This window comes from Cuculus canorus, chromosome 1 (genome assembly GCF_017976375.1).
Source record: "Cuculus canorus isolate bCucCan1 chromosome 1, bCucCan1.pri, whole genome shotgun sequence".
Lineage (NCBI taxonomy): Eukaryota > Metazoa > Chordata > Aves > Cuculiformes > Cuculidae > Cuculus > Cuculus canorus.
The window spans coordinates 171,639,497-171,700,444 of record NC_071401.1 but is presented as its reverse complement, the minus strand read 5'-3'; the positions used below and the strand labels follow the sequence as shown (position 1 = coordinate 171,700,444).

At 39.0% G+C, this 60,948-nt stretch overlaps 1 protein-coding gene across 1 annotated transcript; it reads right to left on the bottom strand.

Moving 5' to 3' along the window:
* Positions 1-799: 799 nt before the first annotated feature.
* LEMD3 (LEM domain containing 3) lies at positions 800-48,803 on the bottom strand. Its single transcript, XM_009563503.2, has 13 exons — positions 47,359-48,803; positions 28,685-28,719; positions 26,204-26,270; positions 18,769-18,836; positions 16,876-16,955; positions 16,645-16,793; positions 14,742-14,843; positions 13,616-13,718; positions 13,210-13,388; positions 5,505-5,586; positions 3,414-3,519; positions 3,248-3,326; positions 800-2,995 (listed from the first exon to the last, which is right to left on the bottom strand). Exons 1-13 carry the CDS (start codon positions 48,734-48,736, stop codon positions 2,832-2,834), a joined length of 2,592 nt encoding a protein of 863 aa, XP_009561798.2. The 5' UTR covers positions 48,737-48,803; the 3' UTR covers positions 800-2,831.
* Positions 48,804-60,948: the final 12,145 nt, after the last annotated feature.

Here is a 60,948-nt window from a genome sequence, read left to right as displayed (position 1 = left end):
GCAGGGGGGTTGGAACTGGATGATCTTCAAGGTCCCTCCCAACCCGAACTATTCCATGATTCTAAGACTGGAGCTCTGATTTCGCTCTTGTATTGGGATCCTAAAATGCTAAATTTAAGTCCTTGAGTAGCATGGGGTCTTCTTTAAACTATTTCCACTGCATCCATTAGCGCTGCATGCATCTGTTCTAGCAGAAAAAAGTCTGTATTGCACTTGAACACTATGGAAAGTTGGCAGAGGTTCTTAACAGATTAAATCAGCTCTTATGCACCGTGGGCATTATTTTCAGGGGGGAAAAAGGGAACTAGGGGAAAATTCTCCCTCCTCCTCCCACTCCCCTTCTACAGGAGGAGCTGGAAAAATGCATACACATACCAGACTCATTGTCTCCTCCCCACATCCCTTCAACACAAACCGCCACTAAAACAATTTTAAACCAGCATAGGATGAATGTAATGACAGAAAAAAAGGGCCACATTTCCTGTTGGTCTATCAAAACCCCTTTGTGTAAGGGAACAAAGACTCCTCACCTCTGTGACTTAACCTGTCAGCCCCCATAGCCTCCCCTGGATTTGGAAACCTCTGCAGTCCCCACGAACACAGTCCAGGCAGATTTCAAGCTGACAGATATTTAAGTGAAGCGCAGTAGCACCTGTTCAGCTTCAAACCGCAACACACAGGAAACGGGAGGTGGCTGCGATTGTCTTCCCCCTCACCCTTAGATGAAGAAAATACTCAGGTCAAAGAGACATTCAAATACCTAGAAGGTGAGACACGTATAAAAAACCCTAATAAGCCTTTAATTCGAGTTTGGTTTGTTTTTTTTTTTGTTGTTGTTGTTGTTTTTTACAGGACAGGGTGACAAATTACAACAAACATCTGATTTTTCTCAAATGTTCAGGTATTATACACATTCCCATCTGTCTTGCAGGAAGGGATATTGGTCAACTTAACAGTTGTAAGGTAAAATAAGCTGCATAATAGTACATATTACAATAATAAAATGTACAGTGTTTACAAGAAATATGTTTTAGAAGCAAGATAGATGCGTTTGCATCAAGGCGACCTTTTAAAATGCCACAACTATTTTTACATTCACTCTTGCAACAGGTCACAAGATGGGGCCACTAAAGTCTGGTTAACAAATCACTATGATGCACATCAAATACAGCAAAATTAGTTTATATACATATATATAATACATATACATGTATATTATACATATACATATATGTATGTAGTAAAACTTGTCAAAATCTACCAGACCTGGCACAATCTACTTACCCATCAAAAATATGTACTTGTCCTTGGTAAGTAGAATTCTGCATGGCTGATTATATATTATATATACTCATTCATTAGCATCTGAGACATAAAACTGAGGATTTAAAATTTTTCGGTTAACAAACTCTCCAATAATAAACATGGTGCCCACAAAAGCACAAAGGTAAGGCACAATAGGATTTTCTGTTGCAGAATAGTGTGCATCATGTTTACTTAACCATATGAAAAAACGTGCATTATTTGTGCAAGTTCATGCTTCAAATCCATCGTATCTACAAATTAAAGTGAGTTTCAGTAAAAACTGTGGGACTGATGTGCTTCCAGTCTCACCCCCTACGGGATACTCAGCTGGATAATTAGATAGTTGTAGGAGTGGGGATTAGTAAAGCCAATAATCTTAAAGATTTGCAACTAAGCTTCTCGGCAACAATTTTGAACTTCTAGGTGAACCTTAATAAATTTACAAGCTTGAAATCATAAGATTTGCCATCAGCTCTACTTGTTGTTCGCAGCAGCCAAAATTGTTGCAAGGAAGTATGTACCTTTTAAAAACTCAACAGGTAACTGGTTCGTTAAAACAACTTATAATGTATTGGGAAAGTCACTTATTCCCAACGGTATTTTGTCACAGCCCTGGCAACTGTAATAATAAATACAGCTTTTCACAAAACATTTTTCCAGTATCTGCCAATTGCTTCTTTATTGCTCACAAATTTTAATTTATTACAATTGGTATCAGACCTTTCACACAAAACCATACTCGGGTATTTTAATAGAAACCTATAAAAGATATTTAACCTGTATTTAACACAAAGGTATTTGGCCTCTTGCTGTGGTACAGCCAAAACCGTGTAAAACCTTAGGTTTTGAAAAAAATAGGAAGCTTATTCACTGCTTCAATGCAGACATCCTCACAGAACAACCATTTTTGCCACCACCAGCATTTACATTTATATACAAAACCTAGTACATCCGCATCCTGTTCCGTTTTCCCTCACACTTACATATAACCGCTAACGCCAGATTAACTTTCCCCATACCCTAGCTGCAGAAAAAGATTTCTTATACAGCAACAAAAAACTAATATTGACTGAAAAAGAAGGGGTTTTTTAAAAACTTATTCACCATCAGGAACTGTAGGTTGGTTGTTACAAAATACCCACAAGATTATTTCACAGGAAACTATGGAAATACAGGAAGTCTTCTTTTCTCCATGCTTTTGTACTATCAAAAACACTTCTTGGTGCAAAAATACAGTCACCACATCTGAAAATGTATAATGAATTCTGTATTCATCATGCAAAACTTAAATGCATTGGTTTACTATAGTCCCCGAAAACTTTCTGAAGCAAATTTTTCTCGTTTTTGTCAGCTCAGTATTACTGCCTCATTGCTAAATCCCTTTGGAAACAAGATTTCTGGAACGTTCAAACTTTTATTTAATTCACTGAAGTATTACATACAAAAAGCACTAAAAAAGGAAGACTACAGCCGAACAGGAAAATTCCTGTTGCAAGTAACAGTCCTAGCAGTTGCAGAAAGTCTTCTCAGGAGCTTCCCTGAGAATTAGTTGTGCCTGTCCGAAGACGCAGATGTGACATAGAGTTCATGTGTGTGTTTGATGGCTTCAGCGGAGTGTTACAAGTTAGAGCCTGGGGAAACCGATGATGGTATCGATCTAGCCGCAGGTATTTTACTGTTACCAGTTTTCCTATGAGGCAAAGAAAGAGGAAAAGATAAACCTTCCAGTTCGGTATTACTATATTTTGCTTCAAGACGTAATATACACAAACTCATCATTACACTGAAATTAGTTTACCACGTGATGACTTCTAAAAAGGTCCAGCTTTTTGCTACAGCTGAATACTTTAGATACAAAACTTTTCCCAATTTAAAAGAACTGCAACCACAGCCATCTTCTGTCATTTCCATCCACGTTTCATTATAACCCCCCATTCCTTACCATCAAACCAAGAGCCATGTAATGCCTTGAAAGCCTTTCCAGCATACTCTGGAGAGAGACACTTGACATAAACGCAGCCCTGCAAAAGGAGAGAGAAGGTTGGTTTGGTTAAGTGGATCAGCCAAGAATAAACAAAGCAGTAAGATGCTAGTTGGAAGACACTCACCTCACGTGAATTTTTGTCGACAGCAATATGAACAATTCCATCATTATCACTGCATTTCTCCAAGATTGCTTCTTGAATTGCTAGATGCCAGTGATCACCTATTTCCCTATGCAAATAATAAACGAATTAATTATGGACACTATTTTTAAAATACTGACAACAATCTCATCCTTCCCCACCAAGTTTGGTTTCTATGTAACTTGATATAATGTTCTGTTAAATGCCTTTGAGATGCACTTAGTATTTAGCTACTGAACATTCACTAAATTGGGTCCTACGGTCCACTGTAGAAAATTCAACACTAAACATTGAAAGGAGTGATCTGTACTTGATGGGGTTTATCCTCCCCTTCCAGCAGCCTGCCATCACCCTCCTGTCTCAAACTGCAGCCAAAATCACCTTCCCACCCCTGCCTGGACAGGCTGGATGTTGTCCCCAAGGAGTAGGGGCGGGATACGAACAGGGGAAGACAATGGTGTGAATGCCTCTGCCTTCCTTACTGTATCATCTCTACCAGTGGTCACAGAAGCAACATTAAACATCAGGGCTTCATCAGGCAGAAGGAGTGTTTTAGCTATCCAGACACTGTTCATCACTGATATAGCTATCCAGTATCCCAAACGAAGCATAAAACTGCATTCACCCCATAGGGTACTGGTGAAACAGGCCAATCTAGATCCAGAAACATCTAAATTGGATTCCAATTTGAAGAGGAGGGCATGTCACAAAAACTCTTTTATTGTCAAGACTAATCAATCTTTACATAATCATTAAAGAAGACAGAAATCCCTGTATTTCTGTGAAGGTACAGCAGGACTTATCTAGTCCTAATAAAAAAGTTAAATAGAGGGAAAACAATTTCAACAGTCTTAATACGCCTTTAAGCCTGCTTCAATAATCTTTACACTAAAAACAATGAACCTCCTGATTCAATAATACTATCAAGAGCTTAGGGTAAGTTTTTCTAGAGTTTTTTTCCACATAAGGCCAAAATTCTTGAAATATTTGGTATGCCTTCCTCATTCATAAAAGAACGTGGCAGGGAATAGAATGTACATAGGGAAGAAGTTAATTGGTCAGGGATGTAAAGTAAATCTGTCAAGCAGGACACTAATACAACACCTGAGGTACTCTGGCAACACGGAATGCCAGACTTGTTTCTGTCATTTGACCTCAACTGATTCGAGGATCAGACCTTTCTGTTGATGCCTGTCACACAGGCAGAGCATATATAAACAAGCAAATAAAAAGGGAAGAGGGACACAAAGTTGCAAAGAAGATCCAAATTAAGGTCCTACTGGGAGAGAGACTTTTCAGTGGAAAACACCTACAATTTAAAAACCTGCAAATGTTAGAAGATGCAACCTACTCAGGCTGGAAGAAAAGATGTGTTTTCTTTTTACTAGGTAGTTCGAAATGAAGGGAATTTAAGTCTCTTTCCCCTTCTCTAACAGCGTTAACAACTCTCTTTTCTAAATATCACACTGTGCTCAAGATATTAGGCTTCCAAGTTGCAAAAGCTAGGACCTTTAAATGTCCCCTCCAACCTCAACTGTTTTATGATTCTACGAAATTGTGACTTTGGTGCATTCCCTTCCAGGCCAGGAATCATGTTAGATTTTCACGAGAAGCATGCTGTCAGCAGCAGAAAGCCAGCTACCATAAGAAGAGATTGGATTGGTAAGAGTAAGAAGGCATCTTTTCTGCTGGTTTGTTGTGTTCTTCCCAAGTGCTCAAGTCACTGCATTACTCCCAAGTCCTTATATCTGTTTGTGAATCCAGCAAAAGTGCTTTCACTGTCTAGTCTGCTTTTTGTGTGACCTGGGACATGAAACATCACAAGTTATCAACTAATTTGGATTTCCCGTAGTGAAATATCCAAATGCTGCTGCTGTGGTCTAAAGGTTCACAATGTGTAGGTAAATTTTCCGCCTTTTGGCGGAAGAAAGATGATTATTTACTCTGTTAGCATTCTTTTGTTTATTTATCTTTTATTCATGTTTACTTGCTTCTTCCAAACCCCTCTCAGAGGAAAAATTGAGCCCTTTCAAAAGAATACAGAAATACAGGTAGGTAACTGGTTTTACTTACATAACTGGATCAAACATATTACGAATCTTTAGACATGGTGTCAAGCTGTTTGGTGGTGAATTTCTTCTATCTAGATGAAATGCTACAAAGAAAAATAAATTTGATAGTATTTATGGACAGGCATAATAGTACCTAGTTAGCAAGTGTAAACTTTATACATTAATATCTTTCTGGTTTTACTCAAAAGAATACTTCGCTTCATATATGAAAAATCTTCAAGCAAATTAAGCTCCCCACAGTTTTCTAGTGCACTGAAGAAAACATACCATACTTAACCCAATTTTTCAGATTGTTAACATCTACAATTAAAAGATAACACACTCTCTTATACCTAGGCCACAGCACATAGAAGGAATGCAGGTTAGTTTTAAAAATACCATATAGTTGAAGAGAAAGTATTTGCTCTACATTCCCGTGAAAAGACATTCTTAACATCTAGGGCAAATTTTTGGAGCTGCAGGTTAACAATTCAATTTTAACTGCCCGATGAATTTTCATTTCTTCCACTTTGAGTGCAATTTAGTGCCCATCATGATTAACAAACAGGGAGATGCTTAAAGAGATGTTGTATTGTATTGCCTTCGTATTGCGCTAACAACTGTCAAAGAGCACTCTACAAGAATGAAGCTTTGGTAACTCTACCTAGATGCTTCACACACATGGTCAGAAGCTTGCAAAAATCCAAAATGAAACAGACCGCAAGATAAAACAGATGCAAAAGGAAAAATGGAAATTAAAAAATCAGAGTAATTCTTTCCATGCTGACCAATCTCATGAAATACATTCTGAAGTTTTAAAATAAGTATTAACTCCTCTGAAGTTCACAAGCTGTGTTTGTGGGAGTCACGACAGAAGACTGCACCACAAGGAAAAGAATAAAAGAGCCCTTCAGATTCGTAAGTTAGTTCCATGCCTTGAGAAGGGCCAACAAAGCAACAACAGAAATGGAAGGGGATGACCTGGTAAAACGATTTCCAAGGCTTGAAAGAAGCTTTTCTTTGAAGACATGAGATGAGCAGATTCAAGAGTTTAAACGTAAGATTTAAAATCTCAACAAGACAAAATGATGTTCCAAACTGATGCTGACGCTTCTCCTTTGCAATCCCTACTTTGAAAAAGTTTCACGCATTTAAGTGCCAGAGTGCCAGAAGTCTCAGTTTTAGGCACACGACACTACAGGTCCGTACTTCCTACTGCTGACCTCTTAAAATAAAATCTTTCAAGTACATCCAAAATGCATGGACCAGTACTGCCACTCTTACGTATGTCAGCAAAACAAAAACCCACTCAAACAAGAAATTCAGTCACGTGGAAGACGCTGCATGTGAAAGACAAGCGCTAACCAAGACAAAATTCACTCTCTGCAGATATGCAAAGACAAATAGCTCCTTACATAAATTTGAGAGGAGTGGGGAAGGGAACAGACATGTGGGGACCACTATTACTAACTAGAAATTAGAAAAGGTGGCCTCCAAATCTCATATAGAACCTTCCCCAGATAACTAAAACTGTTCTTATTAGAACATACACATGAAAAGACCAAGTCACCAACACCTGTGATAACCGTTTTTTTTTTTTCTTGGGAACAGACCTCTACATATGCTGGTGACACTACATCTATCTCTGAGCTCCCTATAGTTTAAGGACAAGTCCTTTTTCAATAGCACATGGTTTTGTAAAGTTTTTTGCCCTTAAATAAAAATTATGCATAGGGTACAAAATAAAAACTTTACAGAACTAAGCAACATTGAAAAATAAATGGACTTACCTTACTCATGTAGGTTGGCTCCAGTAGATCAAGGGAGTGGGTGTGAAATGTCACCAGCATATTGTACACTGGGGCACCACACCATACTGGAGAAGGTGATCTGGGGTGGCCTAGTCATGGACCTGGACCTGAAAAGGTGTGGGGTTGAGGAAATTATGTGCTGATTGTTAATAGCTAGGTTTATTCAGCACACGGTTTTAATCCAAGGATAAAGAATGGCGAGGTTATTTGCAGAGACCCTAGGCCCAGAGGATCAACATTTCTGCAAGCTGTTTATGAACTCTAAAAAAACCATACTGATGTTTAAGGCTACACCACTGAGCTATGCAAAAGTAACTAAATGGGGAATTCATGCTTTAGACTAGAAACTAAAAAAAAAAAAACCAAAACCAACCAAGCTTTGCCTACTCCAATTTCTAATAATCTGATGTCATTTTCATTGGAAGATCTCAAATGCCTGCAGATATTACTTCAGGCAGAGCACACTACCAGCACAAAATTCATCTGCTATGAACTCAATGTAACATCATACTAGTAGATCAAGTGTGCGCAGGTCAGTGCAGTAAATAAAAAAAGAAGGATGAATTCTGCCTTTCATCAAAGCATCACCGTAAATTAAAAGAAAGTTTTGCAGCTTGGTTGGAACTTTAGAATCATAGAATCACCAGGTTGGAAAGGACCCACTGGATCATAGAGTCCAACCATTCCTAAAACTCCCTTAAACCATGTCCCTAAGCACTTCATCAACCCGTTCCTTAAACACCTCCAGGGAAGGTGACTCGACCACCTCCCTGGGCAGCCTGTTCCAGTGCCCGATGACGCTTTCTGTGAAGAATTTTTTTCTGATATCCAGCCTGAACCTCCCCTGGCGGAGTTTCAGGCCATTCCCCCTTGTCCTGTCCTCAGTCACTTGGGAGAAGAGGCCAGCTCTCTCCTCTCCTCTTTTTATGTATAAAGGGGAAAAAATGGGCACAGAAACCAGTGATAAAATTAATGCTAGCACAGTAATAAGCATTAAAATTCATATCAGACATAGGACCTAAAGGAGAGGGCTAGGGAAGACACAAGCAATTTAAAAGTAATGCTGTGCCTACGTGGCAAAATTCAAAATAGTGTACTTAACAGATATCTCTTGATCTTCATTACATATTTGTAACAATTAATTCTCCCTCTCCCTCCAGAAGAACAAGTTTAAGTGACAAACCTATTCAGATTGCAGTACTGACTATTTGAAAATTTACACTGGTGTGGAGCACACAAAATATTTTCCTGACAATAAGGGCATACGCAGGTGTTCTTGCAGGACATCAATCTAAGCTACGCCATAATTAACTATTAACTAAGCACCTCACCTGCCATTTCTTTTCCTAAATAGGTCTCAACAGCAAGACTTACAAGATGAGGGTAAAAAAAGTGAAGATGAAATAGGGATGCAGAAGCACAACTTTGTGCAATCTGTCACTGACAAGAGAATTTATAGGCCTTTCATAAATTCCCCTTGGGGACCAGCGAACACCTTCAAGAACAGGAAGCCATTTTGCATTTCAATCATAACGTACTTTGCTTTATTACCTTAAATTGAACATGACTGTATCATTCAAAGAACAGCAGAAAATGAAAGCATGTGCTTTCAATGACTTCTTTATCTCTGTGACTGGAATATGTCTATGATACAAGAAGTGGTTCTTGCACAGACTTGAAAAATAACATCTAAAATTGCACTACAGCTTTCTATACCTCTTGAATTACTACTGCATTATTGCTAAAGGGATTCCCTGCTATCACCACCAGACAGCCCAACAGATCTTTAGCTGTGGATTTGATGCACCTGATAAGGTTGCAGGCTTGCATCAAATATAGGTAACCATGTTTCTAAAGAACAGATTTATTCATCTTAAGCCATAGATCACTAACTTTTTAAGTATTAAGCCTTCTTACCAAAGGCAGGAACATAAAGTTAAAAACTTAGTTGAAAATGTTGAAGTTACACATTGACACAATATGAAGTTCTTCAGTAAACAGGGAAGATACTGACATCAAAATACTGTTGAATGTTATTAAGAGAGGAGAGTGTGGTTGATTTAGGGTTTAATACAGTAAAGTTCAGGTATAGAAGACCACCATGGGATCGATACAGCATTTTAAAACAAGCACAAAATTCACAGTTTTCTTGCAATAGTTAAGAACAGAGCTGCTTTTTTTTTCATTAACATGGAGAAAGGATATTCTCACAAGCTGGGGAGGAAGGGTGTCACATTCGCATAAGGTAACAGGTTATCACATGCTGCAGGATGAAATAACATCCTAGATGCGGTACTTCAGAGAACTTCTTTATCTCGTCTCCACAGCCGTCAAAGACCTTTAGCTATTGCTGTTAGCTTAGCTACATCAGAGCTCTGGCCACCCATTTTTCTTTAGAGCTCCAGTTATCAAAGGCATGATAGGATAACAGTATGTTCTTTCAAAAGAAAACCGAACATTCTAGAATTTTTTTCTATGGATCTAATTAAATTACACTTTGACATGATCAAGATTGTTTTTCAATTGACAATTCTCTTGTCAACTGTTCTCAAAAGCGCACTCATGTTTGTCCATTATCCTACAACGAGCCTGCCTCCCTTTTTTTGACAGACATATACACTGCATCCAGTAAATAACACAACAAAGGAAGTGCATCGGACTTATCTTCATGCACGCTACAGATCTTGTATTTAAAATGCATGCTATCAGCTACCAATATCCTAGTACATACTGACAGGTCAAGAGGCTTTCTTCAACTGCACATACTTTAGGTATATTTAGATTTCAGAAGGTTAAAGAAACTGTGACCTTGAAATTTATTCACAAGATTCAAAACCAAGAATTCATTCTTATAAAATAAGTATTGCTTTTGTTCAGGACCTAGCAGTCTTGAAGATAGTTTAGATTTATTAATTTCTACATTCAAACTTCAAAACTGGAGGATAAACTTAATTCCATTGATTTATACCGCCGAAAATGAAGAAAGTGACAGATACATCTAGAATTCCTGACATCAGGAAAGAGACAGCTGTGCAAAAAGCACGAGACTTATGTAACGGAACCGTTTCCTACAGTCATATGGAAACAAGTAACACAAAACAAAGAGCTTTTACATGTGAAAATTGCCTTTGCCTGTTGACTACCAAGATATACAGAGCCCAAATGACTGTATTTTCAGCCACTCTTATTTCAGCCACTTCTATTTCCATGCCCTTCTATTACAGCCAAAGCATGTGATTTTAATTCTTCAAGGATCTTTGCTGAACCACAAACATAACCAGAAAAATAGGAAAACTGCCATTAAAACAACTGAAATGGGATAGATCTTAGTATATCCTATCGAACAAAAAGCTTAGAGTCTTAAGTACATCCTCTAGGCAGCATAGAGCTAAAGCCACAGCTGAGAGATAAGGTTATTCTGTCAACGTTCATGACATCCTAAAGTAGGTATCAAATGCTCAAATTCAGATGATACCTAACAGTTGCTACTACAGTAGCTGTCTTCCAGGAAGTTTTGGAAACTCCTGTTCTGTTGAGTCTTGAATGTCTATTCCATGTCACAAAGCAGCATCTGAACTATCACACACTGAGAGGTCTTCAAGAAGAAGTAAAATCCAGTCTCACTTCTAATACAGGACAGAATGTTAGGGAGTGATTTATACTGCAATTAAACAAGACAAGAAGAACTGAGAACAAATGAGTGGTGAATGAGAAATTCCAGAACCGGAGCATCATGTTTCACCCACTGCCTGTACTGAATAAAATACAGAGAAGAGTCAGCTTTATAATGTACATGGCTTGCAGAAGCTATGTTTAATTGAAATTCATGATAGATACTGAAAATCTATCATGACAGTATTAGAGTTGGAACAGAGACAGCTGTTGATTAAACACCATTTCTGCACTGCACCTAAAGCACTTGCACATCCCTAACGGACAATGTCCTAGAAAGGAAAGGCCCTGCAACTCTCAGAATAAAGTTACTATTCACACCTTACTAAAATTTTAAGAAATTGAAATCATGCAATACAGCTGTCAGAGCAGAATGCCATGTTACCACAACTGCAAGACAATGACAGCAGAACATCAAGTCTGCCGTAGTATTTACAAGGTATTTAAAACAAAGCAGCCCCCATTTCCAATGAGGAATATAATGCTAAAGCCAGTACAATAACGCTGAGAACGACAAAGATATCCCAACACAACCTTTAGTATAGACAAGCAAGAAATGGTTCCCAAGACTACCAAGACCCTCATCACATAGCATGCCAAGTATCTGCCAATGTCTCAAAACATTTGGCTTTTCAAGTTGACAGAGAGAACTGTTTGGTTTTGATTTGTATGAAAAGCAAAATTTAAGACCTCAAGGCTGAAACCATACACAGAACTTATGAAAACAAGCGAGTGGCCTGGGACAATACCAGAATGTTAGCGTACTTTTCTTTGGGCAAGCAAGCCTGCTACAACATAAATGTTTCAGGCCACAAAGAAGTTCTTTCTGTATGTCTTTGGAAAGGAAATAATCACATTGGAAGGAGCTACTTTAAACTGTACCCTCTTTTATAGGAAACAAAAATATTGTTACTTACAAATAATGTATTTGTTAATATAGTGAAATTTTAAAATTAATACAGTAAAAAGCAAAAGAAGGAAGCCTATTACTCTTTGCATCGGTTAAACTAAGACCAAAATTAGCATATTCAAGAAGAACATTGCTAAGAGTGCAGCTGCTTGCCAGGGGGAATTTTTGTTTAACTGGGACTAGGAAAGGCAGAAAGTCTAGCCCTTTTTAACTAGCCTTTTTTTTTTTTTCAGCATCTAGTTCAATGCCATAAAAGTAATGCCTGATACAACCTTGATTATTCCCAATTCAAAAAGTTGAACAAAAAGCTGGAGAAGCAATCACTTCCTCCCTCCTCACCATCGAAATAAGCCTAAGAGTTTATAAACTAGGATTATGCACAGCATTTATTTCGGTCCCACTGGAGAAATATTACAGCATTACCAAGGAACAGAAGGCAAGATAGACCCTTTAAGCATTTAAGCATTTAAGCAATTAAGATTTCACTTTAAACATCTACCTTCACACTCACTGAAATGACAATTCTTTTTTATTAATACCCAGAATTCAGGCCTTACTTCAATTTTTATTGACCAAAAAAACCCACCCAAAACGTAGCAAAAAGAAAAAAAACCAGGAAAATATGACCACTGCTGACAGACAACTTCAAATCCACTGGATTCTTGCAACTTGATTCCGTGATAAAGTTGAAAAGTGACAGACCACTGCAAAATCCATGCATGACAACAACCTCTTTAATTAAAACAAATGCTCTGCTGCACTATGGAGCTTGAAATACAAATGCATGGTGTAGAAGAACATTTCTGACAGAAAGGACGCACTACTAGAAAATGTTTAAAATCCATGTTCTGCTGATTGAAGAGTCTTTTGTCCCAGCAGTTTCCCTTTTGAAATTAAAAAAACTCTTCCTCCAAACTCTGTCTTGAGATATCTGATTGATAATTTAACAGCTGGAAACTCAAGTCTACAACCTCCAATTTACCTGCTGTCAGATAGAACCAATTACTTCCAATATGTATCAGGCATGTCATTATTTGACTGACAGAGTCCGTTTTTTTAATTCATGAAAAGGAACAAGCAACTCATTTTGGTGACTCATCCTCTGCTGTGCTGCTGAAGTAGCTATAACAGAAAAGCCCATTTTGCTTGAAAACGAGCAGACACTGAACACAGAAAAAGTCCATCACACAACAAGATAATAAATTGCACTGACAGTTCATAAAAATTACATAAAGGTGTGAGACAATACAAGTTCAAACAGCAAAGTACCATTAGAAGTTAGATGCAGAAATTAAAACAATTATAGTTGCAAAATATAAGTAAGCTTCCAATACCTTGTCCTTGCCACACTTTGGATGGTATTACTAAAATTTTGTCACAGGCTGCAGAAGGCTGCATCCACTTCCAAACCAAGAACTCAGCACCACCTATTCTTCGTGTCTCTGTGCGAACTCTAGATTCATTTGCTGCAAGAAATTCAACTGCTCTATTCCAGACTTTCCTCATTTTCCTCCTTAAAAATCGAAGCAAGAATCACAAAGTTAGCATTATAATTTGCATAGCTGACATCCATCACGTAAGAGAAATCCAATGCTTCCTCCCCACACCTATGTCAGTAAGAATCTCAAAAATATTACACTATACAACCTACTAAAATTTACTTAGTTAATTGACCATTTTATTCTTATTTTTTTCCTTACTTACACATAAGGAAGCTTAGTACTTCTAGTGAGAACCTACCTGTCCTGAGGAGATATTAGAGCATCACGCACATGTAAAATAGGCATGTAAGGCTGCAAGTCTTTATTTTCAGAACACGCTTCGCTGTGACTTCTTAGAAGATCTGAGGACACCATAAGAAAAACTGGTAACTATGTAGATCATACAAACATTAAGAAAAGATATCAATTCTGGCAATGAACCTTCCTAATTTCAGTAGTTAAATTTAAGGTGATTTTGGCATTTTGAAACCTTTTTCGTCCTAACTGTACTGAAGGGAAATTAAGGAAACTAACCACACACAGCACCTCCAAGTACCCCAAATAACTTTGGAATAAAGGAAAGGAATTCTTGCAGTTACTCTTGATTCGTAATTTTAACTGTTAGCAAAGATAGACACTTTTTAAAATAAAGACCTTTCCCTTCACCCCAAGAAAACTTGATTTGCAAACAAAAGGGGTAGGAAAACAGTAAAAACAGGAAAACAGCTTTGATTTGTCTACCATGTCTCTACTAACTTTCACCTATGGCAATCGTCGTAACACAATTTAAGTAAAAATACAACGCAAAACAGAGCTTAAAAACTGCAAACACAAAGTACTGAAAACATTGTGGCATCAAGTTGAAAGGGAGAATTTCAGAACTCAATCATGAATTCTATTTTAGTAACATAATTTCTGTTCAAATTAACTAATTAAAAAGATGCTTTTCAAATGAAAAACCATTAAGGACGGAGTTGAGAGCTAATACACGTTTTAGGAGTGGATACTTTAGCTAAATTCATCTGTAAATCCAGATAAAGCAAGCAACATGTCACCATACTTGTAATCAAACTTAGCACTCATACATTTTCATTACTAATATAACACATCACCACGTCAATGGGAATTTATTATAGTCATGTTGATGTAATTCATAGAGTACAATCTTTACACCAAAAGCTTTGATTAGGCTTAAATGTTCGGGGGTTTTTTTAAGAACAAAAAAAGAGAAATGAAACACATGAACTATACGTTTGACCAAGAACTCTAACAGCATGATGGCTGACAACTAAACAAGCAGAAAATATAACTGAAGTACTGGCAGGACTTCAAAAGCTTATACAGAACAGGTACAGATATATCAGATGTGACTTACAAAGCCATACCTATGATTTTTACCACCATATCATACATCTGCTTCGTTTCTTCTTCTTCTTTTGCCCAACGGTATTTCATGTAGTGCAAGACTCCCCAAACCATTGCTACACCTGCATTAAGATGTATAATATTCTTTAAACAGTATTAGAACATTGGTTATTTAACAAGGTTTACAGCACATACTTCAGAAGTTACTTGAAATAGCTAATATTTTGAACTACTTTAAATTCCCAATAAATACACTGTACTTGCTGTCAATATTTTATATTTTACTAACCCAGCAACACAAACCCTTAAAACTCAGAAGAACAGTTACCTTTAGAAAAATATTTCATTGGTTTAGGAATAGCCTGGTATCCCATGAGTGTGGTTTGAAATTTTACCCATATGTGAAGAAAAATATGTAAAACAACTACACTGAAAAAAAATTCAAAGTCAAATCAAAAGTCACATAAACCGACAATTCGGAATATGTTAAGTTTTAATATGCACAATATTCACTAACTGATAGACAAGTCACATGCTTTAGATGCAGCAGTCAAAGCTAATTAACTTTGGAGCGCTTCAGTTCAGCTACAGATTTGTATTTCTTGCAACAAAGTACTGCATGCTCTTTTTCTATTACTTTAAAGATTACTCCCAAAAAGGACAATCTAGTTAGGAAGGCCAGCAGCATAAAGCTGAAAATAAAAATCTTATTTGTTCTTCTGTCTTCGGCTGAGAGCACTCCCACACCAAAGATCTCGTAACAATAATATAAAAAAAATAATAATAAATCAAATAATCCCCTCCAAAATACCCACCAGCCAACACAAATTATAACCACAGTTTCTTTCATGTATCTGTGATCACAAGGCCCTGTTTACTGATACATCAGAGACTGAAGAACACCATTTTATGCCAAAATGGGCGTTAATGACAATGCACCTAATATTTATAGAATGGTTTATTTTTGAAAAGGAGCTCTAAATTAACCTTAATTACAGATGAGAAAGTTGAGACAATTTCCTCAGTAAGACTGACCAGACCAGTAATTCACTTGGATACCAAGTCTCATCTCTACATCCCAATTTAATCCTCATATCCACTATTATCAGAAAGGCAGCAATCTGGGACACTTTGTCTTTGATTCTTCTGGTTCATCAACAGGTTAGTGAACGAGGTCTCAAGTCTTCACTTATAAGCATGAGATTGTTAAGATTTTAGGATAAACAATTTATTAAATATTCAATAAGGGCATGAGATGAACTCTGCCTCTTCAGTATTTTTATTTAGCCACACTGACAGGACTCAAGCATCTGCACTTTTTTATGCTGCACAGTTTTTAGTATTGTTAAGAATTAAATAAAATTGAAAGAATTTAAAACTTAACTGGAGAACTATCAAAGACTAAATAAATAAGTCTCACTGAAGGATTAGACATATTTTTACAATACAGTCTTAGAGGCAAGACGTTCTGGTGACAACCATGTTAGGCATCCAACCTTTCCTAAAACTAAGAAAATCATCTTTTCTGTAGTTACGTTTCCAAAATTCCTGGGACAACAGTGAAATATCCTCAAAATTAAGGCTATCGTGTCTTTTTACTGACCATTTTGGTTTTTCAAATCAATTCTACCTGGAATTTTTGAAAACCACAAAGTATCCCTTTGGCATGGAAAAAGGCAAGAGTTCCCAAAGGAGGACTAAGTTCAGTTGACTACAGTAAATGATGATAGCAATCAATGTGAAAATACAGTAATGCAACAGGAGTGAAAAGCAAACTGCATTGTAATCAAGATACTCAAGATAAGAACTCAGAGTTTTATGGCTGAATAAAAACTCTCTCTAAACATGCTGTTTACTCTTCCCCATGCACTTACATAAACACAAGTAATAACAATAAAAATACCTATTTTTTTGTTAACTTACCCAAAAGCACTATTGACAATCTGTGAGTTACACTAACAAACGCACGGCGAAAACGACACCTGAAGGACATCTTTGGACTAGTGGATTCCAGATACTTCACATCTGTCACATTAGTGACATCCATCTCATTAGGGTCGTTGCTGAGACACCTATTAAAAATACAAAGTGTCTATGAAAAAGGATACATTCTGTTAAAAAATTAAGTTTAGAAAAGAAATAAAGACCACTTACTTTATGCCAGCATCTTCCCCATTATCCAAGATCCATTGTAATGCTGTGTTAAGTACACTTTCAAATTCTGGATCTAAATTCTGTAAAAAAAGACAAATATTGAGTAATTTCATAAATAACCAGAAAGTTATCACGTCACAATAAAATTCATATACTGCACAGATCAGTAGCCAAAACTATGTGCTTTAATTCTTGACTCTTCAAATTGTTCACTACACAAAGTGAATCTATATATGCTACAAGCAGCTATAAAGCTTACTAGCATTCCTCAGACGAAGGACTGCTTGAAAACTCAAGACACTTTCACTGTTTTACTAACAATCCTGATCTACAGCACACAATTATTCAGCCACTAGGCGGTGCTCACTGAAAATCAACTTCAAAAGTAAAACTCAAAACAGATATAAACTCGGCTGAAAAAGCAGCTCAGGTTTGTTGTAGTTTTGGGGTTTTTAAAAGAAGCTTGGGGAAAATTAATTTTAACTGATATTTTGCCAATAGCCCAGTGTTTGTAGTAATATCAGTTCTTGAACTACATAAAAATTGACTTTTTTTTAACTGAATGGTATTGACTATCATAGGAGATTTCACTGCTATCTGACCTAAAGCTGTCTCCACAGTACACCTTACATGTTCTTTTGCAGAAAAAAATGGCAAAAAATGGAGTTACTATTGTATTTGAAAATAATATCCACAAAAAAAGATTTATCTCTATCTGCCCTTTGAACCCCACATAATATAACTGGCTTAGAATTAAGGGATAAGCATTTTAGAAAAAACAGTAACCATTTTAATATTTTACTCTAAGTGAAAATAATGTTTTATCACTAAACTGACATTTTCATATAAAATTTGAGCTTCAGAGTTACAACAGTTAGGATAACAACTGTCATTCTTTAAGCATAATAGATAGGTAAGACCATCAGTTATCTGGCATCAAGCTCATTTTTTCCAATGTATTCCTACAATGCATTAGTTTTAACAGATGCATAATATCATTGCCAAATCATAAATTCATGTGAGCAGCTTCTTCAGGATGCTCTTAACATTGCTTCTCTTTCTCTACTATGTAAACATTTGACAAAACAAAATTTCTATACATTTGTATATTAAAAGTCACATCAGTTTAACTGGCCCGCCCCTAAGCAATGAGAGAAATCTTATCCTCTCAGCCTTTTAAAAGCTTCAAGTAGTTTTCCACTGAAGGGTACACCAACACGGGCTAAAATAAACCCTACAGCTGTCAAGGCAAGGGTCATCTTTTATTTGGGGAGACAGAGGAATGACAGCAGAGTGGGATTTCATAATACTGCACATTTCATAATACTGCACACCTATCAAATTAACAAAAACGCCTTTTTTGACCATTTCTATTTATAGCATCAATGAATGCTGTCTCCATTCACCTGCTGTCTATAAGGCTCACTGTACAGATCCATGCATCAACCTCTCCTCCCAAAGAAAGGAGGACAGTATCCAGTTCTCCTAAGTCTCAAAACACAGTATATTGATTTCTGGAGTATCGTCTAGAGATTAGAATTTCATAAATTTATGATTTTCATGTTTCTCAGTCTGCATCAATTCAAATTATGCCCTCGTGTTTTGACTAAAGGGGAAAAAAAAACCTGCACGCCATTGAAGCACTACTATCTACACTTTCATTGCAATGAAACTGCTTTCTTTTGCTTCCCTCTCCCCCAAAACCTTCTACATCCTCATATAAAAAAATTCTAAGTTGCATGTGTTAAAGACATCAATTCTAAACATTTCCAAGTGGCATTCAAAACTAAGTGGAATTTTAGTTAATAAACTAGATATGAAACCAGGCCCTTACAGATTGTAACTTAACACAAATCTTATATACAACCAATGAAAAATACCTCCTTTACTTACTTTTAAATATGCAGCTGCCTCCTGGACGGTAAGATTTCTCTGAATAGAGCTGCCACATTCATGTTCCCCTGGTAAAATTAAACTTTTGTTTATTCTTGATCTACTTATTACTGTATCATATAAAACAAAATCACCTGAACACAACCTTACAGTTAACACAATCTACGCAAGCAGCAGTAGATCAATAGTTCTCAGAAGTTCCACTAAAACGTGTAAAAATCTCTGGACAAATTTTTCCTCCAAAAAACCCACTTAAAAACCTTAGGAAACTCAGAGCTAATAATACGTACAAATCACATTAATATAACTTCATGTGCTGGTCAGAACATGTATTTTGGTATTTACACTGAAAGTAGAACAAAAGGCACAAAGAAGGACTATCAAAATGACACTGTCATAAAATAATTCCTGTACCCTGACTCAACTTCTTCCAGTTTCCATTTACTCTGAAACATTTTATACAGACAAATTTAGTTGCAGTTGCAACATGTCCATGGTAGTATTTCAGCCACTACAAAGCTACCACATTTTAGATTGGTCCAAGTTATTGTGATAACTTCATTCTATTGCGATCACCTTTCTGAACATCCACGAAATCCCAATATGACCTGAAACTGGTGGTTTTATCATTCTCCTAATTCTTTCAGAAAGGATGCAGAAGTAGCCAGGAAACAAGGTATTACACGCACATGCAGTTCTCAACAGCCACATGCCATCATCTTCCTGATTTTCTTTCCGAAACTGGATGTACCCAATTCATGCAACAAAAAGTGTTCGGATGACTGTCACTACATAAAGTTAAACAGAAAAGGTCTAACACCAGTTTTATCTATCATCAGGCCATCATTACTGATGAACTGTCAGGGAGTGGTAAACCACTTTTTCCTGATCTTTCTGGGGTAAAAAAAAAAATAATAATAATAATAAAAAAATCTTAGCATCTATAACTATGATTTTACTGTGCTCAATCATTAAAATAGGAAACAACAAATCCAGTCTTTCACTGGCAGCGTTACACCCGCCTTACCTTTCTCAATCTATGCCAAGCTGTATTATTCCCAAAGCCACAGAAAGGCTAGGAAAATTTACGATACACATGCATACACAAAAATTTTTGCTTACATTCATACAAAATATTTAAAGGTGCAATTACAATACCCTTTAAATGAAGTAACTTCACATATTAATTCCCTACACAAATAAGAATACTTGAGGCAATCTGAGCAATAATTAGGAAACACTAGCAAGTTAGAGAAGCATCTTCACACCTCATTCACAGTAGGGAGTTCCGAAATAAGTGTCTGTGAAGCAAAACTCCTTCTCAGATTGCTAAAGCAAAGTTTTATTCAATATACTTCAACAAATTTAGGTGAATTTGGCCTTGCAGGCAGATCACTGTAACAAGGGAAGCTCTTCTTACCTTTGGGTTATAGAGAAATAGGAACACCGTTTCAAAGAGGGCTCATACGCTCTCTGGCCTAGATGTGCTGCTCGAACTAAGGCTGCGTGCATGCACGTATTTTCAATCAAGCACCAAGCAGAAAAGACATTACTTTAAAAGCTCTTTCATTTCATAATTAATATGCAATGCCTTGGACTTTCAAAGTGCCAGAGTCTACTATAACAGCAAAACTAGACAGATGACTGGTGAAACTGACACCACCTCTGACAAAAAACACTCTGAATTTAGAAGTCAGCATCAGAATTGCAGTGATGGGCTATTCTTGTATGCAATTCAGCCAGACATTCTTTTTGTGTGCAGCATCAACTCTACAACCTGTAAATTTACATGTGTAATCACCAGCAATTTCGTCTTTCAAAATTAGCAGACTTGGGATAATTACATATCATGCTCATACAGTCTCTGGTGTAAACATAATGTTTTAAATCTAGAAATGATGGAAAAAATACAAAACAATCAACATGTATCTCTGTAGAAGCCATATGTACAATCTCCATCAGGTATTAAGTTGTATGAAACGAGCAAGTCGGATGTGTATTCATCCACTTAACATTTTTTTGTTGTTTGGCAAGACCTAAAGTCTTACTGGGATCTTTCTAACACAGAAAAAGCATATCAGTCATAATTTGACAGAATAAAACAGCTTGTGAGAGCAGGGGGGATGAGACCATTCTGCTTAGGGTCTTTTGTTTGGTTGCTTTTTGTTTTTTAGTTACCTACATAAGCAAAAGACCCCATTTCTGAAAGAAATAAGAAGGGACAAAAAGGGTGACAGGTTAATACACAGCAAACAAAATAGAGGCAGGTGACTGGATTGAGAAATACAAATTCTTAAAAACAAGTTTCAGCATTCGTTTGGGGTTTTTATTCATATGAGAATACAGTATTACCTCTTAAAAGAGGATAAAAGCTCCCTTAGATGAGGGACTACTGGATTACTTTAGTAGTTTTAAATTCTAATCTTCTTTGTCTTCTTCCAGGAATTAAATTTATGCCGTAGGCAACCAACATACTGACTTCATAGCTTCTGCACTAATCTTCAAAAAACAGTAGACGGCTTCCTCGCAGTCCTGCTTCTGATTTTTTTTTTTTCCAAACTATATTCCCTCTGAACAAATTTAACAGTTTAAAACACCTCTGCCACCTAGGCTCTGAAAATGTCTAAGGCTCATTAGCTCAAATTACCCTCATTGGGTAATTTGCTGGGGGGGGACACAAAAAATAAATCCCTTTCCTCCCACTCTTGAAACAAGTAAGCTAAAGTTAGGGAGTTTCAGTCCTGTGGAAAAGCTGTTGGAGATACAGTGTCTCGTTCCAACCTATCTATTGCTGAGAACCATTTAACAGCTCTCTTCTGAGAAACTCATGTATTTGAAAGCCTGCAGAAAGTTGGGCAATTCACAAGCCAGACAACCTCCTGTTTTACTGAAAACAGCAGGATATTCCTATATGCCATCTCAGTCACTGCTTTAGCTAATAGTTCTGCAAATGAAGGCTTACTTTGAATAACTTTGGTGCAATCATTAACCACTTGGCTTGGAAACCCACTTTCCATAGTCTGAGCCAAAAATGTTTCCCAACTGTTCCATCTGAGGCCCTATACCCAGGAATAAAACTGAAGCAGAAGCAAAAAAAAAAAAAAAGCTTTATACAGGTCTGCTGCAAGACATATTTGAGCTCTTCGTAAAAACTGCCTCTCTATTGAAGTGTCTATTCTGAGTTTACAGAAAGCACAGACCTTTGTGCTCAAACTTTTCTTGGGCACAGATGCAAGTGTAATCAAAGAACCCTTCTACTTGCCTTTGTAGCGAGGCGAGAAATAACACATGCCAGCAAGGATCACAAAATTACCTTTTAGCTCATGTTAGCGTAGTTGGGCAAGCCACATAAGCGGAATCCCTTTCCTAGGAAATACTAACAAAAAGCAACTAACATCTCAGTTCTTAAGAAACATTTAGGTCTGTGCTCACAATTGCTTTTAATACAGAAAATAAGTCAGATCTGCTTTCCCATGCAGTCTGGAATATTTGAAACTGGCTTTCATTTAGGCATTTAGCTTCATTTATGAGCTGCAGCTCATACATAGTTCTCTTAAAGAGCTAGAATCAAAATCCAGTGGAAATCTAATACTTTAAGGAATACATAACTTTAGCACTGATCTCTAGCTTACAGGTTGATGCAATACACTCAACCAATACAAAAAGCAAACTGTATAAAACACTTGTTTATCAGGCCTTATGCTTAAAGGTCACTTGCAGCAGGACACTAAAGTGGATAGCTGAAGAAAAGCAGGAGTAGAACAAGCGCTGTGAGAGCAAGTAAAAATGCTTGATCAAAGGCAAATTCAACAGTTTTCTTAAACTACAGAAAACCAGCACTTGTTAAATAGTCTTTAAATCACTGGTTGGAAACAGCACAATATCAATTACCTGAAGAGTGAAAGATTAAGGAGAGAAAACCCATGACAGCAACCAGATACAGTAGCTGACACTTGAAATTAAGTAGTATGTAGTGTTTTGCCAGGTTTTTCTTCCAGCCACGGATTTATCACTAAGTTTTATTACATATGGAAGTCTAATTCACCCCTGCATGTCAAGGACCTGTGCTGTCCATTAGCTCAGAAGGAAATCGTTTAAACCTGACAGATCACTTTGTGGAAAATGGCAAGCAAAAGAAAAGTCTAACTAAATAAAAATTCTTTATGTATAAGAAAGAAGGTTCATACCCCTAGGTAGCTAGCTGCTTCTTGTGGATATAGTGATTGGGTTTATTCACTTTGCAAGCCTGACTGAAAATGGACGTGATCTATTGAAGTCTTTCCATGAAAGACCAAGACGTGCAATAATTAACATATGCCTGAAGGAAATCTAATTTAAATAAAGCACATTTTGGTTTAGGAGAAAGTGTAAGACACTGAAATATATACTGTCTATAAAAAGTTGCTGCTTTGAAGAAAGGCTACGCCATTAGACAACACAGAACACAAACTTGAACTCAGAACTGGATGAGAAGATACTGCTTCTCCCTAGAGTTTCTTGTGAGGTAGGCATTACTCACCATAGCTTTGACAGACTAATAATTCTAAGAACACTGAGTGATGCATTAAAGGCAGTCTATTTTTATATAGGATAATTAAATCATTTTACATCATATCGGAGCACCACAGTACAGAATTGGCATCTACAGTTGGAACATGGTATGATAAGTAAAATTAAATTGTTCCCCTGACTTTTCCTTCCTTCCTTCAAACAATTTTCAGCATTTACTTTCTAAAATAAAAGCCCCATAGCTTGTACTCCAATTGAAGTTGACAAGGCAAGAAACTAGCTCAGTAAAAATAGGTCTAATAAAATATAAGTCTAATAAAACAAAGAGGGCTGAAAACCAAATTCTGAAATGACCATCTTCATGGTAGTCAAGATGTTGAATAAAGCTTAACAGAACAGACTACTGCGAGTTTCCAGTCTGCCTTTTTGCCTGTTTAATATTAATAGTTATAGCATGAACAAATGGTTCATAGCCAAGTATGAAATGAGAGAAACTTTTCCAAGTATGTGAGAGAAACCTGAAAAGCACCACTTTTAGGAAAACTATATTCCTTTGCTTCTCTCTCTTTTGAAGTGGCACACTGTGTACAAGATCAACACTTTTAAACTCTGCGTCTCTTTAGCAGCATTCTGTTCTGTTACTTTTAAAACAGCTTCCAGATATTGTCCAGATCTACATCAATATGCTACTCAAAAACGGACGACAGACTTCTTTCCCTCATACCTTAAGAAACCTGATGTGAGGGTAAACTTTAAGTACAGGTGAATTAGGTCATTCTTCAGACTGCATGAAAGCTGCTCTGCTGAGCAACTAGGTAATCCTGCAATACAGCTTCAGTTCGAAGGAGAATCTAACCAGAAACTATAGCTATATTTTCTGAAATTAGGAACTTAAGATGCTCTTGGCCAGGAACAGACTAGGGCAGATCAATGAACCCTTTGAGAGCTGGGGAATCTTGGAGCACAGATTCCTCTCCTAGACAGGTAAACTTTTTTCAAGTGTAGACACACACAGAATCATAGAATAGTTAGCGTTGGAAGGGACCTTAAAGATCATCCAGTTCCAACTTCCCTGCCATGGGCGCAGGGACACCTTCCACCAGACCAGGCTGCCCAAGGCCCCATCCAACTTGGCCTTGAACACCTCCAGGGATGGGGCAGCCACAGCTTCCCTGGGTAACCTGTGCCAGTGCCTCACTACTCTCATGGTGAAGAAATTCTTCCTAATGTCTAGTCTAAATCTGCTCCTCTACTCGTTCCCCCTCTTCCTATCACCACACAAGTAAGCCCTTTCTTTAATAGATGCAGAAATGAGGTGCCAAATCATTTTATCCAGGCAAGTATGTTGTTTAATGTGCAGCCACTGGAGGACCAGATGACATGATAAAGGAACAGCAAGTTGCTATGTTGTCTTTTCAAAAGAGGGAGAGAAGTAACATAACCCACTACTTCAACCTCACAGAAGTCAGTGCTCTACTGCACACAGCTGTGGGTCTCCAAGACATTCCTAAATACCACAGGTTGGCTACCCCACATGGAAAAAAAAAAAGGCCTTTTGGCCCCAATGATTTGTAGACCAGTTATCTAGTACCATCTATTAAGTATGACTTAGTTTGAGACACATAAAAATGTATCAAGATGTAATTGACCAGTGAAAGATCAACACTGCAAGGCATTCACAGTCACAAGGCTACAAAATGAAAACTAAATCAGCTATTATTTGGCACGCACTCAGGTTAAACGCATCCTTTTACTATTTTTCTGGTTAAAGAATAACGTCAAGAAGAGTAATTTGTGGGTTTTGTCCAAATTGCTATTTTATTCACTGCAAATACTGTAAAACCTCTGGAAACAAAAAACAGGAAGATTTCTCTTGCAATTTAAAATATTACAGAGCTGCACAAGCTTCTCACAGATTTCCTATAGCCCCAATATATTAAATTGTCAGTCTCGTGTCTGACAGAGTTGTTTCCACATTTTTTTTCATGTTTCAGAAATGTCTGTAGCACCCAGTAATAGTGAAAAGCCTTCCTGGTGAAACCTGCTGTTGCAAAACAAACAGTTTGGACAAAAAAGACCAATAAGTAAAAAACCGTTAAAATACAAAACCTGAACCACTGCCTCCTAAACACATAATGGATTAAATAAGCAAGGATGATATATAAATGACTTAATGAAATAGATTTTGCTGTAATTCATACTCACTAGGTGCCAATAATAAACATCTTACCTTATCTTAACCTTACCATTTCCTGATCATGATGTGTAAACATCTATGCAGTTTAAAGCTATTAATTATGACTCTAAGCAAAATACAGCAATTTTATATTTTTTTACTTCGAATTATTTTTATTTTTTTACTTTGAATATTCAATAATTAATAATAATAATAATACTAAACACCAACTCTGACATTACTATATGCAGCACTCTTCATTACTATATAGTTATAGTTAGTGTGGTTAAGTTGTACTATTTTGTCTAACAAGGTCTTGTTTAATCACTGCTGCTCATTCTATTAGTAAGTACGTTCTGATTGTTGCAAAATATTTTGGTTTTCAGACAGCTTTCCACTATAGTGAAATAACTACCTTTAAAAGAAATACATATTCCTTTCCACATATAGGATATTTAAATCTTTTAATGAAATCAGATTAATGAAACATTACAACATTAGACCAAAAACCATACAGGGTCACAATATTGAAGAGCCTATCCTTTCAACTAAAGAACACTCTAACAAAAGGCAGTGGTGAAAAAAAGCAATGTAAGTGAACTAGAAATGGGATTTCTAGTCTCCCAAAATGGAATTTTAAATGGCTGACAGGGCTCCAGCATATACCAGTTGTTGTACATCACTATAAGCATAAACTTGCTTGTAGCTGTTTGCATAACACACTCAGTCATAATATTTTTAAAGTGTTACCTGCTACTTGTGCCAATTTATCATGAAGTGCATATAAGCTGCTTATCATGAGACTCATTTCACCTTCCTAGAATTAGAAAAACACAGTACTGTTAAAACAAACATTAGTAGAGACGTGTTTTCTTCCATTTAGCCCCAAAATCTTTATATACCATAAGGATAAAAAAAAAAAAAAAAAAGGGTGTTACACATACAGGTAGAAAGTCGTACTGTTTCACAGACAATGATGCAAGCAACAGATTTTTAATTAAAATATTCACAATACTGATTTTTCAGATCTTGACTGAAACTAAACTAGACTGCAGCCTGGAGTCTGATGGATCTGCCAGTTAAAACTGATAGCTCAAAAGGTTATTTTAATAATACTGAGAGAACAGAGTGCAATGACACAAAAGACGTCTGGTGGTGGGTTTGGGAGGCAGGTTGTGTTTGTTCGATTGGTTGGTTTTGGCTACCTACTGCGTAAAAATAAAAGTTTTATTAAGAATAAATGTGCAGAGACACTTCATACAAGCCACACTGAAGTACCATCTGGTCACATTCCTGAACAGAATTCATAGCAAAGCAAGATTTTTACTGTCTACATTCAAACTACAGTAACCTATTTAAAAAACAAAACCCAGAATGCTGGGGACAATACAATCTTGTTGATAGCTCCTGAATATGCCACTATCATAAAAAAGCCTAATATCCAAAAGAAACAAGAATATGAAGTGTCACGTAATTATTACTTACTAGGCAACAAAACGTTTTTATCAAGATGTTAAGCAATTTCATTGAAATATATCCAGAAACATTTTATTTTAGAATGAATTATTGAAAATATGAAAATGAGAAACTTGCAATTGCATACACTGAGAACCAAAGGCCATTCTAAAACACTAAGTTGGCTACAGGTCCTGGGGCAGAGTCAAACAGCTGAGATAAGACTAGAGCCTTTATTCAGAAAGTATGCAAGGAAAGTAGTTTTCCAGTTTGTGCATTTGCTGATTATACTCACACTGAAAAACGCTAAAAATATTTTAATTCCCTGATGCAGCACTGCCTGATGTAATTTTAAAATCTGAATGCTCCAATTCTTTTTTTTCCCATAAGAATACCGCTACTAGAAAGTAGAATATTACTTTCATTGATCAAACATTTGACAAATTAATTCCCAGAGACTGTATCAACAACTACCAGTATCACCTCTCCTTATTCTGGTCCTACAAAACCACCACTGAGATTAAATTGATACAGTTGGCACTCCCCAGGAAACCAACCAACCTTATTAACTCACTTCCTTGCTGGAAAATACCAGCCATGTCAGAAAAGAAAAATCAGTCCTCTACCACATACATACATGCACAGCACTACTTCAAGTTCCATTTATTTGCCAGTAGGCACACCCGTGACTTCACTAATAGCTACACTGAGACACGCAAGTGAAGCATTTTTGTGACTGAACTCTTTTTTTTGTAGATCCATAGTCAGATCGTATAAAGGAAGAACTGAACACCATAACCTTTGTAGCTACTGAACAATCAAGCACAGAATAGAAGTACTATGAAACAATACACAAGAAACACAGAAGAAAATAACAAATAAACAGACTTGAGCTGTCAAGTCCAGTGCACAACACACATTCGCTCTGCGCTCCTAAAGCCATTCTGAAAGAATATTCTAAATTTACTCCTCAAAATTCAGTTGCTTCAAAAGATTCAGAAACATTTTCTTTCCAAGGAACAAGCCAAGACTGCCTACTTTAAAATATGCAATTGTTCACTTTTGGAGAGCTCAATTCTAGACAAAAAACAAAACCCCAAATAACCACACACCACACCCCTCCCACAATTATCTTGCAACACTTGCTTGTATGCGCACAGCAAAAGCAGATCCCTATGTTTACAGTCCAGGCAAAAAGACTGAAGGCCAGAAGACAGAACCATCAAAACCCACACTGTAGAGCTAAGTATAATACAGATAACCATTTTTGAGATGTCAGTGTTGAAGTTATCTCAATGTTCCAGTTGAAAGAGTGAATAAATACAGGAACAAGTTACAGAATCAAAATAGTGAAAAAGAAACTTTTTAATCCATTTCCTGAAGGAAGCTAAGGGTTGCTCTTCTGTGGCACTAAATAAGATCCTGGAGTTTCAACTCAGTCATCTTTTACCAGCTATCCTTTCAAGGCTGAGAAGTCAAATGGTAACAGTAAGAGACTGATAAATCTAAACAATAACTGATAAATTTAGCCTCAAAACTTACAGAGTACTTTTTACTCACAGCTCTACAATACAAATTACCTAATATTTTCTTAGGATATAAAGCAACCAGCAAGCCACGGAGATGGAAAACGAAACATTAAAACATTAAAGTTGCAAGAAGTGCATTCATTTCACACAAAATATTCTGAAACTGCATCCTTCTGAACATATCTATATTGCCTTTCTATACTCATTTGACAGACTAAAAATCTTGGTATTAAGCGATTTTACTTACTTGTATTTTTTGTAGTTCACTGATGGGATTCTTGACTGTCAAAAAAAAAGAAAAGAAGAATTCATTCTAGAGTCTGAAAACACTATACCAACACTGCAGCTTTATGACAACACTGTAATCTTTATCTAAAAATAAGAAAGTCAATATGACAAATAACAATTAGACAGCTATTAACCTTTGACCTAACCCTTCTGCATTTAATGCTGCGCTATACCATCATTTAGGTTAAAACCGAACCTTGTAGATCTGCAAATTTCACAGCTATTTCTGTGCAAACAGAACCACACTTGCCCTTTGACAAACTCTCTCTTTAATGACACAATTGCATTGAAATCATAACTTGAAGTTTTTAGTGTTGAGTTCAAAAAAATATAACTACTTTTTTACTAAACAATAATCCATACAACACAAGGTTGTACAACTCATCAGCATTTTCTGTTTTTACAGGAGTAAGAGATGACACACTGAGAGCTCAGGTGAAAAGTGCAGTGTGACTAAATGACCTTCTCTTCCTTCCTAAACAAAACAGTTCCCACAGCTCCTGAAAGCATAAATTTATCTATTATGTTCCTCTTGGCTATATATTCTTCAAGGAAGAGAAGTTGAAATCAGATATGCTTCTGCTTAAGACCAACTAGTTGGTAACTAAAGTTACCAAGGCAGGAAGCAATCAGTGTTAAGCCACATTGTCTTGCCTTTCTAAGCCACAAACTCGCTTCATCCACAGTTTGAGCTTTTACAGAAATTAGCAGTTCTATGTGCTATGGTCAGCTTCTACTGACCACAGTTCACTAAGCATAAACAAAAAAAAAAAATGTATCCTGGAAAACCTGACACAAAATTGAAGGTGTAGGTTGTAAATGTCATCACATTGCTGTTGAAAGCACACAAAGAACAGGTATCACTTGAAGGAGCACGCTGCTCCATATGCAGTTCTACCAAAAGCAAAGTTCTTCCAAACAAAAAAAGAGTGCTTTCTACTTTTACATCTCATGCACATGCATAGAGGATCTGGAAGAAATCTCAGCCTATGAAGAAATATGTGCATTTTCAAATCCTGCCACTCAACTTTCTATACCAAGGCACAGTATAGAAATTTTGCAAACAAATGTTTGTCCATGTGCCTGAGCTCAAAAGAAAATTAAGCATGCTATCTACCCAACAGCAATAACCACTTCAGCTTCCTCTGACACAGTAAAGGGGGCAGAAGGGACAAAAAAAAGCAACACAAAAAAAACACCACCAACAAAAAAACCCAAAAAACTCACACAAGACAAAAAACAGTGCCCAAAAAAGCCCTCACCACCAAAACCACCCACCCAAATACAGACATTGTTTTTCAAAGACATCTGAATACTTGATCTGGATACCAGATTAATTGAAATCAATAGCAGCAGATGTTCAAGCACTCTTGTAAAACAAGCCCTGTCTATATACAGCTTCACGATTTCATTCTATAGGTGCAAATTCTCAGAGATAGCCTATTAGATTATCAAGCTATCAACTTTACAAAGTTTCTATACATGTCATTCATTAATTCAGCAGAACATTCCCAGTACACTAAACTTTTAATCTTAATAGCCTAAAATAGGATTAGAGAAACACCATCAAGGCTTTAGATCAATAGTTATCTAGACAGGATAATTATGTAATTATGAGCTCTTCTCAAGGTCAGTCTTATTGAAATCTTGATTATATGGGTTTAGATCAGTGGAAGCATGAGACACAAGAGTGTGTAAATTTCAGTATACCTGACAATCAGACATTTTAGCATTGATGAAAGCCACAGAAAAATGCAACACTTTGATGCCTGCAAAGATGCAAACTGAGAACTGTGAGCTGCAATTCTACATATGCTAGGACAATACAGCAACTAAGTGAAGGCAACGGTGGTGTTAGACTTTCCCAGCATCACAATCCCTGTGTAAAGTCAATCTCACATGTAAGTAATTTCATATTTGGACAAATTAACACACTGGATTTATGAACCAATCTAGATGATATGTCAATATCTGCCTCCCCTTCACAAATACATAGTGGTTAAGGTGACAAAAAAAAAAAGGACTGTCACCTAAAATTATCTATCACAAAAAAGTAATCAATCCTTGTAACTCATTATTTTAACTCACACTACAGAACCTCCATGAAAGCTCTCTGAAGTTACCAATTTTATGGCAAATTAATAAGTGAGACATATTTTATGTAAGATGTAAATATAGTTTAGGATGCCTGATGTTGTGAGGCAAGTACGCTAAACTCAACCTCAGCAATTTATTGGCTGCATATGCAATTAACAACTGTTAATCAATCTGCATCTGTTTACCACCTAACCTTGATTAACTTGAGTTAATAAGGCCACTCCCTACAGTAATTCCTCTCTTCTGAATCCACCCTTTCTTTTGTTCAGGATCTAAACTCTTACCAAATCCTCCCACTTGCTCTAGCCACAGATGTAAAGTTAAGTTTTCATCTATTCCAACACATTGAAGGTATTTCAATATATCACATTAGCATTATAAGAGATACTTTAGAACTGTCAAGAAATACGTACAGTTTTAGGAGCAACAAGTTCTGGTTCTACCAAACTAAGCATTAATTTAGAAACTAATTAGTAATAGAAGAGTTTATGTGAACATATACTTCCAAGGCTGCTCCTCAAAAAGAGTTCAAGACCTCTACCGTACAGCAACAAATACCAAACTTGAAAGTAGTCCATCTATCAAGCTCACATTTTTATGAGCTTCAAGAAACAAATTCTCTACTTATTCTACAAATCTAAAAATTATAGAGATAATTTTCTAAAACAGAAATCTCCTGCCTGTTGTTCCAAGGTGTCTTTCCTCCAAATGACAACCACGTCCATTAGCCAAACACTGCCCTCAAAAAAAGGAGGGATGCAAACTACTTGGACACAGCAATCTCAGTATTCATCAGAGCTCTCCAGACAGCAACAAAACTGTGGGAAGCATGGCAAGTTTAACCTGGCCACATGTGAATACGAGGACAAAAAAGGAAGAGTATTTTCAGGGAAGAAAACCCTCCAAAACTCTACAAAGGGAACCATACTAACTCCCCCAAAACACTGTCACAGCTAAATATTCTGTTTGAAAGTGTGACACATTGGAAGAAGAGCTTTATTTCTGGCAATGTATAACGATAATAGTAATTCTTTGGCCAGACATGGAGGGAAATAAAAATAAGCACACAAAGGGCCATCCATCTTCACATGAAACTTGATTTCAGAACAGGAAGGGGTATGCTATTTAAATTCCATTTTTAAGAAGTGGTCTTACTTGAATGCTAGTTAATCAAGAACAATACAATATGATTACTGAAAAGCCTAGGAAGGAAATCAAAGCAACACATAAATATTGTTCTGGTTAACTGAAAAGACTACTAATGACCCTTAGGAGTAACCAATTTACACATATTACTGTTGGGACAAACTGAAAATGATGACTTACAGACTACCAGAATTCCTCAGAGTGGCAGAACTGGTTAGTTTCAAATAACAAAAAGTCACCAATACAAAGCTAAGGGTCACAGCACAGCTCCAAAGCATTCCAGCTAAAGCTGTCAACACAAATGCACATAACAAGTCATCTCACAGAGATGCTTGATTTTTGGAATAGGAGAGCAGTTAGTGTCAATGTACAAGGTTAATTTTCACTAGACTACAGAAGCTTTCATCTTTACTTTAACAATAAAACCACTCACCACCATTACCATCCATCTTCCTCCCTAATACACTGGTAACAATTGCAAACAGTATTTACAAGGGTCTAGTTTTCTTCAGTAAGACAAACTGGGAGCGCAGTGTTATTTTCACTCTTTTTTACAGCGTGCTTTAACAGATATGAAGTTGCAGCCTACTTGCAGACATCCATGAACACAAGTCAGCTTTTACAGAGATTTTATCAAACAAGTTCTATGTATGACTGCCTGTGAAGTTTTGGAAAGAATATATGCACAAATAAAAATTCATTTGCTTAGGACATAAGCAAGAATCCTATCAGTACCGTAGTACTAAAATAAGGTATTTACCTTCTGGTTACCAAATCAAGACGCCAAAAAGTAGCTAATCCCTCTGCTATCTGCAGCTATCTGCTAGATGCTGCAGCACCTTGCCCTGAACAGCATTACCATTCTTGCAGTTTCAGTACTCAATACACTTCAACAGACAACATAAAAACTGAAGTATGAAGAAACAGTCACACTAGGACAAATCAAGGATTCAACTGGCCCAGAATCCTGCCTACAGCAGCAGCATTGTTTTATTCTTTTCAGACACCTGTCCTTAACTGAAGGGGGCCAATCAACAGAACAGTGTGAAAAACAAGTGTCAGAGCATAAGAACATAAAGTATATACAAATACTTCAACTGAATAGTCTCCTAGTTGTAAAAAAAATGCACCTCAGAAGCTTCCCAAGACAGACAGAAGTAGCTGGCTATTTTTTTTCCCCCAAATTACCAACTGCAGTGTATTTTTCCCTATAAGTTTGCCCAGTCCCACATTAACCCCCAGTGAGATTTCAGCTTCAGCAACACACTGTCACAGAGTTCCACAACTTAAGTTGTGTATGTGGGAAAAAACATTCTCTCCTTAATCTGAACTTGCTACTGGTTAACTTGAGAAACTCCTCCTTGTATTAGAGGAGACAGTGAGTAATCAGACCCTATTCACCTTCTCCATAATACCCATACCTTTACTTCATTCCTCAGTCCTTCCCTTAATCCGCACTCCTCCACACTCAAGAGTCCTATTCCCCTTGCTATGAAAGTCATACTTTACTTTCGATTATATTACTACTCTCTGAGCCTTTTTGCAGCTACGTCCTCTCTGAGGCTGGGTACCAGAGCTGGACACTATTCAAACTCAGAGTGTGATACTGATAGTGCCATACTGATATCTTCAAATATATTCTCTCAAATATACTTTGTTCTCAACTCCCTTCCTAAACATCAGGAAATCCTACCACTGTGTTAGCTTAATATTCAGTAGTGGTCAAGAAGGTAACATTTTTAACAGAATCATTGTAATGTCATAATCTATTTCTGAAGATACAGATAATTTGATTTTATAAACAAAAAAGCAATTTGCCAATGCAACTTTAAGGAGCTGTAAAACCACAGCTGCAGAAACAAGAATGATCCCACTTAACCTGTAAGCACTTAATATCTCAAGTGTGATGATAGCGGAAGTGCCAACTACTATCCACACAAGGATTTAGACTCTACTCTACAACACACGCTTCCAAGCTAGCAACTTCTGCAGAAGCAAGAACATTCCTCCCTGCATCAGAAAAGTGCTTTTCTCCTCCCCACCTACCACATCACAAGCGGACTAATCCAAAACCAGAAGCAGTAGTTTTTCAAACGCTTGTCCTGTAAAAATGCTTTCAGTCAGTACACAACCTAATGTTTTCCAATACAATTTTTTCTTCATTAAAAAATTATATCAGCTGGACAATGTATTTGTTAACAGATGAAGTAACAATACTGGAAGCACTGCTATCCAAAAGGGGCCTTTAGCCCAGCTTTTTTCTACATGACCTTGGAAACAAGTTCCAATAATCTTACAATGCGAGTACTTTCAACATCAAATAACAGATCTGTAACTTTTGTTCTGCAAGTTTGGGGTCAAGTACCAATTCCACCCAGTGACGTACCATGCATATGTCAAGGACAATTCTAAAATGTTGTTTCTTAAGGCTCCTAAACATTAAAATGCCAGAAAAGAAACTTCAAAACAAAGTCTATCACAGAAAATAAGTTATTCCAGAGCTCCATCTTCCAAACAGCTTAAATAACATAATCCTGCCTTTATTTTTCCTCTCTGCAATTATTCAACACTCAAAATAGTTTTGCATGACCTCCATCCCCCAGTTAGTGCTAATTCAGGGAGAAATCACTTTCAATCAGCAGGGTAAATCTCTGTGCGCTAATATTAAGACACCAAGTCATACATCAAGCTGTGCAATTCCTTCACTACAGATAACCTTTGTGTGCTTTGGAAAAAGTTTCTGTATTTCTAAATCAGTGCAGTATTACACTGAGCAGTCCTTGGCCATGCCAATTTTGAATGACAGCACTATCTGCCACAAGGATTAGAGAATTCTAAAAAAAAGCTGAATCTTTCCTTATAATTAAGCCAGTTTTTCAACTGTCTCAGTTTACAGATCTTTTCTCCATAATTTTTCCCTAATATCATTTGAATTCATTCTGTTTGCGCATATGTGATATAAGGGCTCATGACATAACCAAGCCATCTGACTTTCATTTAAAAAAAAACCAAAAAACCAAAAAAAACACTTCCTCCAAAAGAACTAAAACTATCATATTTGTGATAAACATTTCAGTTCAGATACATTTTCTACCAGCCCTGAAAACAGCAGTCATTATTTTAGGTGAAAAGGCGGAAAAATTTCTCCTTGGAGTTCTTCATTGCTACTTTAAAAAGTCTCTCCATATTTTAGCTTTCCAGAAATGCTCAAATCTATTGCTGCTTATTTAAATACTGGTTAGAATACACCTGAACATTGAAAGATGTTTTCAAGAGACTCATGTCAACTCACTACAAACATAAGAAGAAAGACTGGTGTTCTGGGAGAGCTTCTCATCAGATAATGCAGTTTCACTACAAGTTTTGTGCTGAAAAGATAAAAGTAAAATATTTTAACCTGTGTAGTACCTGTAGATATCCCAGTACTGCAAAACTGCAATAGTTGGCTGTAAGTCAGTTCATAGGAACATTGCCTTTTTGAAGCAAAAAGCCTTATAAAATAAATCCAGAATTGAAAAAGTTGCCAAGACATCGGAGCTACCTTTAGAGGAAGTTTTCACTATATTATTGCCACATTCATTCTGTGAATACCGCTGCCGGCCAGACACTACTGTACTAAAGCACCCATTTCTAACAGAGCTGATACCTCAGACTAACACCTGCAAATACTAACAACAAGAGTTGTCTCTCCTTTCTGGTCTCCTGTTTACTAAATATCACCATCAACCACAGCAAGGTTCAGGGAAGGGGAAAAAAAAACCCTACAGAGCTATAGTACAGACACTGCATGTTTCAGAAGGAATAACGTGTAACCTGCCTGTGTGTATGAAAAAAGCATCAAAGTTCATTTTTTCTACTAGAAGACCTTGTGAAAGTAACTGTATGCAACAGATGAAGGAACAAGTAAAAGCCCAAACAAGAACCAATGTAGCTACACTGAGAAACAGAACAAATTTAATACATCACTACCACCAAGAAAATACTGCATTTTAAGTCCCCAATTCCACACAGAGATGAGAAATTTGGGCAGAAAAGGCTCAGGCAATGTTTCATAACTCTAACTCAGGGCAGAGGATGTCATCACAAGTATCAAGTGCTAGTTGCCAAACACTCCAGACAACAGTTCCAGCTGCTACACCCACCTAGTACTGGTGTTCAACTTAAATTCTCTCTCCTCTACTCCCTGCATTTATCTCCATGGAGCATATTAAACACACGAGCAGACTTAAAGCAAGAGCACATTAGGCTGCTAAGTTATTTACAAAATTATTTATCATTATCTGTATTTGTGGAAAGCTAAAATGATTCTTACAATGAAGTATCCTCCAGTTTTATTTCTAACAGTATAGGGAAATGTTTTGCATCAACAGAATTTGCACACGCACTTTTTTACATTAGATTACAATGCACATTATATTTCAATGAAGAAACGGCCATCTGTGTTTTATTAGGAAAAAATGGCTCAGAATTGCATTTGCTATGCACTGTAAAAATCAGGTAATACTACATTCTTTGTACACACGTTGCCCCCATCATCGGCTGGTGTAGGAAAAGAAAAAATAAATCATTGGTCCATCACTGCTTGACCGCTTGCTCCACTAAAAGCAGCAGAACTGCTGAAGATTGTTCTATAGAAAGCCTGAATACAGCAGTAAAACTCTGAAAACAGGCATTCTAGCACATCTTAGGGAGAAAAAAAAAGAAAAACAGCTTAGTCTATGCAGGACACAGAGGTAGCTGCCAGCAGGTCTCTTGTCATGACAAAGATGAGCTTTCACAAAGGAAGCAGCAGACAGCTTACCAGAGATATCCATACTCACTACACAGAAAGAAAACTGCCCACAACATACAACAGATGTTTGCAAAGCTCAAAACCAGGATGAGCTCAGTGGTAATTCAAGACAGCACCACTTGACTGGAACAGAATAAAAGTAGGCAACACTCAGTAACTTTTTATTTTTCACTCAGCTAGACTAAGACTCTACAGAGCTGGGTAGCCTTCCAAGCTGTCTACCAGACCAGCTGCGCTTGTTTGATAGCATAATTTGACTGGTTCAAATAAAAAATTATCTGAAGGGAACAAATGGACTACCACACAGCCATACATCACCACAGCCATACATCATTATCCTTATATGTATGCCTTGCCATTGCTCCTATGCTCAGTTGAAGAGTCTGCCTGAACTAAGACAATATTGATATTATAATTGTTTAGCTTACACCTGTTAAAGGGTCACATGATCAGCTCGTGGATTAAGCTGATGAATCTTCTAGCAAAACTGTGCACTTCTCAACCAGGTAGATCTAGAGGAGAAAGACTCTTATCTCAGCAAGAAACTCATAAGCAAAAAAAGAGGACGGAAAGGAAGAGGTGACTCTTACTGAGATGTCAAACACTGGGAACAATAAAACCTTACCACACCCACTGGCTATTTGTAAACACATGAGCAATCTGTAGTAAGTCACTAAATAGTCGTACAAAGCTAGGTGCTTAAACTATAAAACAAGGTTTACAAAACCTTCCTCAAGTCATTTACCTCATGCTTAAGGAAGCCCAGCTGCCTATAAAGCTAGAAGTCCAACCCAAGATTTGTGTAACAAACTCAGTATGCTGACTTCCCACCTCCTGAATGGCAAAGAACATCATGTGATAATTCATTCCCTTACAGAAGGAATAGGCAGACCCTATTTGGCCTCTGCTCCTCAAACTCCCAAGACAGCTCCTTCCCAGGGCTGCTACTTTCATGCAATTTCCACAGTCTGCTCTCCTTTCAAAAGAATAACTAATACCACACATCCTATACAGCAGAATAAAAGAAGTCCGGATGTATCACCCCATTGTTTTTTCCCCCCCCTGCTTCATGGGCACTTGTACTCTGCATATTTTTTTTGCTACTTCATAAGGAGCACCTTTGGCTGAAGGTCAGGAGGAAAAAATAAAAACAGTATTTAAAAGTTCTAAATGAAAAAATGCATTAGCCATTGCATTGTCCAATTCCAAAATACAGACACATTAGTGCTCAATTTAAACAAGCTAAAAGGTCTACAGCATTTCTCCAGGGAGCACAACCTTTGATGAAAGTCAAACTTAAGAGATACTTCATAATATACCTAGGATCACAAAGTCAGACTGTGCATATACACCTGCCTGTTCTGAATGAATGAGCTCTTAGGAGCTACATAAAAGGCTGGTATTTCTGGTCTTCAATGAGAAATGAAAGTCTACTAACCCAAAGCACACAGTACAGACAGTACAACAGCATGGCCCTTTCACATGTTCTCCACACTCCATTTTGTGTCTTTCTGAGTTTGAATCAAAATATGTTTGCAATATTATGTATAAAATACAAAGCACCCAAACATTACTATATCCTTTAGATACTGCTCAGATTCCCCATTTCCCACAGCAATTTAAGAACACACTTATCCAACGCTGGTTTTAGATAAGCAGTACTTCACATGCTTACAGATAAGAAAAAAAACAAAAATCCAAAATAAGTAGTGAGACTAGTTCCTTCTCCAGAAAGAAATCTGCATTTCTAAGCTAATTTTCTTAGGTAGGCAAAGTCTCCCCAGGACAGGCTACAGGGCCAAAAAAACCCCAACCAAACTCATACAAAACAAACCAGCACCTTCTCAATTTTTGCTTTTTCCTTGAAATACGCCATGCACCTCATCTCCAGAATCTCCCTTGGATCACACATCAGGTGCAAAACCCATAAAAAAACAGACTAGGATGAACCTGACATCATACTCTCCTCTGCTTTTCAAGATTCCACCAAGGAATTTCATACTTATTTTTCCCTTATTTACAAAGTAACAGTAAACTATTGCGAAGTAATTTTCAAGAATGAGAAACAGCACAAGCAAGACTGCCAGACCGGCCCCTCCCCGGTAATTCGGTTTGACTGTGGATTTCCATAGCCTGAAAGAGCCTTAGGGGTTTGTCACACACACACAGCACCACCCAGTCTGTTCCCAAAATGAACAAACCCCCTCTTCTGAAGCACAACACCTGAAAAAGCACCAACAGCTCACTAGACTTCTAGATATAGGTGAAATGACAGAGATGAACAGAAAATTTCATAATGAACGTCTTACCATTTCCAAGAAAATATCCTGGGAATTAAAAACAAAAACACAAAGCATCACACCACAGTGAACTGTTTCAGGCAACATTAACAAATGCAGAACAGAACAACAACAACAAAACAAAATCACAAATCTACCTTTTAATATTTGAAAACCCTTTTTCGCAGTAAGTGCTCCACTCTGCCTAATATCCATTGGCAGGTTTCAGATGAGAAAACAGAAGTCTAGCTAGAACCATGACAACCAATACCTACATGGCCAGATAAAAATTTGTTTGGTGAAGTTGAGATAAAGGAATACTGGACATGAGGCACTTGTGCTGTGCAGCTTGATGATACCAGACACTGAGGTACTACTAAGTACTACGGAATGAGTGTGCTGTGGAATGTTTTACTGTACAAGTGCACAGTGAAATGACGAGTATTGAGGGGATGGATTGTTAAGGTGAGCGGCTCTGATATGCAGCATATTGAAAGTATTCAAAGGCAAACATATGCAGTTTTACAGTCACTGGAGAGTTTGAGGCTCCTCTAATAAGAAAAGAAACTTTTCTATGGAGAACAGGAAAATAAAGACATAGCTGTGGCCCTAAAATCTAGTCTGGAACAAAACTACATTTACCCAACTAATCTCAGCAGTCCTCTCATGATAAAGTTTTATTCAGTCAACCACCTAGCGAAGACAGACTGACGCTGCATTTACCCAAGACATCCTGAGTCTAAGTTTCTTCTACTTTTTCAATAAAGAAAAGGTTAAGGGGATGTGACCAGTACATAAAGCCTGTATTAAGTGAATAAAGGTAGTACGAAGGAAGTTTTAGTAAGTATATAAAAATTATTTTCTAACAAGCCATAATCCAATTCTTAATAATGTAAACGGCCTTTTCTAAGAGAGAAGAAAAACTGGACTAGGAGATGATCTACAATTCTTCACTTAAAAACAGACCTATTTCTAACTTACCTACCATAGCATCGCTACAATTCAATGGGATCTTGTAGACTACTTCGTAAGTTTTAATGCCACTTAATTCAATATTAGACTTCTCTTAAGCCTCAACCTCTTCTCCCCACATTAAACAGTCTTGTATATCAATTCAGTCTGTCACTCAGAGTTTATTTAGAGCAGCTAAATGAATTTAAGACTCTAAAAGGATTTATTCAAGATACTTGTGTTACAATATGAGCCTCAGTAAGCAGAAAATTTTATCCTTTCCTCTATAAAAAGAATTCACCTCTGCAAAACACCAGACATAACAGCACATCTCCAACAAACTAGGCCAAATACAGGCACCACATTTGCTTGTTTCACATTTAGCATGCACCCACACTCACTTGCTCCACAGTAGACTGCACACACACAGCGGAACAGAGAAACACCACTAAATGGTGTTGTGGTATGTACAGCACAGTAGAAGGGAACAGGCATCTATGATAAGAATGCAAGAGAAAAGGAGCTAACAAAATCAAAGTACAGTATTTTGGGGCCGTAATATTTTTCCTAATTACAAATGCTACCTCCAGTTGGAGATAGCTTTCTTGTTCATTCCATAGTATCTTTAAGTAATCCAAACATACCTGATACAATCTTCCATCTCCATTATCCACATTCATCTTCAACTCCACCAGCTGGGCTTAGCAGCTTAATGAGCTGACAGACTTATAAAGAATCCCTAAAGTTTCTAGGAAAGAATGCTAGCAATATCTCAGACTAGAGATCTGTGAACCCAAAGCCTGGATCAAAAATCTGTAGAAATTTTAACACAACATCAAAGAGGCATCTTATCTGAACAGTCAGCTGTACAAAGAGGTCATACCTGCATGGAGTCAAAGCATAGAGTTTATTTTGCTGTTCCCCATTTTCTACGACAGCACACTGAAAACTGCAAAGCCTTTGTGTCACCAGTTTTGTTCAAGAAGTTGATGTTTCTTCATATATTTACAATGGAACTCAACATCAGATGTTATATAAACTGGAACAAACCTCCTACACAGAAGCAATCTATACGAGATCAGCCTTACATCACGCAATGGTTCTTCTATCCATCCTTGTGTCCCCTAGCATGCTTCTTTCCATCAGTATCTCTGCCCCTCTTCCAAGTTTTTCTAAATCAGAATTCCTCAATGGACAGAAACCATCAAGGCTACTTTGATCAGTGGCAGAGTTATGCCATGTCCTCATTTATCGTAATAAGAGCAAAGGCATTGCCATCCTCTCCCACAACTACACCTACTAGCAGCAATAGTAGGAGCCAAGAAAGCACAGAGATACTGAAGTTCTTAGCAAACATGCAAGTCCCATGAAAAATCACTTCCTTAATATACCTTTCACAATCTCTTAACCAGTAAACTTACTCCCCTCAACCTACCACAAAACACAACAGACAACTAATTTTACCAGAGAATACAAATACCCAGGAGAATTTTGAAGGCGTAAGGAATACATGCTGCTGTTTACAATGGACTCTGTGCTTCTCCACAGCAGTGAAACAGCATTTTCATGAACAATCGATGTGCTTGCTTAATTTACTTGCCCAAGCTTTTTTTGTTAAGTGACCAAACAACTTTCTCAAAGAGCAGCTCCAGCCTGTTCACACGTTCATACTGTTTATGAAGCACAATTCTAAAAGCATGAGAGGAATCAATTTGGTATGACTCTAACACTCCTGCCAGCTGCATAAGCAATCAAGTCAAAGCTTTGCGACCTATTACTCCCAGTTGAAACAGATGTCAACAGGAGTTAAATGTATATATTTTTTTAGAAACACAGTTGGTCCTGTGGAATAGAAAGACTGGACGTCCGATTCTCATCTTGTATTGGGATCCTAAAATCCTAAATTTAAGTCCTTGAGTATTGTGAGGTCTTCATTAAAATATTTCCACCGCATCCATCAGCGATGCATGCATCTGTCCTAAGCAGAAAGAAATCTGTATTGCACTTCAACACTATTAGAGTTGGCAGAGGTTCTTAACAGAAGAAACACAAGCTTGCTCTTTGCTTCCACATTCTTCTTCTAGTATGCTGTGCTTTATTACCATGGAAGTTACAACCAGATATGCCTTCAGATCCTACATCACCCTTAATTTTCTCACATCAAAACCCAAATTTTCTTCTGAGAAAACTACCACGCACTATGGAATGGAGTGCAAACTTTTGGTTGGTTTCTTTCTTCTTTTTCTTGTGAAAAGATCTCCTGCCAGAGCTCTTCTGCATCCATGCTCCCTAGGCAAGTAATTTTAGTTTCAATTCCTCATCACTTGCTCCACAAAAAAAGCACAGCCTAAAGAGTAATGTTGAAAAATGTCATTATAAGAATATCTGAAGTCATGGCATAAGGAAAGTTTTGTGCACATCTGCAAATAGCAGCACATTTTAGGCATGAATGCCAAGTAATTTTGTTTTAAATATTCTGAACAAAGTATCAAACACCACTGTCTCCTTAAAACAGACATTGTGAAGTTGGACCACTTTTGTTTCAAGCACTGATAAACAATTTCCATACTTACACTTTTGCAGCAGACCTGCAGTACAAAGTAAATAGACTTTATTATCCTTTAGGAAGAATTAGAAGTTGTCAACTAAGATGAATGACTTCACATTATGCAACAATTACCTGGGCTTTCCTTACAAAGGTACAGTCATTTCAGATATGCCATGAGGAAGACCTAAAGAATTTAAAAACATCAAGAATCCTAAGGAAATCTAACTATTCTGCCTGGCTTTACCTCATAAAGGCAGCCTAGGGGTTTCTGATCTCCTGATGTTGATTCAAAACTCAAACCACAGAAGTAACATCAGCCACAGGAGAAATTAGTCTTTAAGATGCACATCAGGATTTTCTTTCGAATCACCTAAAAGAGAAATGCTTGCTAATTAGAGTTTAAAGCAATATACTTAAAGTGAAACAGAGCTATACACTAATACATCAACAGAAGAAGTTGTTATATTGTCAAGTCAGAGTATCAGCTGCAAAGCACAAGCAACATTAAATAGTCACACAACACAGGAACTCTCCAAATCTTTTGTTGCGTCCCTTTACTATCTTCTCTTTTACAAATATTTCTTATCCAAAATTCATTTTCTTCCACTGATGTCAACACTGTCAAGGAGACAGACTATTCTGAGAAGCTGATCTTTGAAGGCAAGCAGATTTGTAACAGTTATCTGTGAAATACCACATCACTTTAATAGTAATTTGCAGGCCTGTGAGCATAATAGTCATCATCTTGTCTTTTATACAGCAAGTCTAACTTCTCAACAATTAAGTTCCCTGCATAAAATTTCATAGTTTTAATGCCTGAGAGATTTAGAAGTCGAGAACAAAGGAACATCAATGGAACAGAATTAAACTCTTAGAATTGTGATTTGCATAAGCTTCCACTTGCAAGACACACAACTGCTAAGTCTCCTGAATTAACATTTCAAAAACACAAGCTGTAGCAAATATAGTAAGGATTATCCTCCTAGCAGTTGTTTTGTAACAAGTATCATAGAAAGATACAAATTACTAGCAAGACATGTCACTTTGGAAAGCCTCTCCTAATAGGAACTATTGTATTGAAGACCACCTACCCAAAAGTTTCAAGATTACTTTTATTTGTCCTTGTTTTTTGTTGCTACACCAAATCGCTCCCCTGGTAAAGTACTGGAACAGAAACAGAGCAACTTAAATGCAACCTATTTCAGGTTACAACCTTAAACAGCACCTGTACTAGTGTCCTCAGCTTTCAGAAAGTAAACCAAACCTGAACACAACACCTACTGGCCTGATATCATTATCAACTTCCCATGAAAAATAACTTCAGAAGTAACTCCCATCTCCACTTGAGATGCTCAGAGTTAAGATCACAAAACAAAACCAAAGAAGTCTGAAGAGATACCCAACTCTTCAGGGTGTGAAGAACCCTATCGGACAAAATTTTCCTGACAAAATACCCTGCTGGCTTGGGAAGAAGTCAATACAACTTCATGATATTTTGACTGCAGGTGCAAGCAGAGCAATGCTTTACAGCAAGAGCCACACAAATGAGGTTACCAGCACCAAGCCCAAACTGACCTTTCTTTTCACATACAACATTGTCAGAGATGGCAAGCACAATATGCATTTATGCATTAGTTGGTCTTTTATTTAAGCTTAAAGCGTAGTGCAATTTCAATGGTTTAAGATGCTTCAGGAAAAGCCCCATAGATATTTATCTGCATTTCAGACAGCAAATTGCATGTCTTCCCTTAAGTGACCATATGTAGTTTAGATATAGAACTAGCCCAATTCATATTTGTCTTTGAGCATTTTATGCCACATGTACAGAAAAACTAAAGCACTTAATAGCTATTTCTGAGCTCTGAATAAGAAATCATTCAAACACTATGCACGATCTAAGTGACAATCCTCTTCTGAAGTTTTCTGCTTACCATTTCTCCTCTACACTATTTCACCTGGCCTAAATTCAACCCCAACACTTACTTCTAAGTCTCCTCCATTACACACACCTCCCTCTGCTCTCCAATTACAGCCTGACAAACATTGTAATTGCTGATATTAGGTGTATTTGGTGATAAATATTTTTCAATGTCACATGCACAATATCACTGTACTTTGATTTGATTTCATTTTAGTTAATGAACAATTAAAACAACCAAAATTAAGTTCATTGTGCATCATTCCCTGCAAAATTAAAATATGCCACCTATATTTACAAATAATTGCCTTTTTTATTTTCTCACAGTAACTATATTAGAGCTGCATATAGTGCAAATCCATTGAAACCTAAAATCTTTTATAACAGTTTGAAGACAAAAATAACTGAGTTTTTCCACATTCAGATCACACTCAGCCAACAGAATCTTACCTACAGCCATCCAAAAGACAAAAAAACTCAGTACTCAATCACCTAACTGTAAGGTTGTTTCTTGAAATACATTATTTTTAATAAAAACCTATGAATCAGTTCTGCTTCTACACAGAAAACAGATGATACACCCACACAAGCATTAAGAGCCAAAGGACTCACTCAGACAATGCTAAAGCTTAGAGAAGCATCTAAGCATCAGTCTTTAGTGGCTCACCTCGTTTGTTTTCACCTGTTCTACAGGCCTAACATTTTTGTTGCACATGGCCATTTGAGAAGTAGGAATTTAACAAGCACATGCTGAGTGTATGGGCAAGGTGATTCCCTGTTTGGGCAAGGTGATTCCCTGTTTGTTCCCACGTTACTTGAAAGATGACCTGCTCCTCTTCCTATCTAAGGATTAAGCCACAAAGAACTCCTGTTCACTTCTTCAATAGGGCCCTATTCCCCCTGTTCCCATTTGTCATGTTGCAAAGCCCCAGGGTTGTGAGGAAGGAGACAGATGAAATGCGAACTTTACTGCCAGAACAACTCTTCGGGAAATCCACTTTCAGGAGTTCCATTGAAAAGAGAACTAACAGGAACAGATCAAGAACTGTCTTAACTGAACTACCAAGCGACACAAGGCTACCAGACCTTTGCCTGAGCAGCCTAACCTAAGCATAAGTGCAGAAGAGAACAATTTTCCCTATATATCAGTTCCAGCTGCATTAACTTTTCAAGAGCAATATACTCAACACACTGATCCCACATGCTGTATAGTAAACATTCACACACTCAAAATGAAGCTTTCTTCCAAGGCAAAAGTTCAGAATCTACTTCTTTTCACACATTCAGCTTTACCAGTCAGCATGGAAGGCACGTTTTAACTCAACCACTGAAGCTGACATTCAGAAAGTCTACCTCCAGTAGGCTAGCAGACCTTCTCTCCTACTAAAACCATCAGATTCCAAGACTAGAAAAAAAACCAAAAAACGACAGCACATTAGTAGGAATACAGAGCTTATCAGTACATAAGAAAATGTATGTATGTCTCTAGCAGTCATGGCCAGAAGTTAACCGCAGAATATGAGTATGAGTAGTCCCAGTCACACTATACAGTATCTAATTTTAGCGCATCTGTGTGTCTTCACTGCCTCTCCAAAAAATGAGGCTGAACAGTAGTTAAGAGCCACGTGGACAGCAATGAAACCACTGCAAATGCTTAAGTCTTTGCTGCTACTGTCCTTCCTAAACACTAAACCCTTCACTCCCCCTGCCCACTAGCACAAAACAGAGTTAATAACTGTTCTGCTACCTTAATGTAATGAAGAGCATTCGGGGGGAGGGGGGAACAAACAGCCCATGCTGCTATTTCTGCCCTGTAACATCTAGCAGATCCCAATCTTACAGTGAGACCACTCCTTACATGGCACTGTACACGTGCCCACACACAGGTATATAAATCCTCTACTATCGATACAAAGAAATATATGCACGTGCATTCACCCCACACATCTTCCTCAATCGTTTGAAGAAAAATGCAAGTCCCTAAAGACCTTCTAATGCTCTCATGTCCCCAAACTATCTTCATGCACAATATTTTTGTTGCTCCTAATGCGAAATTAAGACAGCAATGACATGATTTTTCTTTCCGATGTTACAATCTCCACTGTCCCTTTCAGAGCAGCCAAGAACTGAATTAGCATGAATCACCACCCTTAGGTGGTATGTTTCCATTTTCAGATGCTTTGTGAATAGAAAATGGTAGTTTCTAAATCCATTCCAAGAAGTTACTTTCACATACTAAAGCAGCTCCCAAGTAATTCAAGATTTTAAAAAAAAAAAAGAAGGCTCTAAAGTTCAAACTAAAGCACAACAGTATTTCATGCATAAACATACTCTGAACTAAATTTAGAAAAAAAAAAGCACTTAATAGAAAACAACACACAACAGGACCAGCATTCACTGCACAAAGTTTGTTGGAGCATGTAACATCACCTCAACTTAGCATACTTTTCAAGCTGCACTATGCTTTATTACCAAACAACTACAGTCAAATCTCAGCAGCGGCAGGAATCCCAGGTTATCTAAACGTGCATGTTTACTTCTCTCAGATTCGCATAAAGCCGTACCTCGTCAAATGGCTATTAACCATGCATCTGCTATATGGAACAAAACATATGAAATTGTTTTGTAAAGAATTCATGCTAGAACACAAGGCATCAACAGATTACAGCATGGAATGCCAGAAGTTGAGCTTAGCCTCAAATGCCTTGCAAGTTTATTACACCAGCTTGTGAGGTATTATACTTAAAAGACAATTTCTCTGTGCTCCATCCTATACAGATAATGATACCAACGTGGAACCCAGAACCGCTCAGTAAGGGATGTCTGGGAATGCAAAGGTGAATTAACAGTTGTATATCCAGTTGCAGAAAGAAACTGCTCTTACCCTTCACCTAATACTTACTGTTGGCTCCCACATCCTCAGCTACTCCAGAACCTCTCATTCTCAGGTATGTGAATCCCAGTATCAGAAAGAACAAGCATGCAGCAGTTAAGAGGAACATGGACAGGTAATGTGCACTGAAGCCTCCAGTGGTGGATACCTCCTCTCTCTTGAACTGTTGGAGAAGCTCCTCCTCGGGTTCGGAGAGATTCTTCTTGTAGGTATTTTTCAGGTAGGTATGATTTGAACCCGTATGATTGGAGTGGTTGAGTCTAAGGGAGGATGCGGTTCCACCCGGAGGAAGGCTGTTAGCAGCCGAATAGATCCTGGATTCAGCATTATAGCTACCAGAAGCACCGCCGAGAACGTGATTATTGGTCGTTTTCCTAATGGTGCCTGGAGGGTCAGCGATTTTACTGCTATCCACGTCCGTGAGCGGTGGCGGCAGCAGCAATCCCGAGGGGGCTTTCTTAGACAGGCCAACGCGGTATCTGGGGCTGGGAGGACTACAGTCCAGATTCTCACACCCGCCTCCTCCTGCCGCCGCCGTCTCCTCCTCCCGGTTCCTGCCCCTGTCTAGACTCCCGGCAGCCGCCGCCTCCGCCCTGTCATTCGTTACGACTCCAGCGGCTCCGCAGCCCCCGCCAGCCCTCTCTTGGCCCGTCTCCATCGCGCCGGCTGCGGCGCATTTGCCGGTTATGAATGGAGCGGGAGACTTGCCGAGGCTTCGCCGGGGCCGGCGACCCACCGCCCCCTCCTTCGGTCCCCGCTGCTCGGCCCTCGCCTCCGAGTCCGAGTCCGAGTACTTGTCCGCGCCGTACGCGAGGAGCCGGTTACCGTTCACGGTCCGGTTCTTCCACCGCCGCCGATCGCTCTCCTCCTCCTCCTCCTCTTCCTCCTCGTCGTCCTCCCCTCCTCCCTGGGCGCCGTCCCCGGGCTCCTTCCCCGCTCTCCGCGCCCACCACGCCCCGGGCTTGCGGCGGGCGGGCTCCCCGGGGGCAGCGCCGCCGCCCGGCCCGCGGGAGAGGGGCGAGCCCCGCTCCCTCCTGCCGCCGGCCTGGCCCCGGGGGCCGCTTTCCGCGTCCGATTCGTCCGAGCTGAAGCCTAGCAGGACTTTGCCGCCGGGGGACGCCGCTCGGCTCCGCCCGCTCCCGACCAAGCACGGGTGCTCGGCGCCCCCCGCGCCCGCCGCTCCGGCCCCCGCAGTATTGTTGTTGCTGTTCCGGGTCTTGTTGGCGGCGGCGGCGCCGCGGGCCCCGGCGCGCTCCTCCTCGCGCAGCTTCTTCAGTTTCTTCAGGTAGACGGGCCGGGTGCTCTCGGTGACCGGCCCCGGGGAGAAGCCGAAGCGCCTCAACTCCGAGAAGAGCTCCTCGTCCGTGAGCTGCGCGGCCGCCGCCATTTTCCTCCGCGCGCGCCCCCCCGACCCCTCCCCTCTCGCGCGCGGCGCTTCCGACCCACGCGCCCCGCCGCGCCGCGCGCCCCGCCGGAACTGACGCGTGCGCACTCGGCTGTGGCCTAGACCTGTCTGTCACCCCGCGGCCAGACGGGAGGGGGCGGGGCCGAGCGGCGCCGCCGGGGCCGAACCGCACCTCCCCCCGCCCAGGAGCGGCGAGCGCCGGCGCGAGCGAGGCAGAGGCCAGCCGGGGCCGTGGGCAGCGGCGTCTCCTGCCATGCTAGGCTGCCCAGAGCCCTGTCCGACCTGGCCTTGGACACCTCCAGAGATGGGTCAGCCACAGCTTCCCTGGGCAACCTGGGCCTCACTGCTCTCGTGGTGAAGAAATTCCTCATGTCCAATCTGAATCCGCCCCTCTCCAGTTTATACCCATTCCCCCTCGTCCTATCACTACAAGCCTTTGTAAACAGTCTCTCCTCAGCTTTCCTGGAGCCCCTTCAGGTACTGGAAGATGCTATAGGGTCTCCATGGAGCCTTCTCCAGGCTGAACAACCCCAAGTCTCTCAGCCTGATCTCATATGGGAGGTGCTCCAGCCCTCTGATCATCTTCGTAGCCCTCCTCTGGACCCATTCCAACAGCTCCACATCCTTCATATGTTGAGGATTCCAGAACTGGACACAATACTCCAGGTGGGGTCTCACAAGAGAGGAATAGAGGGACAGAATCACTTCCCTCACCATGCTTCTTTTGATGCAGCCCAGGATGTTGTCAGCTGCCTGGACTGTGAACGCACATTGCCAGCTCATGTCAAGCTTCTGATCAACTAGCACGAAGTCCCTCTGCAGGGCTGCTCCTAATCACATCATCCACCATACTGTATTGAAACCAGGGATTGCCCTGACCCAGGTGTTGAACCTTGCACTTGGCTTTAGGAAGGCAGATCCAGTCAGAATCACCCTGTAAATAGGTGTTAAAATGGAATATCTGATTATTTGGGGAGCAGCTGCAGTAAAGAGTGTCAGACTGAACACCAAGCCTCTTTTACAGGTTGACAAATTTTGTAAAATTTTTTTTAAAATAAACAAAAAACCCCAAAACCAACCCCTCCAGTTTACAAATGTAGCCTGACAATGGCTGAAGAAATCCAAAGAGCTCACATGCACACCTTGCTTGGGCCCTTCCCACAGCAGTGAGCACAATGTGCGCTTCCACGGATGCACTAGGTGAACTTCGCTCTTTTGGAAGTCCAGCATCAGCACATCCCAGTGGTGAGGAGACTGATACAGTGTAATGGCACAAAGGATGTGGGAAGCTGCACCCTCAGTCACTGACTGACCACCACTCGTTAAATTTGCAATTGCCTGGATGCATTTTGCTCTTTTCTTTGGGAAAACACAGTCTTTCAGTACATTGCAGTTGAAATTATCTGTCTAACTATGTACAGAAATGGGTGCTCATCAAAATGTTTGTGACAATATAAAAGGATGTCATACTGGCATTTCTCAGAGTGTGAGGCGTGCATTGATTGACCCTTCTGGATTGTTCCTTCAGCCACAGTGCTGACAGGCCTCATTCAGAGGCTTCAAAATCACCCTCTAACCTGTGTGCGTCTGTCTATCTATCCTGAACAAGAAAACACTAGTCTTACCTACCATGTCATCAGTGCAGGAGGCTGTTTCCATTTCAATGTAACTCTGACTGACCTTCTAATACCTCATGCAGAAGTGGTCCAAAACCAGAAATCCAACTGCAGGAACAGTTGTACATTCCCCCATCACAGGCTGCAACAGTGAGGATAGTGTGGATGTGCCCTGCTAATGACAAAACTGAAGTTGCTAATCTTGTTATTGAGGAAAATCTGCAGAGCAGGAGTTAAAAGTACTGTGAGACAGCTACATGCTAATGATCAAGCCAGTCTACAGAGCTAGAAGAGTGACTTGAAGCCATCTTTCAGTGATGATGGTGATAATGATGATGATGATGATGAATGTTGATGACTAACTCCTGTACCCCACCCTCCATTTCTGACCAACCACACCTGGGAACAGGTGTCTCATTGTTCGTCTAAGCCTCCTTTAGCATGACTCTTCTAAGGTTGAGAAACATTAGACAAGGGTCTGTATTACTGGTGTGCTCCACATGGCATTACTGTGCACAGCCTCCTCCCTGTTTCCCTAGCAGAGGAGCCATTTCACATACAATAGTGTTGCAGATTGGAGCAATACACAGAACTCGAGCTGTAGGAAGATTACACTCAACATGAACTCTGTTGCACTTTAAACCACTAACATAAATTCATCTGCTTTGACCTATCTCCCAGTCTATAGTAGCTAATTTATATCCCAAATGCCATGAGAAATGCTTCCAACATTCCACTGCTCCTCCTCAGTGAGAAGCAACCCATGCCTTCCACCAGTGATTTGGGACGTGTGTTTGAATATGCCCCTCCAGGTTTGATGCTTACATGCGACTGCCTGTGACACTGGCTGAACCAGGAGAAGTTAGCCCCAGACCAGATGGTCTTCTGACAAGCACACTTCTGGCTAACACCCTCTTGGGTACCTTCCTTCTATGAGAAGAATGCATGCTGTCCTACAAGAGTGGAACATCCTGTGATCATAGGATCATAGAATGGTTTGGGTTGGAAGGGACCTTAAGATCATCCAGTTCCAACCCCTCTGCCATGGGCAGGGACATCCCACCAGATCAGGCTGCCCAAGGCCCCATCCAACCTGGCCTTGAACAACGCCAGGGATGAGGCAGCCACAACTTCCCTGGGCAACCTGTGCCGGTTCCTCACCACTCTCGTGGTGAAGAAATTCTTCCTTATGTCTAGTCTAAATCTGCCCCTCCGTAGTTTATACCCATTGCCCCTAGTCCCATCACTACAAGCCTTTGTGAACAGTCCCTCCCCAGCTTTCTTCATCTTACCAACGCAACTCATGTGTTCTGACTGTTTATTACAGCAAGGGCATGATTTAGTTTATGAAGCTATTTACTTAGCAGGAGTGCAGTAAATACTATAAATTGTTAACAATTGAATCATCTCCTGCAGAACGATAGTATGTGGATACACAGAACAGCTGACTGAAAAGTCTGCATATTCCAATTGATGCTTTAAAATCTGTGTGCCAAAATATTTTGAAATGTTTCAGAAATACGTCTTCTGGTTGATACCGAAGTAAAGATACTTCCACTACCAATTGAAAATTTCCATGTCTTTAATAGGATACATTAGTATCAATAATATCAATACTCATTAGTATCAGTACCTCCATGTAGTAAAATTTTTAAGTAGATACTGAATGTAGATACGTTTTTAAAGGTAAATGTTGACTGCAGGGAGTGTGGAGACTGTTCCTTATCAGTGTGTGATGACCTGCTATGACTGTGCAGTTCTTGTCACTAAAAACGAGCCATCTTAGTTCATAAATCTAAGACTTCATAAGGCAACAGGAACCCTTCTGCACTTAATACTTTGCCTTTTACATAACCTATACTGATCCCTAGAATAGTGTGTTCCCAGCTGGGTGTTCATCCTTGATCAGGTCATATCATTCCTGACTCACTTTATTATGTCTGTATGCCTGGGCACTGTCCATTTTAATGGGGCTGTTGGAGGCATTGCTGCTAACTCTGTATGTTGGAAAAATATCCACAAAGCAGAACTCTTAAGTCCTTAAGACTGGCTTAAAAAATGTATCTATTAAAAAAGGACAGTTTATTTACATATGAGCCTTTCATTACAATTTGATTTATGTGTTCAGTTCTTTTCTTATGAACCAGAAGGGCTAGGTATAATTATTTTAAAACCTGAACCCAAGTTGTCCAGCTCCTCAGGAACTGAGCTTAAAGAACAGTGTCAGCAATCAGAAGACAAGAGATTTCATGTTTAAGTGTGGCAAAGAATAATAATAAGAAAAAGCTAATAGGAAAAAACCAACAATAGAGACATGGGCTTTAGGGATAAAATAAAGAAATAATAGTGGCTAAACACTAATGCTTATTATGGTAGTCAAATTCTGCATTCCAGCCATTTTGGGGGGGAAGATAGCAGAAACATTGTAGTTACAGAGAGGCAAATGTATGAAATCATGAATGCAGATGAATGGTTGAGACACCCATCCTGAAGTTATTCAGAAGGAGTGGACCAATCTCATAAGTAGGACAGTATCAAAATGTCACTCAGCTGTCAGTCACTAGAACCTTCTTACCCTGTTATGTCTCAGAGTAATTATTGCTAGAAGACTACTGCATGCTGTGGATGACAGTTCTAAGTGTGTGACAAATCAGTTGTGTAATTCACTCCCTAAAGCATTGCAGTAGATTATATCTGAAGGGGTTTTTTTTGTTGTTGTTTAAAGGAACAAAAAACCTTTCCTTTGAAAAGGAAAAAGTGAAGCTGAGCTTGGTAGTCAGGGAAAGTATTTTTCACATTGGTTCACCACTCTTAACACGCAGAAGCTCTGGTGAGGTAAAACACCTATTTGCCACTCAGAATTAATGGATAGTCTTCTATATATGTATAATAGCCTGCCAGCACAGTTGTGGCCAAAAGTCATGGCAATATACTATTCTGGCTTTTGAGCATCTACTTTCCTATTATTAGGTGCCCCTTGAAAATATTTTCAAGGTCTAAGGATAGGTAAAAGCTAGAGATGCATCCTTAGTCACAGGAGAATACTGGGAAGGGATCCTATCTGTCTAAAATGCACAGAACCCTGCAGATGCCTCATTTCCTCCATTCCTGTACCTTTCTTACTTAAGGAAATACCTGTGAGCACCACGCAAGATGCAGATATGTTGAATATACCTCATGAGGGTTTTTTTTGTGATATCCTAAACAACCTTTAATATGGGTGTTGATACAGCACTCTAGTCAGAGACCTTGATGGTGTTTGTGGCAACATGAAAAGCAGTGTAATCACAAAGAATTCACAGTTTACAGTTACATCCCTAACTTTGATCCAAGGCTAACATCTTGAAAACTTAACAGTTATTTCATTCATCTACTAATGTCTAAATGAAGAGCTATCGTTCATGAAACAGAAAAAAATGAAGTTTACATTTTACATTTTCATTTAAGGCTAATTCTGTAATGCGTTTCTTGTGTTACAAAGCTGTAATATCAGTTAGATAATGTCTAATATCTGTAATATCAGTCATTTGATATCTAATATCTGTAATATCACTTATTCAATGAATAAATACATACAATAGACAAAAATAGTCAAATCAAAGAAGTTCAGAATAGGCCCACTAGTCTGCTTTCCGTCCATGTCATTAGGCTGCTGCAATTGGAACTCACGGTGTTCCAATCAATTATTGTTATTACTATCTAGCACTGGGAGGCCTGACCCAGTTTCATTGCTTGTACCTGGAATTGTACAAACATGAGAGAAGATACTCCTTATCTCTTAAATATTAACTTATCTCCGTTACCCCCACACGAACTGCAGGCAAGATACATAAGCAGAAAGCCCTTGGGAAATGCCATGTTCACACAGAAAGCACTTTTATATCTCAGCAGTGCAGACTGCCACAAGTATCTTTGCCTCAGTCTTTAGTAATAAGGAAAGTTGTTCCCCCTGTGTACAAACCCATGAGTTAGAGGGGCAGAATGAGGCTCCCATGATCCAAGATGAGGCGGTTAGAGACTTGCTTGCCCAGCTAGACACCCACAAGTCTATGGGGCCGGATGGGATCCACCCAAGAGTATTGAAGGAGCTGGCAGATGTGTTTTCCAAACCCCCTTCCATCATCTTCCAGTGGTCCTGGCTGACTGGGGAAGTTCCACTGGACTGGAGGCTGGCTGATGTTGTGCCCACCTACAAGAAGGGTTGCAGAGAGGATCCAGAGAACTACAGGCCTCTCAGTCTGACCTTGTGTCATGGAACAGGTGATCTTGAGTAATATCATACAGCACATGCAAGACAACCGGGTGATCAGGCCCAGTCAACACGGGTTCATGAAAGGCAGGTCTTGTCAAACTAACCTGATCGCCTTCTATGACAAAGTGACTCGACCACTACATGAGGGAAAGCCTGTGGATGTAGTCTTCTTGGACTTCAGTAAAGCCTTTGACACAGTTTCTTACAGCATTCTGCTTCAGAAACTGTCAGCCTCTGGCCTGGACAGGCACACACTCTCCTGGGTTGAAAACTGGTTGGATGGCCGGGCCCAGAGAGTGGTGGTCAATGGAGTTAACTCCAGCTGGAGGCCAGTTACAACTGGGGTTCCTCAGGGCTTGGTACTGGGTCCAGCCCTGTTCAATGTGTTTATCAATGACCTGGATGAAGGCATTGAGGACACCCTCAGCAAGTTTGCGGATGATGCTAAGGTCAGTGGAAGCGTGGATCTGCTGGAGGGTAGGGAGACTCTGCAAAGGGATCTGAACAGGCTGGACCGCTGGGCCGAGGCCAATGGCATGAGGTTTAACAAGGCCAATGGCATGAGGTTTAACAAGGCCAAATGCCGGGTCCTGCACTTGGGGCACAACAACCCTATGCAGTGCTACAGATTAGGAGAAGTCTAGCTAAAAAGCTGCACAGAGGAGAAGGACCTGGGGGTGTTGGTTGACAGCCGACTGAACATGAGCCAGCAGTGTGCCCAGGTGGCCAAGAAGGCCGATGGCATCTTGGCTTGTATGAGAAATGGCGTGGCCAGCAGGTCCAGGGAGGTTATTCTCCCTCTGTACTCGGCACTGGTGAGACCGCACCTCAAATCCTGTGTTCAGTTCTGGGCCCCTCACCACAAGAAGGATGTTGAGGCTCTGGAGCGTGTCCAGAGAAGAGCAACGAAGCTGGTGAGGGGCCTGGAGAACAAGTCTTATGAGGAGTGGCTGAGAGAGCTGCTTACATGTTCTTCCCAAACTATGCTGCTAATGGCTTCTGCCCCGTTGCTTCAGCTTCTTCTCTGTGGGGTGTGACATGGCAGCAAGCCCAAGTGTGCCACATTCATCTTTCAAAGGTGCTGTGCCTGATCACTCAGCAGCGACATGGGCAGTACGTGGCAGAGAGGACCAGATTTCACTGTTTTGAAAGGTGTTGAAGACATAGAATCATATAATGTTTTGGGCTGGAAAGGACCTTAAAGATCATACAGTTCCATGGGCATGGACACCTTCCATTATACCAGGTTGCTCAAAGCCTCATCCAAGATGGCCTTGAACACCTCCATAGACTGGACATTCACAACTTCTCTGGGCAACCTGTTCCAGTGCCTCACCACCCTCACAGTAAAACATTTCTTCCTAATATCTAATCTAAATCTACCCTTTTCAAGTTTAAAACCACAACCTCTTGTCACATCACTAGACTCCCTGATAAAGATCCTCCACCCATCTTTCTTGCAGGCAATATTGGCCTTCTGCTCAGGAAAAGGTGACTATAACTCCAGTATACATTCTCTCACTACTTTTAGGCTGACCTAAATGTAAGCAAAGTAAAGTGTTCTTCAGAGGCAGGCTACTTTGTTGACAGTGCTGAGCAGCTTGGTTGGAAAATGGAGCTAGGGACACCAAGAAACTGATGCCTTGGTCCCACAATGGTATCTTCCAGTTATGGGGCATTTTGTTCTTAATTCTGGATGCTTATTACAGACCAGAGATCTTCCTCTCCTCTTCTGTGACAGACTTCATATGAAGGTTGGATCCTTCAAGTCCACGGCATACCATGTAGCATCCTGTCCAGAGGTGTTATTTTATTTCTTAGACCAGAGACACATCTGACAAGCTACCCTTAGTTATTGTACCTGACCTGAAAGATGGCCTTCCCCTCGCTGAACTTGCATTAGAACTGCAGTCCTTTTACTGTAAACTGTTGGACCAGCTCCAATATGACTTCTGGGAAATCCTCTCCCTGCACAGCCAGACAAGAGCAATGCTTTCCTCTGGCTCTTCAGCTCACTTCTCCATGCCTCTGTGTGAATTGGGCTAGAGTGGAACACCTCCGTTTTCTTTTGAAAATGAAGCATAAAAAGGGGGAAAAAACTCACACAGGAATTAAACAGAGAGACACAGTAGAAATAGGAGAAGGTATGAGCAGTAAGAAAGGCAAAAGGAATAGAAGAAAGTAGAGGGAACAGTGGAAAGTAGTAATGGCAAAATACGCAAGAAGTTAAAAGCCAAAATACTGAAAAGGCTGCTTTGTACCATATGAGGCTTTGTAGGACAGTGCAGAGGTGTTCTTAAGAGAAATCCTAGAGGAAATGTTTTTCAGCTTTATGTGCATGTGGGATGAGGAAAGGCAGGAGAAAGGTGTTTTTCAGCTATTCATCCATGCTGCATAGGGAGCGGTAGGTGGAGGATTTAACTCTCCTCTCATCCGCACCATGACTTCATCTGGAGTGCTGACAATTTTGCTCCAGATGTCTATGGAAAAGGAAAATAGTATTTGCAAAGCTGAAGAACTGGGGGCACACAGGTAATGTACCCTTTGAGCAACAGAACAGAGACTCCTCTAACATGCCACTTTCTACCATCTACAGGCACAAGTTTTCCCTGGCTAAAATTAGTCTTTGTGAAAGCTTCCTGGGAAAAAATAAATACAGCCAGAAAAGTAAAATATTACCTAATGTAACAGTGTGCTAAAACAAAAAATTCTCCCCTGCAAAGAACCTGTGAGAAAGAATGAACCATCCATGGATATGGCTGATGTACTAGTGGTCGTTTTCAGCCAGCTGTAATGTTAAAAAAACACTTAAATTAAACATGCACTTCAGTCTTAGCAGAATAAAGGACCCAAATGACTCACCTAAGGTCATAAAGAAGACTGTGGCAGAGCTGTGAACTGAGTTTATGTCATGAGGGCACCAGACGGGAAATGAAGAGCCTCTTGGCTCTGCCACTGACTTGCTGTGTGGCAAATCACTTCCTTTTCAGGTGACTCAGTTTCTCCCATAGGCAAATGGAAATATTGATTCATCTTTGTAAAAATCCTTTAAGAATGAAGGTGGAAAATGTTATAGAAGGGTAAAGTAGGAATTCCATTCCAGTGCTCTGCCCATAATATCTTTTCTGCTCTTATGGGATTTTTTTGAGAATGATGTCTTTATTACTGTCGATGGTATTCTTGTTAGAGATAATAAAGCTGCAAACTATATAGCAAAAGCATGTTAATGAATTAAATGCTGGATGACTTCTATGATATGCTATAATATGCTAAAAAAAATTATCTATGTTGCAGAGTCATTTGGGCGAAAAATGAAATGCCAGTTCACTACTCAACCTGGAGAAAAAAGCAGTATGTGACTAAGTAATTTAAAAAGTTGTCATAATGTAAGCAGAAGCCAGGAGGGAAAGTATTATTGGAACCTTAGAGGTGTGCTGAAATAGGCACAGATAGAAGAAATGAGTGGGAATGTGCTACATCATAAAAGGAAGATTACAATTTTAAAGTCAACAACCTTGTTTGCAGCAGAAACAAGAAAACGTGCAGCAGTTGAGGCAAGGCACCACAAAAGGACAAAAAAAAAATACAGGCCTTACTTTGTGGGTTGGTACCCATGGAAAACGAATTAGCTCTGCTACAAGCTCCAAGAAGTAAAACGAGGAAGATAGGCAAATCAAAGTTTTCAAATAAGCCTTTTGTAATGTATTCCTTATCTTCCAAGAGTCCAAGTTCAGATGGACATAAGACCAGTTTTTGGAAATGCTAATAATTCACAAATCTAAATGAAATTAATTGGAAAATATAGGAGGGAAACTTCTCCAGCTAAGACCTATAATAACCATTATTAATTACTTGAATGAAAATTTTTGATATCATACATGCACATCTGCAACCTAGTGTACACCTGCTATTTGTTATAACCATATGAAAATCTACAAACAGCCAATTAGCCAGCTGTATCCTGTATTGACCAAGATGGTACCTTCAATCTACATTTTATGTATGCAACTGACTGTACATAATTTAGAAATGATGATTTGATTTAATTTATAAAATGTTTTAAACCCTCTGGCATTATGAATACTGTGCAATCTCAGTAAAAGCAGTATCCAATAAGTCTTAAACATAACTTTAGTTTTGCTTTTACCCAGGCAAGTGTTCCATGCTTCCTTATTCTAAGCTCAAGAATAACTCCATGCCCATTCTTAGATACATCTGGACCTATTTTTATCATCTGAAAGAATATAAATATATGTATGAAGCTGAATCGCTGCATGAAAATGGTAGTTGCTTCAATTGCTTCCATATATTTTGCATGATGCTGTGACATTCATTTTATATCACTGCCTTGTAATTTAGCTTTAGGTTTCTTTTATAACATAACTTTGCTTTCCATGGCTTTTTTACTGACTCTCTGGAGCATTTCCTATTTACATTATCATTTACTAAAGCCAAGCTTTAGGACCTATTACTCCATACTCCTTTCCCTAGGAAACATTTTACTATGCACAATTCAGCAATTTTTACATCATTTTACATCAGTCATATTGACATTGCGTTGCCTGTACAAGTTTCCTCATTTGTTCTGTTAAGAGTGGAAGTCTGGACCCTTTTAAATCTATCTGCAGTTATCATTAGGATTTTCTGAAGAACTCATTCCAGATAGAAGTCTCTAACTACATGTTGTAGGTAATGTGTACATTTTAATGCTCTCATTATCCATCCATTGCTCTCAGAATTCACATTTTGCTTCCAGCTTTTCTGTAGTCTCACATTATTTCTTCTCCTTTTGAGATTCAATAATGCTGTAGTGCTGTAACTTATCTAGGAAAAGATTGCTGAGGAATACATACAAATTCCAAATAGTCCATCACTCCCTTCACTGAATCTCTTTCTTCTATGGAAGAAATTGGATTGGATTTATTTGTCTTATCATATATACCCACTCTGCTTCACCTGTTTGGTACCCACTGTGGGGTACTCAGTACTACATGAAACACACAATTCAAGAATATGCTGTGTGTAAAGGAGAACATTAACCTATTAACAAACATGTTACGAGGTTGCTGTTCTCAGTCTGCTTCAGGTGCTGCCTGTATAGTTCTTGCTTCTTCTCTACAATCTGCCGCTTGCGTAAAAATCTATCTGGGTCCTGGCTATTGAGCCAACCTCCATCTCCAGGAATTAATATGACAAAGAAATCCCGGTGTTGAACTTTCTAAAGAGTATAGTCCTCTTGTGTTTCACTGAGGGACCCACTAACACTACCTTATGCAGACAGAAACCCAGAAGTCCTCTGGAATGTCTACTGCTTTCAGTAAAAAAGCAGTGCCAGCCTTCTGCAGAGATTCAGAAGTCTCTTATTCTCCAATAATACCCTATTTTAATTAGATCATTTTCAGACATGTCACTGAGTAAACATGGAAGAACTTCAGTGCAATTAAAAGGTTTGTGTTTAATGGCAGGGTTATTATATTCTCTTGCTGATTGCATCCTTTCATAGTTTTTGAACTTGCCAACATCCTGTCCTTCTACATCTGCTGCTGTATTTCTCCTTTCAGTTTTCTTTCCTGCACGTCAAGGATTAAGACTCTCGGCATTCAGTTCCTCAGCTTCTTTACCTGACATTACCAAAAGGACTGAAAAGCCTTTGCCCTCAGTCCAGATGTCTTGATTCCCGATACCCAGCCCCACACAAAACCCACTCTCTCAGTCTACCTCACGGCAAGGCAGTCAAAAGGGAAAAAGGATTTTATTTCCTCATGTGTGATAAATTGAGCTTAGCGAGTGTAATAAACATTATCAATTAGAAAGCAGAAACTTGAATGCCCATGGAACAAGTAGCAGAAAATAATTTGCTGGGGAAGGAATATTCCACAATCGGTGAATGTAAGATGCCCTAATTATAAGTTCTTTATTTTCATAGTATAGTTTTCTCTTGTTTCAGACCACCTCAGCATGTTAATTTTTCCCTCCATCTAGCTTTATAGCTCAGTATAATTCACTTATTTCTAGATGACATATCAGTATACCTTTGCCTACTTGCCATGTAAGCAGAACTGCTACACATCCTATCTTCTGCTAGCACGTGCTATCTTCTGCTTCCAGGCTTCCCATGTGTGTTTCTCCTGGCTTTCTGGCTGCATGGTAAGGAAAGCAGCAAAACTAAGGAATTCAATTTTTCTGCAAAAACATGGCCAATAGGCTGTGGTCTAAAAAAAAAAGAAAAGAGTGACAGGAAAGGAAAACGTGACAAATGAGCATCTTCTTCCTCATAGTGTCATATTTCTGATGCTACCTAAAATCCACACACATGAAATGGAGGG

Excerpts from the sequence above, each read along its gene's own strand:
- LEMD3 (XM_009563503.2), bottom strand. The coding sequence starts at position 48,736 with ATGGCGGCGGCCGCGCAGCTCACGGACGAGGAGCTCTTCTCGGAGTTG. Across the intron at positions 14,844-16,644 it reads ATTGTCAATAGTGCTTTTGG|GTGTAGCAATGGTTTGGGGA; the intron begins GTAAGTTAACAA and ends ATCTTAATGCAG. Across the intron at positions 3,520-5,504 it reads AATATGTTTGATCCAGTTAT|GGAAATAGGTGATCACTGGC; the intron begins GTAAGTAAAACC and ends TTATTTGCATAG.